The sequence below is a fragment of the Grampus griseus genome (genome assembly GCF_964374135.1).
Source record: "Grampus griseus genome assembly, chromosome: 19".
Classification (NCBI taxonomy): domain Eukaryota; kingdom Metazoa; phylum Chordata; class Mammalia; order Artiodactyla; family Delphinidae; genus Grampus; species Grampus griseus.
Genome location: NC_139013.1, coordinates 3678836 through 3750924, shown reverse-complemented (window position 1 = coordinate 3750924; position 72089 = coordinate 3678836). Strand labels below are relative to the sequence as shown.

At 44.1% G+C, this 72089-nt stretch overlaps 4 protein-coding genes across 4 annotated transcripts in view; 3 read left to right on the top strand and 1 right to left on the bottom strand.

The window, feature by feature from the left end:
* LOC309837000 (leukocyte immunoglobulin-like receptor subfamily A member 6) overlaps window positions 1-487 on the top strand; it is a gene marked incomplete at its 5' end in the record, with an annotated part of 3492 nt that extends 3005 nt beyond the window's left edge. Inside the window, one exon of the mRNA XM_082677263.1 lies at window positions 1-487. This exon is cut by the window's left edge and continues 49 nt beyond it. Coding sequence (XP_082533389.1) covers window positions 1-97 — 97 coding nt within the window. The 3' untranslated portion in view covers window positions 98-487.
* A 14537-nt stretch (window positions 488-15024) lies between these two features.
* On the top strand, window positions 15025-25812 carry LOC309837006 (immunoglobulin alpha Fc receptor-like; the record flags this gene model as incomplete). The annotated part of the gene is made up of 5 exons (XM_082677275.1): window positions 15025-15058; window positions 15658-15693; window positions 19969-20253; window positions 22526-22813; window positions 25505-25812. 5 exons carry the CDS (start codon window positions 15025-15027, stop codon window positions 25732-25734), a joined length of 873 nt encoding a protein of 290 aa, XP_082533401.1. The 3' UTR covers window positions 25735-25812.
* A 6453-nt stretch (window positions 25813-32265) lies between these two features.
* On the top strand, window positions 32266-38306 carry NCR1 (natural cytotoxicity triggering receptor 1; the record flags this gene model as incomplete). Its single annotated transcript, XM_082677274.1, has 7 exons — window positions 32266-32299; window positions 32382-32468; window positions 32594-32878; window positions 35201-35479; window positions 35736-35783; window positions 37268-37315; window positions 37443-38306. 7 exons carry the CDS (start codon window positions 32266-32268, stop codon window positions 37652-37654), a joined length of 993 nt encoding a protein of 330 aa, XP_082533400.1. The 3' UTR covers window positions 37655-38306.
* A 9641-nt stretch (window positions 38307-47947) lies between these two features.
* On the bottom strand, window positions 47948-71396 carry NLRP7 (NLR family pyrin domain containing 7; the record flags this gene model as incomplete). The annotated part of the gene is made up of 8 exons (XM_082676753.1): window positions 47948-47974; window positions 48809-48923; window positions 53076-53243; window positions 54801-54971; window positions 55278-55448; window positions 57640-57810; window positions 68638-68808; window positions 69958-71396. 8 exons carry the CDS (start codon window positions 71394-71396, stop codon window positions 47948-47950), a joined length of 2433 nt encoding a protein of 810 aa, XP_082532879.1.
* Between the last annotated feature and the right edge of the window lie 693 nt (window positions 71397-72089).

The window sequence follows — 72089 nt, the reverse complement described above, 5'->3', positions numbered from 1 at the left end:
GATGGGCATGGCCGGCTCCGTCCTGCTGGGCCTCGGGATTCTGCTCTTTCAGGCTCAACACGGCCACGGAGGAGCCCAAGATGCAGCCAGGAGCTGAACACGAGAGGGGACCGTGCACCGTCCGAGTGGTGGAGCCCTGTCACGACCTTATGTGCCCAGGAGGTTCTGGAAGAGAATCTGCAGCACGTGTTGTGTGAACTGTCTGACCAGGGAGGGAGAGACATGGTGTGGGTGCAGGAGAAGGCCCGGGAGTCCCTGTGGAGGACTGGGCCTCGGATAACCATGGTGCCTTCCCTCCCCACCAGCGATGACTCTCCCTGACTGCCCCGTCCCCTCTCACCCCTGTGACGTGAGGCACATCCCACACGGCAGGTTTGGGTCCTTACCTTTATACATATTCATGTTCTGTTTCACTTATCATGAAACACATGTTGCTTTAGTTTTAATTTCCACATTCGCTAATGTGTGTCATTGACCCTTATTCGTTCATCCCATAACACAGACTCTGTTTTAATAACTGAATAAGTGGGTGAAAACAGTCTCCAGTTTGGAACAGGTAAATCTAAAACTATTCCCTAAAACTTTTCCTGGACCCATCAATCTATTCTCTCCTCATGAGACAACACCTAGTACAGTTTCTCCAGAAACACGAGGTGTTTGAATGAGCACAATGGTGTTTGAAGTGACAGCCAGTGGGTGTGCTGCTAAAATGGCTCTAGAAATGTATCACTTTTTCAAAAGCCCTAACTGTGGCAATCGTCTGTTTCTTTGGTGTAAATACTCTCTTTTGGCCAACTGCACGGTGCCAGTGGGTATGCACTGTATGCAGAGCTGGAATGTTCGAGTATAAACCAGCTGCAGCACACTCACTGATGATCTCAGTGTACACACAGGTCGTCTTCTATTTTAAAATTTAGGGTTTCCCTGGTGGCGCAGTGGTTAAGAATCCGCCTGCCAATGCAGGGGACGCGGGTTTGAGCCCTGGTCCGGGAAGATCCCACGTGCCGCAGAGCAACTATGCCCGTGCGCCAGAACTACTGAGCCTGCGCTCTAGAGCCTGCAAGCCACAACTACTGAGCCCACATGCCACAACTACTGAAGCCCGCGTGCCACGAGCCCGTGCTCCACAACAAGAGAAGCCACCGCAAACAAAGAGTAGCCCCCGCTCGCTGCAACTAGAGAAAGCCCGGGCGCAGCAACAAGGACCCAACACAGCCAAAAACAAATAATTAATGAATTAATTAATTTAAAAAAGAAAGTTTAAAATCTATGGTAATTTCCACCTCAATGTCATGCCACAGTGATAGTGAAAGCATGATGCCAAAATTATATTACATCCACATTAAAGGTAAATAGAAAACAACGGCAATGTTAATTGTGGGAAAAAATAGAGTGCCTAGAATCCCAATATGTAACTGGTGAGAGTTCAAAGTGTTAACAGTCAATGAGGAAAGTAGATAACAATTATCCATTAAAAGGAAGAGACACACGTCTCTAGCCCCTAACTGTGTACCCTAGAGGAAAGTGTGTGCGTATGCATATGATATGTTTGTAACAGAGAAGAACAAACCTGACTCCATATTGGACCTATTCCTTTAGCTCCAACCCTTGTGCTCTGTTGCCTGTGCTCAGTCATGCACCTTTGCAAAAGAACGTTGCCTATAGCTTGAAATATACAGAATAGCCCATTCTCAAGACTCTGACCTTTAAAGGTATAACACTTCATACATACAGAGATAAAAAGTTGCAGAACAGAGAGTAACCTTTTCTTGTTGGAGGTTTAAAGGAACATGATGACCAGAGCTACATGGACAGCTGCAAGAACAAAGGATTCCAGCATCAAAAAGTGTGCAACAACCAGCCACACGTCCTCCGCTGTGTGTGTGTGTGTGTGTGTGTGTGTGTGTGTGTGTGTGAATGCACAGGTGGGTGTTTAATCTGTATTATCTCTGTTCTCCCTGGAATTTTCTTCCCCATGGGGCAAAGGCTACTTTACATTTAATAAACACTGTCTGACCCCCCCCACACACAAAAAAACCCCATCTAACTCGGGTAAGAAGGTTCTTTGGGGCATCAGTCCACCACCTTCTGGGTCTGCTGGCTTTCTGAATAAAGTCACTATTCGTTGCCCCAACATCTCATCTCTCTGTCCCATGGCGAGCAGTATGAGCTTGAACTCAGCACATTCATGAGGATGTTGGCAGAGGTGTCACTCATTTTAGACAAAAACCACAGACATCAATGGCACAATTAATATTTGTGGTTTAAAAGAAGACATACAGATGGCACATGAAAAGATAACCAACACCGCTAACTAGTAGAGAAATGCAAATCAAAACTACCATGAGGTACCACCTCACACCGGTCGGAATGGCCACCATTAAAAAGTCTACAAACAATAGATGCTGAAGAGGGTGTGGAGAAAAGGGGACCCTCCTGCACTGTTGGTGGGAATGCAAATTGGTGCAGCCACTATGGAGAATAGTATGGAGGTTCCTCAAAAACCTAAAAATAAAGTTTCCAGATGATCCAGCAATGCCACGCCTGGGCATATATCCAGACAAGCTGTAATTCGAAAAGATACGTGTACACCTATATTCACAGCATCACTATTTACAATAGTCAAGACATGGAAACAACCTAAACGTCCACTGACAGATGAATGGATAAAGAAGATGTTGTGTGTGTGTGTATACATATATACACACACGCGCACGCGCACACACGCGCACACGCACACACACGCACGCGCACACACACACACACACACACAATGGAATACTACTCAGACATAAAAAAAATGGAAAAGGGTGGGAAAGGGAGGATGGGAGAGAGGGGATATGGGGACGTGTGTATGCATATAGCTGATTCGTTTTGTTGTGCAACAGAAACTAACACAGTAATTAGTGAAGCAATTATATTCCCATAAAGATCTATTTAAAAAATTGAGGGCTTCCCTGGTGGCACAGTGGTTGAGAATCTGCCTGCTAATGCAGGGGACACGGGTTCGAGCCCTGGTCTGGGAGGATCCCATGTGCCGCGGAGCGACTAGGCCCGTGAGCCACAACTACTGAGCCTGCGCGTCTGGAGCCTGTGCTCCGCAACAAGAGAGGCTGTGATAGTGAGAGGTCCGCGCACCACGATGAAGAGTGGCCCCCGCTTGCCACAACTAGAGAAAGCCCTCGCACAGAAACGAAGACCCAACACAGCAAAAATAAATTAATTAATTAATAAACTCCTACCCCCAACATCTTCTTTAAAAAAAAAAATTGAAAGAAAAAAATGAAATAATGCCACTTGCAGCAACGTGGATGGACCTAGAGATGATCATACTAAGTGAAGTAAGACAGAAAGAGAAAGACAAATACCATATGATATCACTTACATGTGCAATCTAAAAAATGACACAAGGGACTTTCCTAGTGGTCCAGTGGCTAAGACTCCATGCACCCAATGCAGGGGTCCCAGGTCTGAACCCTGATCAGGGAACTAGATCCCACATGCTGCAACTAAGAGTTCGCATGCCACAACTAAACATCCTGCATGCCTCAAAAAGGATCCCGCACGCGGCAGTGAAGATCCCATGTGCCACAACTAAGGCCAGGTGCAGCCACATAAATAAATAAATACAACACAAATGAACATATCTATGAAACAGTAACAGACTCACAGACATAGAGAACAGACTTGCGGTTGCCAATGGGGAGGGAGGTATTGGGAGTTTGGGATTAGCAGATACAAACTATTTATATATAAGATGGATAAATGACAAGGTCCTACTGTATAGCACAGGGAACTATATTCAATATCCTGTGATAAACCATAATGGAAAAGAATATATATAGGTATAACTGAATCACTTTGCTGTACAGCAGAAATTGACATACTGTAAAGCAACTATACTTCAATAAATTTTTTTGTTAATTTTTTAAAATTTGTGGTTTATATATATGCAATGGAATATTATAGGGCAGTAAAAATTCACAAACTGAAACTACAGACAGAATAAAGATCCATTTTGAAACCTGGAATTAAATAAATAAAAGAAAATGTTAAGAAGCATGACTGTAATATTACTCCATTACATACATAATGTTCAAGAGGAGACAAGATTTACAACTTAGGGAGGCATAACTCATCTTGACCCTACCATAAAAGAAGGAAACGATTTCCATGTAATTCATTAGGGTGGTAACCTGTATGGTGATGCTGGAAGCTTTAGTTCAAGATGGAAGCCACAGGGTCTTCTGGAAAACGGGTAATTTCTCACTGAATTTCTTTCTTATTGCTTTATAATTAACATACAATATTATACTAGTTTCAGGTGTACAACATAGTGATTTGATATTTTTAAACATTATGAAATGATCACCACAATAAAACCAGTTACAATCTGTCACCACACAAGGTTGTTACAGTATTATTGACTATATTCCTTATGTGTACATTACATCCCCATGACTTATTTCTTCTACAGCTGGAAGTTTGTACCTCTTAATCCCCTTCACGTATTTCATCCTTCCCCCCTCCCACACTCCCCTATGGCAACCACCAGTTTGTTCTCTGTCCCTATGAGTCTGTTTCTGTTTCGTTTTGTTTGTTCTTTCGTGTTGTTTATTTTTGCTTTTGTTGCCCTTGCCTAAGGAGACATATCCAAAAACATACTGCTTTCTTAACGCCTTATAGATTTAAGAACACAGCTTTTTCACCTCCTCGGTTAAGTTTATTCCCAGGTATTTGATTCTTTTTGAAGTAATTCTAAACAGGATTGCTTTCTTGATATTCTTTCTGATAGTTCATTTTTAATGTATAGAAAAGTGGAAGATTTCTGTATATTAATTTGGTATACTTTACTGCAACTTTACTGAATTCATTTATTAGTTTTAATAGGTTTTGGTGGAGTAATTAGAGCTTTCTATGTATAGTATCATGCCATCTGCAAATAGTTACTTCTTCATATTCAGTCTGGATGCGTTTTATTTCTTTTCCTTGACTTATTGCTGTGGCTAGGACTTCTACTACTATGTTGAATAAAAATGGGGAAAGGGAGCATCTTCTCTTGTTCCAGATCTTAGAGGAAATGAATTCAGCTCTTCACCCTTCAGTATAATGTTACACTTTACATCATGATCCAGTGAGATTCATTCCAAGGATGCAAGGATGGTTTAACATCCATAATCCAACCAATGGGATACACCACATTCACAAAATGAAGGACAAAAACTATATGATCATCTCAATAGATGTAGAAAAAAACATTTGACAAGATTCAACACCCATTTATGACAGAAACTCTCACTCAAGTGGGTATAGAAGGAACCTACCGCAACACAATACAGGCCATAATGACAAGCCCACAGGTAACGTCATACTCAATGGTGAAAAACTGAAAGCGAACCCTGTAAAATCAGGAATAAGACAAGGGTGCCCACTCTCACCACTCTTCTTCAACGCAGTATTGGAAGTCCTAGACAAAACAATTAGGCAAGACAATGAAATAAAAGCCATCCAAATTTGACAGAAAGAAGCAAAACTGTCACTATTTCTGGTTGACTTGATTTTGTATGTAGAAAACCCTGCAAACTCCAACAAAAATTATGAACAAATATAGTAAAGTTGCAGGATACAAACTCAATATACAAAAACCTGTTGCACTTTTATTCACTAAAAATGAGCTAGCAGAAAGAGAAATTAAGAAAACAATCTCATTTACCATTGCAATAAAAATAATAAAATACCTAGGAGTCAATTTAACTAAAGAGGTCTCAGAGACCTGTACATTGAAAATTATGAGACACTGTTGAAAGAAACTGAAGACACAAATAAATGGCAAGCTATTCCGTGCTTAGGTGTTGGAGAATATAACACTGTTAAAATGTTCATATGACCTAAAGCAATCTACAGATTCAGTGTAACCCCTGTCAAAATCTGAAGCACGTTTTCCATAGAAATAGGACAGAAAAAAATTCTAAAATTCCCATGGAACCAGAAAAGACCACAAAGAGCTAAAGCAAGCTTAAGAAAAAAGCACAAAGCTGGAGGTATCACACTCCCTGATTTCAAACTATCATCACAAACCATAGAAATCTAAACTGTATCACAGTGGCAGAAAATCAGATACGTAGCTCAAAGAACAGAATTGAGAGCCCAGAAGTAAACTCACACATATATGAGCAATTAATTTACAACAAAGGAGCAAAGAACATACAATAGAGAAGGAATAGTTTCTTCAGTAGATGGTGTTGGGGACTTCCCTGGCGGTCCGGTGGTTAGGACCCCGTGCTTCCAATGCAGGAGGCGCGGGTTCAATCCCTGGTCAGGGAACTAAGATCACACATGCCGCGTGGCACGGCCAAAAAGTAATAAACAAACAAATAAATAAATGGTGTTGGGAAAACTGGACAGCCACACCAAAAATAAAAATAAAAATAGACCACTATCTCATACCACACACAAAAGTCAACTCAAAATCCATTAAAGACTTGAATGTAAGGCTAGAAACTTTAAACTCTTAGAAGAAAACAGAGTACGCTCTTTGACACTGATGTTAACAATATCTTTCTAGATCTGTCTCCTCAGGCAAGGAAATAAAGGCAACAATAAACAAATGGGATTACATCGATCTAAAATCTTTCGCACGGTGAAGGAAACAATCGACAAAATGAAAAGACAACCTATGGAATGGGAAGAGAGAGTTTCCAATCATGTATCTGACAAGGGGTTAATAACAAAAATATATTTAAAAAACTCATACAACTCAACAACAAAAATACAACCAACCTGATTTTAAAATGAGCAGAGGAAGGGAAGAGACAGTGTTTCAAAGAAGACATACAGAAGGCCAACGGGCATGTTGAAAACATGTTCAACATCACTAATTATTAGGGAAATGCAAGTCCAAACCACTATGAGACCTCGGCCCTGGTGGAACGGCTATTATCAAAAAGGCAAGAAATAAAAAGTGTTGGTGAGGACGTGGGGAAAAGTTATTCTTCATATACTGTTGGTGGGAATGTAAACCGGTGCTGCCACTGTGGAAGCCAGTATGGAGGCCCCTTGTAAAATTAAAAATAGAACTACCATATGCTCTAGGTATTCCACTTCTGGGCATTTATCGATGGAATAGAAAAACACTAATTTGAAAAGATATATGCACCCCCGTGTTCATCGCAGCATTATTTATGATAAACAAGACATGGAAACAACCTAAGTGCCCATCAACAGATGAATGGATAAAGAAAATATGATACATCGGGACTCCCCTGGTGGCGCAGTGGTTAAGAATCCACCTGCCAATGTAGGAGACATCGGTCTGAGCCCTGGTCCAGGAAGGTCCCACATGCCGTGGAGCAACTAAGCCCGTGCACCACAACTACTGAGCCTGCGCTCTAGAGCCCACAAGCCACAACTGCTGAAGCCCGTGTGCCACAACTACTGAGCCTGTGCTCTAGAGCCCGGGAGCCACAACTACTGAGCTCGCACGCCCAGAGGCCGTGCTCCGCAACAAAAGAAGCCACTGCAATGAGAAGCCAGCGCACCACAACGAAGAGTAGCCCCCGTTCGCCACAACTAGAGAAAGCCCGTGAGCAGCAACGAAGCCATAAATAAATAAATAAATAAATAAATAAATTTATTATTGCGTTTTCATTTCCTGTAGGTTAAACTGTGATTTTTGTTGTTGAGACCCTTGATGGAACATATTCCAGAGACCCATGGATCCCCTCTTTTCCTTCAACCTACAACCATCCCTCCTTCTCCCCTGTACACTCCTCGGTGCTGGGGAATCTGCTAACTTGCAGAAGAGGATGGTCTATAACAGAAGATGTAGGATGGGATCCATGGGTTTGTACAGGATCCAGAGAGTCAGTGTACGCCTGGGGCTGTATGTGGGATGTTTTTTTGACTTATTGGGGAAGACAGGCTGAGCAACCTCGGGTACACCACTACCTTTTTCTGGCTTTGGTGTCCCTGTCAAAGATGTGGGGATCTGGAAGAATACCCCCAAAAGCCTTGACTCTCTTCCATTTGCAGATGCTGCCACTGTGGACCCAGAGCCCATGGAAGACCGACCGATGAAGGGCGAGGTGAATCCTCCCAGCCCCAACCCTCACCATAACTTGAGCCCTTCCACATATCCAGTGCTCCTGCCTTCAGATATCATGTCTCAGTACATCATTCTTACCCTTCTCCCCTCAGGACCCTACAGCAGAAGACACACAGGATGTGATACATGCCCACATGAACCGCTGCACCCTCTCAGAGACAATATTCACTTCCATTCCCCTGAGCCCTACGTCCTCCTCTGAGTCCAGTATCTACATGGGACTCGATGTAAACCAAGACCATGCTGAGACCTGACCTGGCCCAGGCTCTGAGCACACAGAGTGTTACAAAGCAAGGACCTGGACCTCTTCTTAAAGGGGCTCCTCCATGGACACTCTTCCTTCTCCTCAAACCCAGGCCCCCAGCTCTGAGGCTCACAGTGGAGTCTCAAGACATGTAGGATGGTCTTCAAAATCCCACAACCCCTTAGTCATCTCCCAGCTGTTCTATTCTAACTATCCAGCCATTTCCGGATATTTTATTGCACTCACCCGCACATACTGGATAGCAAATCACTATCATCCTTTTTCTGAAATTCCACTGAAGCAAATCTAGAAAGTCTGCCAGTTGATACTTCAAACTATTCAGTTAAAACGACGACAGCAACAACAACTATCCTGTAAAATTTTACAAAGATGAAGTATAAAATGAACTTAGTTACAAAACAGAAACAGACTCACAGAATTAGAGAACAAACTTATGGCTACCAGGGGGGCAGCGTGGGGGGAGGGATAGATTGGGAGTTTGGGATTGACATGTACACACTGCTATATTTAAAATAAAATGCCTCAGAACCTTTTTTTTTTTTTTAAGATTCCATACGTATGTGTGAGCATACAGGGGCAGGACAGGAATAAAGATGCAGACCTAGAGAATGGACTTGACACAGGAAAGGGGAAGGGGAAGCTGGGATGAAGTGAGAGAGTGGCACGGACATATACACACTACCAAACATAAGGTAGATAGCTAGTGGGAAGCAGCTGCATAGCACAGGGAGATCAGCTCGGTGCTTTGTGACCACCTAGAGGGGTGGGATACGGAGGGTGGGAGGGAGACGCAAGAGGGAGGGGATATGGGAACATATGTATATGTATAGCTGATTCACTTTGTTATACAGCAGAAACTAACACACCACTGTAAAGCAATTATACTCCAATAAAGATGTTTAAATAAATAAATAAAATGCCTTTGCATGAAAAAATAAAAGCAATGCAAGTAGGTGAAAAAAAAAAAGATGAAGTATATCCTGTTTGAGGTATCCAGTATGGTGGCCACTAGCCGTACAAGGGTACTTAAATGAAAATTAGATGAAATTAAATAAATTTTAAAATTCAGTTCCTCGGCTACACTAGCCAAAATTCAAGTGCTCAGAAACCGCACATATCTGCTCACTGCCACACGGAACACAGCAAATACGTGACACTTTCATCGTGGCAGAACACAACAGCTGTTCTAGATTGATGACGCCAATGTGAAGACAGAATCCATATTCTTACAGAGCTCAGTCTGATGGAAGAGACCCACAGGTAGGGATGATACTTAACATAATATTACGAGATGACCATACCTAGTGGAATGTAAGTGACAAGGAGAATCTCTTCCTGGAAGGACTTATCACCTCTTAACTCCGTGAAAATTTCTGCCGGATATATTTTCACCCAGACTCTAAGAATATCACCTCGTGCTTACACGGGTTTTTTTAGCACCCATCGTTTTCTGGAAAGAAACCACACATCTATTCTTAGTACACAATACACTCAGGAAGGTGGCTTTTGCGGAACTCTCCAATCTTACCCTTAATTTTTTATTTTCTAATTTAATCAGTGTCTTCACAAAGAGCCCACAAACTACTACATACAATAAACTAAATGGAGTTAATCTTTAAAAAATTGTGGATCAGCTATGTGGTACACCTGAAATGTATATAATATTGTCAATCAACTATACCTCAATTTTTAAAAGAGAACAAAATCCTGCCGTTAGAGAACATGGATGGACCTGCAGGGTATTATGTTTAGTGAAGAAAGTCAGACAGAAAAAGAGAAATACTATATGTTTTCACTTATGTGTGGAATCTAAAAATCAAAACGAACGAACAAATATAACAAAACAGAATCAGACTCACAGATACAGAGAACAAACTAGTGGTTGCCTGAGGGAAGAAGAGGGGTGGCGGGGAGCAAAATAGGTGAAAGGGATTAAGAAATACCAATGACCAGTTATAAAATAAGTAAGTCACAGGGATATAACGTACAGCACAGGGAATATGGTCAATACTTGATAATACTTTGTTATGGTGTGTAATCTATAAAAATATCGAATCACTGTGTAATACACCTGTAACTAATATAATATTGTAAGTCAACCATACGTCAACTTTTAAAAATTGTTAGGTGTCCAAGGAACTTGGAAATACACACATACAGGGAAAAGATGATACAGTATAAGGAAATCCATAAATTAAAAAAAATCATAAAATTGGCATTTTCAATAAAAAAAATTTACTATCATAAAGATGGTTGAGCATTCAAGATAAAATATAATGTTTGGGAATTTTCTTAAACGTAGGAAAGAAGAAATAAGAAATTCTATGAAAATCATATCCAATATGAAAAAAGAAAATAATTCAATGTACCAAGGTAATAGCAGATTAGATATTGAAGAATAAATTTCTGGTAAACTTAACAATGTCGCCATAGGTGGGTTGAGTCAGAGATTACGTTTCAAGCCCGGCCATTGTTAAATGATCTGAAGAGACAGCTCTAGTCCGAAAATCTTCCAGGAAGCCCAATTCCTCCCTCAGCTGGGCCCCCCACACTGACTTTTTTAAGGTAAGAAGAGCCCGTGTGAGTCACCTGTCCGTCCCGTGGTCAACTTGTACACGACATTAGTTGGGCCGCCACCATAACATCCTGTGTGCTTTTCAGGTTTGCTGGGTCACCGCCTTCTGTTCAGCAGAAGCAGTACTGTGCTGCCCACCATCGCCAGCCTGGCGTGTCTTGGTGGGTCCTGGAAGGGAAGGCAGGCAGGGAACTCTCTGGTGGACACACTGGGCTGGAACACTGAGTCCTCCACAGCAGAGAGCCCTGCTTCCATGGGGGCCAGGTAGACCTTGACAGCTGAGTTCATCTTCAGCTGAGCACAGTCCTAGCCAACGAGGCTCCCAGGCCAGGTGGAAGCAGGAGTGGGGGGCCAGGTCTTACAGGAGATGGACTGTCCATCGTAAGTCTTTCTTTCCAGGGTTCTTCTTGAGCCAGAGGATCTGGGCACAAGGGGGTGAGTCTTTTCCCCAAACCTTGGGTTGCCATCCACCTCAAGTAAGACCTTCCTGTAATAGGAGGGGATACAGCACAGAAGGTAGGGTGACGGGTTGACGGTGGGACGTCGTAACAATATGAGGGTGAGGCTCTTGGGAAGTAGAAAGTGGCGGCCCAGGAAAGTCTAGCCCTCAATTCTGGTCCAGAAACCCTTCCTAGACACTCTTCTTCCCTCTGCTGAGCCAGGCTCTAGGGCACCAATAGAAGACTGTGATGCTCAGACCTGGCGTGTCTGGGAGGAATCGGTGTCATCTCTAGAGTGAGGGAAGGAAGCAGTGCCAGGAGCAACAGCCCCTCAGAGGACAAGGCAATAACTCAAGTCCTCCAGCAGTTCCATGAGAGCAGGCACTGCAGGTACTACTGCTGCTGTCCTGCTTCCAGAAGAGGGGGAGAACCGTATACCGCGCCCCTGAGACTCCAGGAGGTTGTGTTGTAGGCTCCCCCGCGTCACGTGTTTCTCGTGTGAGCTGACATCATTTCACTCAACGCAGGTTACTCTTCTATTCATTGTCTACACTGTCTTGTCTTATGCAACTAATTTTACATTATCAACATCTAGTAAGAGTCCGCGAGTCGGCACTTGCTCAAAGTTCTCAGCAGATGTTTTTCTTGTCGGAGATGCCATGTCTCTGTGGCGTAGGAATCTCCATGGGGCATGGGTTCCCCTGGTTTGGAAAGGAGCCTTAGAGACGTGGGAAGGAGGAGGAACCTCTGAGCACAGAGAGGGGAAGGGGCTCCCCATTTTCCTCCCTAAGCTGTTCCTCCTTCTCCCCCAGGTGGTCAGGACAAGCCCTCCCTGTCAGCCTGGCCAAACCCTGTGGTTCCTCAAGGACAGCATGTAACTCTTCAGTAGACTCCCATCTCGGCTTTGACAGGTTCAGCCTGTACAAGGATGATGGAGCCCACGTCCCTGGGCTCCCAGGCATAACATTTCAGAACAGCTTCCTCATGGGCCCTGTGACCTCAGCACACGCAGGGACCGACAGATGTCACGGTGATTGCAGTCACTTCCCCTCTGTGTGGTCAGCACCCAGTGAGCCCCTGGAGATCGTGGTCACAGGTCAGAGAGCTCTTGTCCAGAATGGCTACCCGTTGAGCCAATCTTCCTAATCCCAAAGTTTCCTGGTGGAAGTGTCAGTCAGGGTCCAGTCAGAAAAACAGGAAGCACTCCAAGTATTTTAGATAAAAGAGTATTTAATGCAGGAACTTGGGTACTAGAGTGGGCAGAATAACTGTACCCCATGATGCCCACATCCTAATACTCCAACTCTATGAATGTGTTATGTTACATTCCAAGGGAGACGAAACTGGATAGGGAACTAATGTTGGTAAGCAGTTGACCTTGAGATGGGGAGACTATCCTGGGTTATCCAGGTGGGCTCAGTGTCATCACAAGCGTCCATATGAGGGAAAGAAGGAGGCAGGAGCGTGAGCATCAGAGCAACAGCGCATAAGAAAGCCGCCACCCACCAGCGCTGGCTTCGAAGATAGAGGACAGTGTCATGAAACCAGGAATTCCAGCTGCCTCTCCAAGCTGGAAAAGGCACGGGAACTGATTCTCCCCTAGAGCTCCAGAAGGGAACACAGCCCTGCTGACACCTCGATCTTAACCCAGTGAAACCTGTGTCAGACTTCTGACTCCAAAACTACAAAATCATAGATTTGTGTTCTTTTCAGCCACCACGTTTGTGGCAATTTCCTACAGCAGCAATAGGGAACCAATACAGGTATCCAGGTGACGGATAAGTTAGGAAACCAAACAGGGGAAGTGAGGCTACCCAGCAATAGGTAAGAGCAGGATGCTGGTGCCACCACTAGGCTGGAGTGACATAAGGAGGGGGCAGTGTTCATAGTGCCGGTCTCAGGGGTGCCCCACGGAAGCAGGGACCATGGAGAAGGCACGGACATGGCAGGAGATGAGCCCCTGCCCTGCCCCCCATCCACAGGCACAGGCTGGAGGGACACTGAGAGGTGCTGTAGTCCCTGCCTTACTGCTTAATTTTTACCTCCTACCAGGGGTTCTGATGTGTCAAAAAGAACATGAACCTGGAGGCTTCCCTGGTGGTGCAGTGGTTAGGAATCCGCCTGCCAATGCAGGGGACACGGGTTCGAGCCCTAGTCCAGGAAGATCCCACATGCCACGGAGCACTACGCCCGTGAGCCACAACTACGGAAGCCGTGCACCTAGAGCCCGTGCTCGGCAACAAGAGAAGCCACTGCACTAAGAAGCCCGCGCACCGCAATGAAGAGTAGTCCCCGCTCGCCGCAACTGGAGAAAGCCTGTGCGCAGCAACAGAGACCCAATACAGCCAAAAATCAATAAATAAAATAAATAAATTTATTTAAAAAAAGATAAATAGGGCTCCCCTGGTGGCGCAGTGGTTGAAAGTCTGCCTGCCGATGCAGGGGACACGGGTTCGTGCCCCGGTCCGGGAAGATCCCACATGCCGCAGAGCGGCTGGGCCCGTGAGCCATGGCTGCTGAGCCTGCGCGTCTGGAGCCTGTGCTCCGCAACGGGAGAGGCCACAGCAGTGAGAGGCCCGCGTACCACAAAAAAAAAAAAGATAATTTCTAAGGCTCCAATGTATAGCATGGTGAGTATAATTAACGATACTGTATTCTATACTTAAAAGTTGCTGAGAGAGTAGATCTAACCACATACACAAAAAAAGAAATGGCAATTATGTGAGGTGGTAGAGGCGTTAGCTAATGCCACAATGGACCTCGTTTTGCAGCACCGAAGTGTATCAAATCAACATATTGTGCACCTAAACTTACACAATGTTATGTCAATTATATCTCCATAAAGTTGAAAAAAAGAGTGACGCCTTGCAATGAAAATGAGACAGCCAGTAGGAAGTTGATGTGAAATATCTGACTTCTCATACTTGAAGAACTAGTAAGAGCCAGGTATCTGTGACCAAATTTATCTGTCTGTCCATCTGTCTATCTACCTACCTACCTACTTATCTACCTACCTATCTAATTTATATTCTCTATCAATCCATCATCTATCTACAGATTACAGGTTTAAATATAGATACAGATATAGGAAGTTCTTTCTTTAGAGATGGTGAATACCTCCTGAAAAAAAATTCCTCTGCATGCTGGCATTGAGATAATCCAAAGCATAAGAGTACACTGCCTGCCTGATTGAGCCCAAACTTGGTCCATGAATTCCGGGGAGGACATGTGCATCCGTAAGAGCCAAGGCCACTTGGCTTTTGACTGACGGGTCAATGGAGAAATACCTCTGTCTGTATGGTACCCATCTAATATCCTGTCCCAAGCTCTTCCATTTAGATGTGGGATGTCGTCCAAAGAAGGATTTGAGCCCCATTAGACACTGGTTAAGGAAAACACTCACTTCTCATCTGAAACATAAACAGGGAGATTGATCTCCTCTCAGACTCCACCCAAGAGCTCCCCAGAATGAAGTTCTTTGGAAAGGAACCATTCCTGTGGAGTAATAGGTGTAGAAATTCTCTGATGAGGAACTCTGCTGTCATATTTCCTGTGGATCTTACTGTCTCATGAGAACCTGTCATCTGCTGATGTGCACCAACAAGTGGCTAACGGGGCTGAGGCTGGCTGTGTCGGAACCATGACCCCCAGAGACACCACCCTCTTCTGCCTCGGTGAGTCCTCAAATGCAAGTGGGTTAGAGGGAAAGATGGGGGGATCCCCAAATAGTCAAGGTCTCTCTCAACATGAGAACTCAGTGATTTTAGGAACTGCAGAGAAGATTCTTAACTCCTTAGTGGAGAGAGACGGTCTTTGCCCAGGTATCTGTAACTGCATCTGCCCAAGTCCCAACTCCATGCTAGCCTGTAAGGCTCCATGATCAAGTGGTCAAGTTGACCTTGTGGGGTTCATTCAACCCATGCCATGCTGTCTGGAGACCCATGATGGTTCCAGAGTTCCTACAGATGAGAGCCTCAGGGCTGGAATCTGGAAGATAAAACTAAAAGATGTCTTGTTTACTATGTTTGCTGTAGAAGAAAGAAAGGTCACCTGTGGGACTTCCCTGGCAGTCCAGTGGTTAAGAATCCACGCTTCCACTGCAGGGGGTGTGGGTTCGATCCCTGGTCAGGGAAATGAGATCCCACATGCCCTGTGGTGTGGCCAAAAAATAAAATCATTTAAAAAAATGACACCTGTATGTCATTATGTTGGGTGATTTATAATAAAGACTGGAAATGTGCAGATTGAGTTTTCATGAATGTCTCTCTTCCAGTGCTCTGTCTTGGCCAGAAGATTCAGGCGCAGGATGGTAAGTGTTCCCCTAAGTCTCCTCCAGTCGCCCTCTATCCTCATGGCAGCTCCAGGATAGAAGAGCAGGAGACATGGTCCAAAGCCCAGATGAATTCCAATTTTATTCTTTGTTCTAGCTGTCTCTGCTGTGCTCCCCTTGCGTAACTTCCACCTCACTTTGGTCTCTTGGGATCCCTCAAACGCATTGTGCTCAGACCTGGATTTAGCCTTTGCCTCTGTTAAGCTGACTGTCCCTCAGAGGTGTGCATCTTACTGAATGTTCGCGACTGCAGGGATGAGAAAGTCGGGAACCATCTTCCGTTGTCCAACAGCCTCCCTACATCAAATGTACCTGCTTTCACAACCTAACTCTCCCCACTGCTATCCACTTTGCTTCATTTAAAAGGACACTGCCTTAGAGAGCTTTGCGCAAGTACCTTCAACTCTCAGAACCAATTTCTTTATCTATAAAAGAGAAATAAAAATAATAATGGAATCTATTGGATCATTGTGAGGCTTAATCGAGATAAACCATGTAAATAAAGTAAGTTACGTATTTGGTAAGTGTGTTACCTGTGATGATGAGGATGAAGGTGATCATGGGGGATAAAAAAGGTATTTGGACTCTATATGAAGGCCCAAGTCTCCACTTTCTTTGATTCATTACTTTTTTTTTTTTTTTTTGGCTGCGCTGGGTCTTCGTTGCTGTGCGCAGGCTTTCTCTAGTTGTGGTGAGCGGGGGCTACTCTTCATCGCGGTGTGAGGGCTTCTCATTGCCGTGGCTTCTCTCGTTGTGCAGCACAGGCTCTAGGCGCCTGGGCTTCAGTAGTTGTGGTACGTGAGCTCAGTAGTTGTGGCTCACGAGCTCTAGAGCACAGGCTCAGTAGTTGTGGCGCACGGGCTTAGTTGCTCCGCGGCATGTGGGATCTTCCCTGACCAGGGCTCAAACCCATGTCCCCTGCATTGGCAGGCGGACTCTTAACCACTGAGCCACCAGGGAAGTCCTGATTCATTACTTTTTTTTTTTTTTTTTTTTTTTGCCGTACACAGGCCTCTCACTGTCGTGGCCTCTCCCGTTGCGGAGCACAGGCTCCGGACACGCAGGCCCAGCGGCCATGGCTCACGGGCCCAGCCGCTCCATAGCATGTGGGATCTTCCCGGACCGGGGCACGAACCCGTGTCCCCCGCATTGGCAGGCGGATCCCCAACCACTGCGCCACCAGGGAAGCCCCTGATTCATTACTTTTTAATGCTAATTAATGATACAACATAAGGTTTTCTGAGAAGACGTGCTTACTTTATTTACTCTCCTATCTTCCACAATGAGTAAGCCAAGTTCTATCTACAATGGATGCTTAAATTATAAATAGAAATGTGACTTTGGGCTAAAAAATAAAATAAAAAATAAAGGGACACTGCCTTAGTCGCACCCTCCTGTAGAACCTGCATGTTCTTCTGTAGTGCAGTACTGAATTGCTACTGTATGTTCTGTCACCCCAACTACCTTCGTCCTCCTAAGGGTGAAACCGCTTGTCCATCCATGGCTCCTTTCTTCCAGTTCCTTCTAAAGACTGTAGCCTGGATTATTTGTGTCTTTAAAATACGAATATATTTACCTCCCTCTTAAAGGTCCTCAGTAGTCAATCTTCAGATAAACCTACCCACTTCCCCAGGTCTCTCAAGCTCTGCCCACCTGGCTGGTGACTACCCGTCCAGCTCACCTTCCACTCTCCCTCTGACTCTCTCTGCTTTTCACCCGTGCTGACCTTAATTTAGCTTCTCCTTCACTCCTTGCACCTTATTAACTCGGGGATGTCCTCCGTTGTCCTTCTATCTAACTGCAAGGCTCCAAATGTTCCTATCCACGTTGCCTAGGCAATTTTTTTTTTAAGGCCGCACTGGGTCTTAGTTGCAGCATTCTGACTTCTTAGTTGTGGCATGTGGGCTTCTTAGTTGCAGCATGCGTACAGGATCTAGTTCCCCGACCAGGGATCGAACCTGGGCCCCCTACATTGGGAGCGTGGAGTCTTACCTACTGCGCCACCAGGGAAGTCCCTGCCTAGGCAGTTCTTACGCATCCTCACATAGCAGCTGAACACTCGAGTGTGTTATCAGATCTCCAAGGTCTACACCTTCAGAACTGCTGACCACACGTCATGACCTACAGTTGCATCCTTGTGTATTTTTTAAATTAATATCTGACTTTTTTCTATATCATCATTCTTACAGGTAGGGGTCTGTTTAGGTCAGCATTTCTCAACCTCGGTACTATTGACATTTGAGACTGGATAATCCTTTGTTTTAGGGGCAGTCCTGTGAAGTATAGGATATTAAGCAGCATCTCGTCCTCTACCCGCTACATGCCAATAGTATCTTCCACCACAACTGTGACAGCCAAAGATGTCTCCAGATATTGACAGACTGTCCCCTGGCAGGGACAACTGTCTGTCTCCTGTTGAGCGCCACTGGTTTAAGCCATGATAGTAGATAAACAATGTGCTGAGTTAATGGAGGCATCTCTCTGTGTATCTCGGAATAACAAATACATGGGAGGTACTGGTGAGTGAACGATACTGAACATAAGGAAGTCCTGCAGGGTTCGTCTTGCTTCACAACAATCCTGCTGAGGACGGCAACCTCCCTTGTTTCCCCCTTCACAGAGCTGCAGTTGAGCACATCACTATCAGGTCTAAAATAGACGATACACCTTGACAAAGGGAACCAGCAGATTCTGAGTATCCCTCCCCCTGTTTGCTAGGTTCTGTATAGGGGTTAAAGCCAAGGACAGAAGTCTTCAACATGCAAAATCACTCGCTTAACGCCACTCCGTGTGAATGCACTGGTGCCAAGAAGCTAACCCGCACCTTCGGGTACCCCAAAACATTTCCAAATCCCGTTCCATCCTAAATCGCACTCCCGGAGCGGGAGGTTCCAAGTCCCAGCCTTTCCGCCCTCTCTCACAGAACTAATCATCATATCCGTCAGACACTTGTTGGCTGTCCCCCACATTGCATTCTCTAACTGCTGCAGGAGAAACAGCTCTCCCCCACCTGCAGAGGAGCTGGAGGGAGAGAGTCCTAGTGTGCAGACCAGGCTGCACCACTCTTCAGTTTGTGGCCTTGAGCAATGGGCACGGTTTCCCCAAGCTTCAGCACCCTTACGTTAGAGTGAAGAGCAGAACTGCATTCTCGTAAGGATCACCATGGCAACAAAACACCAAACAAACTGCCGGCCAGACCAGCGGTTGCTAGGGGCTGCAGAGAGGGTAGGATTAACGTGGATGGGGTCTCCTCTGCGGGGCGATGAAAATGGAAGCAGACGGAGGTGATGACTGCCCGACACTGAATGTACTGAATGCCACCGAATGGCACACGTTAAAAATGCTTAACTTTACGTTATGTAAATTTCACCTGAACAAAAAATACATATAACAAGGAAGGAATTCAGTTCCTCAAAAAATCCTTCAGTTCTCAAAAGCTAAATGTCCAATCCAGCAATTCCACTTGCATATATATAACAAAAGAAATTGAAAGCAGGGATTCTAACAAGATAGGTATACACCCACGTTCATAGCAACATTATTCACAATAGCCCGAAGGCGGAAACAACCCAAATAGCCATTGACATGAATGTATAAGTAAAACGTGGTCTATACAAACAGTGGAATATTATTCAGCCATAAAAAGGAAAGATATGCTGACATGGGCTACCACATGGATGGGTCCTGATGACATCACACGAAGTCAAATATGCCAGACACGGAAAGACAAATATTGTGTTATTCCACTGACGCAAGGTACGCAGGATAGGGAAATTCATAGAGACAGAAAGTCAGTTAGAAGTGACCAGGGCCTAAGGAAAGAGAGAGTGGAGAGTTACTGCTTAATGGTTACAGGGTTTTTGTTTGAAATCATGAAAACGTCCTGAAAATAGATGGTCGTGATGTTGCACAATATGGTGAGTGTAATTAACGCCACTGAGCTGTGCACTTAACATTGGTTTACTGCTGCTTCCCACTAGCTAGCTATTTTACATTGGGTAGTGTGTGTCGATGCTACTCTCACTTCGCCCCAGCTTCCCCCTCCCTTGCCAAAAAAATGGTTTAAATAGTAAATTTTGTGTTTATGTAACACATTTTATTTCACCACAATTAGAAAATACTAAAAACAAGTATTTTAAAGGCAGGAAATATAAGTCCATCACACCTTAATTTATTTGTTCCCCCCATAGTGAAAGAAAGAAGTATGGTTTCTCCATGGCAGGGCACCTGAGTCTGGGCTCTATTTTCTTCTAGGGAATCTTCCCATTCCTACCATATCTGCCACGCCCGGTTCTGTGATTCCCTGGAATGAGTCTGTGAAGATCCTGTGTGGGGGAACTCCTGAGTCTTTCCTGTACCAACTGGAGATCCTGGGAAACTCCACATACAAAGTGGTGGAGAAGAAATGGGGATTTCAGAAGACAGCTGAGTTTGTCATTAAACGCATGGATACTAATACTGCAGGACGTTATCAGTGCCGATACAGAAAACAGTACAGCTCGTCAGTGCACAGTGAAGCCCTGGAGCTGGTAGTGACAGGTGAGGCCTGTCTCTGACCCTCAGCTCTTTTTCCTTGCTTATCTTTTCAGGGATGCTATTTTTAGAACAGTTTCAGATTTCCAGGGAAACGGAGGAGATACAACAGAGAGTTCCCACACACCCAGCACCCAGGTGCGCACATGTTCCTTTACTATGATACACCCCTTACCATTAATGAACCAATATTGATACATTATAATGAGCCGACGTTCATTGAGACTTCCTTCGTGGTTACCCGACATCCTTCATCTCTTCTGGGATCCCATCCCACACTGCATTTAGGCGTCGTGTCTCTTTAGTTCCCCCTTGGCTGTGGAAGTTGCTCAGACTTTCCTTGTCTTTGACGACGTCGACAGTTTTGAGGGGTGCTGCTCTGGTGTTTTGCAGGACGCCCCACTATTGGAAGTTGTCTAATGTTTTACTCATGATAAGACAGGGGCTATGGATCACGGTGAAGACGACCACCAAGGCCCAGTGCCTTTTTTTTTTTTTTTTTTTCGCTACGCGGGCCTCTCACTGCTGTGGCCTCTCCCGTTGCGGAGCACAGGCTCCGGACGCGCAGGCTCAGCGGCCACGGCTCACGGGCCCAGCCGCTCCGCGGCATGTGGGATCTTCCCGGACCGGGGCACGAACCCGCGCCCCCTGCATCGGCAGGCGGACTCTCAACCGCTGCGCCACCAGGGAAGCCCCAGCGCCATTTTTAATATCATAGAAGGGTACGTACTATACCAATGAATACGGCTGTTGACGCTGAGCTCGCATACCCGGCTGAGACGGTGTTTGCCAGGTTTTTCCACTGTAACATGTCTCTTCCTCCCACCCTCCCTTTCCATGTGGAAGGAAATCACTATATGCAGCTCATACCTAAGGAGTGAGGAGTTATGCTCCTGCGGTATGCGTCCAGCCCTCAGTTTGAAGCCCTGTCCTCAGGGTGGCCTAACCCCGTGTTTCTAGAAGGTGGCACCCTGAGTTTCCAGGTTCTTCCACCTTTTCTTCTTATACAAAGAATAAAAAGAATATCCTTCAGCCCCTGCCATAACTCCTCAGACTCTCTGGATACCATTCCCTCTCTTCCCCAACATATGGCTTGTGATACTGTGACTTATACTAAGAAACATACATTTGGTCTTCATCCTCGTTCCCGGCACAGAGCTCCCCAAACCCTTGGGATTCCCTAAGCGATGAGCAATAACGGTGTCTTCATTTTCATAGGAAATCCCTGTCAACCACACCTGAGTTTATGTTAATGAGGTGACTTTTGGAAAGCACCTAAGGATGGGGGCTGGTTGCCAGGGGTCATGGGACAGTTGGAACTTTCAGCCCCACCTCACCTGACCTCCAGAGAGGGCAGAGAGGCTGGAGGTCGAATCAATGGCCAAAGACTTAAAGAGTCTTGCCCACGTAACGAAGCCCTATGCACCTCTTCCATCTGGCTGTTCCTGATACATGCTTTCATAATAAACCAGAAATCCAGTAAGTAAACTGGTTTCCTGAGTTCTGTAAGCCACCCTAGCAAATAAATTGAACCCAAGAACTGGGTCCTGGGAACTTCTGATTTATAGCCATTGAGTCAGAAGCACAGGTGACAACCTAGACTTTTGATTGGCGTCTGAAGTGGGGGCGGTCTTGTAGGACTGAGCTCTTAACCTGGAGCCCTAAACCTGGGGGATCTGACGTTATTGCCAGGGAGACAGTGTCAGAATTGAGTTGACTTGGGCTTCCCTGGTGGCGCAGTGGTTGAGAGTCCGCCTGCCGATGCAGGGGACGCGGGTTCGTGCCCCGGTCCGGGAAGATGCCGCGGAGCGGCTGGTCCCGTGAGCCATGGCCGCTGAGCCTGCGCGTCCGGAGCCTGTGCTCCGCAACGGGAGAGGCCACGACAGTGAGAGGTCCGCGTACCGCAAAAAATAAATAAATAAAGAATTGAGTTGACTTGTGAGATGCCCAGCTGGGGTCTCATAATTGCTCGGCGGTGTGGGGAGAAACTCACACGCTGCAATTGGGAACAGAATCACGTGGCAGTTCTGGCTTTAGAGACTAGATCGCTGTTTCTCGAAGCTGGCATCTCATCTGCTTGCTTGATCAGCTCTATCTACAGTAACTGGGGACAGAGTATAGATCCTGTAGTAGTGAGATGGGATGTTACCGCCTCCCATTCCATTGCAGCAGGAAATGTCAGCTTCTTCGCTTCTCTTAGCATGGATCCAACATGAGTGGCGGGGATCCAGGGGGATGACACAAAATCTTGCTAACAGCTCACTCTCTGCTCCTTTAGGCTTGTATGACAAACCCTCCCTCTCCACTAATGGGTGCCTTGTGGTGATGCCAGGGGAGAGTGTTTCCCTCCGGTGCAGTTCAGCACGCATCTCATTCGATAGATTTTCACTGAGCAAGGAGAGAAGGGCCGTTCTGTCACAGCACCAAAACGGGGGACGCTGGGGTGACTTCATTCTGGGTCCTGTGAACCTCAGCTTCTCAGGGATCTACACATGCTACAGTTGGTACAGTGGCAGCCCTTATGTATGGTCAGCCCCCAGTGATGCCCTGCAGCTTGTGGTCACAGGTAAGTGCACCCCCGCCCACACGTGTGTCCTCTTCCTCAGGGCTCTGGCTGACTGTTCAGGGCCTTGGCATCAGGCAGGAATACAAAGAGATGCACTAAGAAAGAACAGTGGGGCAGGAGAGAGTCACTACTCAGAGGACCACGAAGAGAGAAGAAGCACTTCTCTATCCATTCTTCTGCTGAGGGCCATTGAGGCTGCTTCCATGTCGTGGCTATTGTGAAAGCACTGCAATGAACTCTGGGGCGCATGTATCCTTTCGGACCGTGTCTTTCTCCAGATATATGTCCAGGAGTGGGACTGAAGGATCATACGGTAGCTGTAGTTTCAGTTTTTTAAGGAACCTCCATACTGTTCTCCACAGTGGCTGTACCAATATACATTCCCACCAACAGTGTAGGAGGGTTCCCTTCTCTCCACACCCTCTCCAGCAGAAGATGTGGTATATATATACAATGCAATATTACTCAGCCATAAAAAGGAATGAAATAATGCTATCTGCAGCAACATGGATGGACCTAGAGATTGTCATAATGAGTGAAGTAAGTCAGACAGAGAAAGATAAATATCGTGTGATATCGCTTATATGCGGAATCATTTCTTTAAAAAAATTGACACAAATGAACTTATTTACGAAACAGAAACAGACTGACAGACTTAGAGAACGAACTTATGGTTACCAGGGGGAAGTGGGGGGATAGTTAGGGAGTTTGGGATTGACAGGTACACACTGCTATATTTAAAATGAATAACCAACAAGGCCCTACTGTACAGCACAGAGAACTCTGCTCAATACTATGTAACAACCTAAGTGGGAAAAGAATTTGAAAAAGAATAGATACATGTATAACTGAAATCACTCTGCTGTACACCTGAAACTATCACAACATTATTAATCGACTGTACTCCAATATAAAATAAATACTTTAAAAAATGAGAGAGAGAGAAGCAGCACTTCTCACCCACACCACATTTGACTTTCACATCCTCTCCTTGAGTTCTCCAGTGTCCTTTGAAAACACGTGGCCTGTTGAGAAAGGAGAGGCCAACGTTTGGAGTCACATTAAGGGGTGTTGTTGAGATAGCAGATGCCAGACACAAGCTTTGACGAATCCACTTCCTTTTTCACACGCTTAGTTGCAGCTGAGAATCCTGAAACTAACCTATAATACTAGAATCCACTCGGAGTGGGTGACTGAGGAAGACTCTAAAAAAACTCTATCGAGGGACTTCCCTGGTGGTCCAGTGGTTAAGACTCGGTGCTTCCACTGCAGAGAGCACAGGTTCCATCCCTAGTCGGGAAACCAGATTCCAGATGCCGTGCTGTGCAGCCAAAAAAAAAAAAAAACCCTCTATCAAGAGCTTCATTTTTGGGAATTCACTAGTGGTCCAATGGTTAAGACTCGGGGCTTTCACTGCCATGGGCCCGGATTCAATCCCTGGCTGGGTAACTAAGATCCTGCAAGCCACGCGGCGTGGTCAAAAAAAAAAAAAAAGTTTCATTTTTATGTTGTTTGCACGCATCACTGCCCAGAGGGAGAAAACAAAGAGTTATAGCAGAGAAAAGCAGCTGCTGACTGCTGAGTGGGAATGACCACACTTGTCTCTCTTATGTACCTTGTCCAGTCATTCTACAAGCTCAGCAAATATGATAGTCATGGCACTGTAAGATCATACAGACAGAATGGTCTTTTCAATGAATGTTGCAGGGACAATTGGGCAATAGTGGAAGAGGGGTGAATTTATTAGCCTTTTCCTTTAGAGTAGATAATCAATGAATCTTGTTTTAGAAATCACCTCCTATCCAACGTCAAGGTGGTATTAATCTTCTCAAACTTGAAACATTTTGCACTTTGCAATTAGGAACTCCAAATCCACTTGGAACTGATTTCTGTATTTTAACAGGAGAGAGTTACTAGGATTTCTCAGCATTGTAATTTCACACTATTTTATTACATCCTTGAGAGGAATAGAGGCCCATGAAGTCCATAAAACAAATGGAGAAATCTTTTTAAAGGTTCAGTGAACAGAAATGTCTGGTGAAAGGTCACACAATAGTGGAGATAAATTTTCCCTAAGTTTTTGCGTTCTGTTTTTTTGTTTTGTTTTGTTTTTGTTTTTCGTGTTTTGTTTCTTCGGTGGCATGGCATGCGGGATCCTGGTTCCCTGAGCAGGGATTGAACCCGTGTCCCCTACAGTGGAAGCACAGAATCTTACCTCCTGGATGGCCAGGGGAGTCCCAAAATTTTCTCTAAGCTTATCTGAAATGTTTCTCCTACTTGCTTCCCAGATACCAGCCATCCTGTACCCTTTGTCATGTATGAGAAAGGAACACACATTGTTATGTGGGGTGAAGATGACGTAGAGGAGAGACTTTCAGACTCTGGATCCATGAAGATGTTGCAGGGACATGATTAGACAGTCACTGACACTGCCACGTGAGGAGGGAATGAAAAGCAAACACAACATGCTCATACCCACCTCCTCCCCGTTTTACAAGACTCCCCGGGGAACCACACCCTTGGACCTACGTTTAATGTGAAGTAGGGTGCTCATGAATGCATGCACGTGTGGAGGAGGGGGTCCCAGTGAAACCACAAATAGGGAAATGAGCTCCCCTTCCAGGGCTCTTGGGATGGGATGGAATGAAACATGACCAGTGATCATTCATCTCTTCTAAATTACGTCTCTAGATACCACGAACCAAGATTACACGACGGAGAACTTGATTCGAATGGGCATGGCAGGGCTGTCCCTGGTGGTTCTCTTGGTCATTCTGGCTGAAAATTGGCTTGGCCATCAGGTTCCACACAAGGAAGACCAGCAAGAACTGCCTGAACTGAGCTGCAGTAGACAGAAAACTCAGACAGAATGGACCTTCGGACTAACTCCAAAGGGTCACCAGGTAGACACCAGGCACTGAACACAACAGCCAGCACTTGTGGAGTCCTGGAAAGCTACGTGGAGAACACAAGGGAGAACGCAGTACTAACAAGCTTGGATCCCTTTGCAAACCAATCAAATGGTATTTTCTTATATGAATCTGATATATTTGCAGCCCACCCTGCTAGACTTTGGTGATAAAATTCTCAGTACAGGGCCTTCCCTGGTGGTGTAGTGGATAAGACTCCACGCTCCCAATGCAGGGGGCCCGGGTTCAATCCCTGGTCAGGGAACTAGATATACCACATGCATCCCGCAACTAAGAGTTTGCGTGCCACAACTAAGGAGCCCGCCTGCCGCAACTAAGGACCCCACGTGGTGCAACTAAGGAGAGCCCGCCTGCCGCAACTAAGGACCCCACGTGGTGCAACTAAGGAGCCAGCAAGCTGCAAATAAGGAGCGCATTTGCCGCAACTAAGACCCAGTGCAACCAAATAAATAAATAAATATTTTTTAAAAATATCAATATAATCTTTGCTTAACTCTTCCTGTGATAAAAAAAATAATGCAAAGCATTCTCAATTCTCCTTGCTGACTGTTTTTCACCCCTCCTCCACACAAGTTCTGGCTCATACATTCATTTTGTCTTGAACTTATCAGCAAAACCAAATACCATTACATCCTCCTGATAGAAGACCTTAACACCTAGAATTCCATTAATTACAAAGGCTAATAATTAATTATGAATACTGTCCACTCAACGTACCATATATTCCACGCCATAACTGTGCTTCTAGCTTTCCCTACAGTAACATTTGTGTGCTAACACATGCTTTTCCGACTCTTAAGAAGACTCTCCTGTTCTTATGAAACTAACCCACTTCAAAATGTCTCATGCCTCCAACGCAAAGTAAACAGACTTGTGAAAGCAGCCGAACAAGCATCTCCTTTGGATCATCTCAGTACTTCAAGCTACTCAGTCTATCGATTCATCTTTTTGTAGTATGCATCATGACGTCTGAAGTCATGAAGTACTGGATCTATTTATTGAGATCATGAATAAATAAGTTAGTGACTGAGCCAGATAAACAAGGAAATGTTAGTGGCTGAGCCGAATAAACAACACGGAAGTGCCACAGTTGCAGAGGAGGACTAATGAGAGTCTTTATATCACATCCAAACCGACCAGAGAAATGCAAGGCAGTTTGTTTCCAAGAGAGGGAAAAGATTAGCTTCACATACGTGGTTTTGTCTATGGTAGGGCCTCGTTTGGAAAAGGGGTTCCGAGAATAAAAGGGCCCTGCACTCCTAGGAAAATGATTGATCTTTCTGTAGCCGCGATGACAAGCGGCCAACAGAATGGGTTTATAACCCATCGTCAATGACCACTCACGTTGGCCATTGAACCAATCAGACAGCTCCCTGCTTCTAAATGTCAGCCAATCAGAAACAGGTTCACTCCAGTAACCACACCGGTGAGAGACAGCCAATCCAAATAGACTCCGTCGAACAAACATGCTTTTACGGATAATGTTCAAACCAGAAGAGCCCCTGAAAATCCACATTTCCCAAAAACCCCGTATAGGATCAGCAGTAGGCTCTGCTCAGAGACACTGTGTCTGGCCAGCATAACTCTCCCTCACTACAGTAATAACAAATTCGGCTTTGCCTTCTTATTTCAGACATTGAGTAGCGAGTGCGTTAGCCTTCGGCAGTTTATGTATTAGACTGATTTAAGTTAAGGTCTTTGCTTAAGGGCAAGGTGTATGGCGGCTTATAATCCATGACTTTAAGGTTTTTTTAAAAAATTTTTATTGGAGTATAGTTGCTTTACAATGTTGTGCTAGTTTCTGCTGTACAGCAAAGGGAATCAGTTATACATATACATATATCCACTCTTTTTTAGATTATTTTCCGTATACATGACTTTCAGTTCTATGTTAGGCATTATGCTGGTCGTTTCATTTATATGAGCATACTGTAACGCCGTGAATTTTAATTTAATCAATTTTAATTCAATCAATCATGTGACAGTCATGTCACACGAGCAAACAGAGGCTCAGGAATGGTATGATTTGGATAAGGATATGAAGATGTGGACACAGAGTTTCGGTCTGGGAAGATGAAAAATTCTAGAGATGGATGGTGGTGACGATTACATGATGATGTACATGTCCTAGTTGCCACTGAACTGTACACCTAAAAATGGTAAAGGCGGGCTTCCCTGGTGGCGCAGTGGTTGAGAGTCTGCCTGCCGATGCAGGGGACACGGGTTCGTGCCCCGGTCCGAGAAGATCCCACATGCCGCAGAGCGGCTGGGCCCGTGAGCCATGACCGCTGAGCCTGCGCGTCCGGAGCCTGTGCTCTGCAACGGGAGAGGCCACAACAGTGAGAGGCCCGCGTACCGCAAAACAAAAAAAATGGTAAAGGTGATAAATTTCATGTATGTGGAGCTTTTTACCATAATAAAAAAAACTTTTAAAAATGGTTAAAATGGTAAATTTTGTGTTATGTATGTTCTGCCACAATTTTTAAAAAGTTCTTTGTGGTCTATAGAAACTGAAAGTAGATTAGTGGTTGCCCAAAGCTGGGAGAGTGAGGGGGTATTGGACAGTGAGCGCTAGTGGGTATTGGAGGGGGTTTTTTTTGGGGGGGGTGATTAAAAAGTTCTGAAATTAGATTATGGTGATGGTTGAGCAACTCTCAATATAATAAAAACCACTGAATTCTACACTTTAAATGGTAAATTGTATAGTATGTAAATTATATCTCAATTAAGTTGAGTTTCTTCAACTATCAAAAATGATTAAATTATTAGTAACACCCTCAGTGGTTGAGTCATGACTTGAAATCCATCATCTCCAACAGGGCTTACAGTGTGCATACGGGGATAGTCCTAGGAGCACAGGTGTGAGCGTAAGGTGAAAACTGGGGCTGGACTAAACAGATACAGAGAAGTACCTGAGAAACCAGAGGCAAACTAAGGGAGAATGGATGGCATGACTGCCCTTAGTATGTGGTGTCCAGGGAAGACACTCCAGGTTCAGAGCATATTCCCCTAAGATGATCACCCAACCCCTCTAATGAGCTGGATAAAACATGGCATTTATTTCACTTATTTGTGCTTCAGTTCCTTATCTGGAAATGGTGGAGTAAATGCTGTCAACTTCAACGGGTTATCATGAGAATTCAATGAATGAATGATGCCAGCCACTCAGAACAGTGCCTACACATAGAAAATGTTTTTCAAGTCTGGTTACCAGAAACCTTGCCTCTCAAGATGATTTTATCTTCAGATCTTTGCACACTGCTGGAATAAACTGTTCCACTCTGAGTTGGTGAGCTCCATAGCAGAAAATAGAGGAGGAAAGTATCATTACTATTATGTGACGCGGGGGTAGCACTCGCCCCCATTTCCATACCAACTTCAAGAATTACTATAAATAACCAAGAGAGTGTGTTATTGACCAAAAAATAGACAAATAGATCAATAGAATGGAATAGATAGCTCAGAAACAGACCCATATAAATATAGTCAACTGATTTTTCACAAAGGAACAAGAGCAATACAGTGGAGCAAAGAGACTCTCTTCAACAAACGGGGCTGGAACACCCGGACATCCACACGCAAAAACATGAATCTAGACAGACCTTACATCCTTCACAAAAGCGAACTCAAAATGGATCACAGACCTAAATGTAAAACGAAAACTACAAAACTCTTAGAAAACAACATAGACGATCTTGGGTTTTGTGATGCCTTTTTAGATACAACACCAAAGACATGATCCATGAGAGGAAAAATCGATAAGCTGGGATTGATTAAAATTTAAAAATGCTACTCTGTGATAGACAGTATCAAGAGAAATGAAAAGCCACGGCCTGGAAGAAAACATCTGTGAAAGAATGAAATTCGACGCTTTTTTACACCACACATAAAAGTTAACTTAAAATGGATTAAAGACTTAAACATAGGGACTTCCCTGGTGGCGCAGTGGTTAAGAATCCGCCTGCCAATGCAGGGTACACAGCTCCAAGCCCTGGTCGGGGAAGATCCCACATGCCGTGGAGCAACTAAGCACGTGGGCCACAACTACTGAGCCTGCGTGCCACAACTACTGAAGCCCGTGTGTCTAGAGCCCGTGCTCCTCAACAAGAGAAGCCACTGCAATGAGAAGCCTGCGCACCACAATGAAGAGCAGCCCCCGCTCGCCACAACTAGAGAAAGCCCGCATGCAGTAATGAAGACCCAACGCAGCCAAAAAATATATATATAAATAAATTTACTTTTTTAAAAAAAGACTTAAACATAAAACCCCAAACACTAACACTCCCAGTAGAAAACATAAGAAAAAATGTACCGTAACATTGATCTTGTCAATAATTTTTTTGGATATGACACCAAAAGCATAGGCAACAAAAGCAAAAATACACAAGGGGGACTACATAAAACTAAAAAGATTCTGCACAGCAAAGGAAACCATCCACAGTGGGACACCACCAGCCCCAGGATCCCTGGGGTCCCACAAGAAGCTACCCTGGAACCTGGGCCTGCCCACCAGTGGATAAGCAGCCACCATGCGAGGCAGGGCCTGACAGTCAGACAGGCGAGGGTCCACACCACCTACCAGTGCACCACAGATACAGGGAAGATGACACACAGATGGCCAATAGGCACGTGAAAAGATGCTCAACATCTCTAATTATCAGAGAGGTGCAAATCAAAACAACACTGAGATATCCCCTCACACCTGTCAGAATGGCCACCATCAAAAAGTCTACAAATAATAAATGCTGGAGAGGGTGGGGAGAAAAGGGAACCCTCCTACACTGTTGGTGGGAATGTAAATTGGTGTAGGCACTATGGAGAACAGTACGGAGGATCCTCAAAAAATTAAAAATAGAACTACCATATGATCCAGCAATTCCGCACCTGGGTATACATCCAGAACAAATGAAAGCACTGATTCAAAAACATACATGCATCCTAATGTCCATAGCAACACTGTTTACAATAGTCAGGACACAGAAGCAACCCCAGTGTCCATCAACAGACGACTGGATTAAGAAGATGTGATATATGTGATAGATACACACGCGCACACGCACACACACACACAGTGGAATATTACTCAGCCATAAAATAGAATGAAATTCTACCATTGGCAGCAACATAGATGAACCTAGAGAACATTATGCTTAGTGAAATAAGTCAGACAGAGAAAGACAAATACTATATGCTATCACTTATATGTAGACTCTAAAAAATAATACAAATGAATGTATATGCAAAACAGAAACAGACTCACAGACACAGAAAACAAACTAGTGGTTACCAAACGGAAGAGGGAAGGGGGTCCGGAAAAATATAGGGTATGGGATTAAGAGATACAAACTAATATGTATAAAATAGATAAGCAACAAGAATACACTATATAGCACAGGGAATTATAGCCATTATCTTGTAATAATTTATGATGGAGGATAATCTGCAAAAATAGTGAATCACTGTGCTGTCCACCTGGAACAAATCCAATACTGTTGATCAACTATACTTCAATTAAGTAATTAATTAATTTAAAATTATTTAGACCCTTAAAAAAAGAACAGAGGACACATTTTGCATTTAAAATATATTAAGTACTTAATATATTAATATTATACTACTTAATATTAATACTTAATATCTTAATATTTAAGTACTTAATATTTTAAAGTACCTAATATTTTAATATTTAATTTCTGCTTTATAACAGACAATATTTTAATATTAAGTACTTAATAGTTTAAAATTTAATTTCTGCTTTATAAAAGACTAAAGGAATGTCATTATGTAACAAATAAAATATATTTTTGCTTAAAAATATTATTTATTGAAACATTATAACAAATCTTTGAAGAAGGTAGTATTATCATTCTATTCTGATGAAACCAGTTAACATCCAAGCACATGAATGTACCCAGGGGAGCCAAAGTGAAAAACACCTTTTTTTTTTTTTTTTTTTTTGCGGTGCGCAGGCCTCTCACTGCTGTGGCCTCTCCCGTTGCGGAGCACAGGCTCCAGACGCGCAGGCTCAGTGGCCATGGCTCACGGGCCCAGCCGCTCCACGGCATGTGGGATCTTTCCGGACCGGGGCACGAACCCGTGTCCCCTACATCGGCAGGCGGACTCTCAACCACCGCGCCACCAAGGGAGCCCAAACACCTATTTTTTTTAATGACTCTAAGGCTTTTGCTCTGCACACTACCCTATGCCTTCCCTGGGCATAATGTCCATATTTCAAAATTTAGAAGTTGACCCCGAAATGAGTTTCAGTTCGGGCAGACAACTATCAGAGGTTCTGGTTAGAAACCACATATATGATCAGATGTGTCATAGGGACCATTTCCTCTCCTTATACCCGATGGCCAGAGGTGGGGGGAGATCTTTGAATCTTCTCATAAAAAAGTCAGTGTGAAAGTCCCGTGGTGATTGGCGCTGGGCTTCACTCACCACATCCTGTGCCTCTCCCTGGCCTGCTGGACTCAGTCTCCCCCCAGCTCTCCACATTAGCCAGGCACAATCTGAGCTATGCCTTCTGCACTTGCTGCCCTTCTCTTTCTTGGTGAGTTCTTGCATGGAAGAGAGATGGAATTCAGGGGTCTCGTGTGGATGGGGCGATATATCTCATGATTCCTGTTTTCCAGGGCTGTCTCTGAGCCAGGGGACCAGCACCCAGAAGCGTGAGTCCTTCCTTCAAAGCCCCAGCGTCTGGTTTGAGACTAAGTACCCACGTGAGAACAACTGGAAGAGAGGGCAGGGGCTCTGGCTTGCTAGGAGGGCTTGAGACCAGCAGCTGGGTGGAAAGTAGGGTGAGCAGGGCCTTTATCTGGAACTCCAGCCTCTGATTCCTTTCCAGAGACTCTCTCCAAACCTGTCATCTGGGTCAAACCCAGTTTCATGATTCCAGAAGGAAAACTGGCCATCATCTGGTGTCAAGGAACTCACGAGGCCGCTGAGTACCAACTGCACTTTGAGGGAGGCCTTTCTGCCTTCAAGAGACCGAAGTCACCTGGAATGTCGAACAGAGTCAAGTTCCCCATCCCGTCCATGACCTCACAGACTGCAGGGCAGTACAGGTGCTTCTATCGAAGTGGGGAGCTCTGGTCAGAGCCCAGTGACCCTCTGGATCTGGTGGTAACAGGTAACTGTCCCACTGCATAGCTGTAGAGTCAACGCCTCAGCCTGACTCCTGGGCAGGGTCATCCCTTGTTCATCTCCTTTGCTCTCTTCCAAGCCTCACTCAGATACTAGTATTTGTCTCGAGGGTAATGTTGAGGGTTGATTATTTCCTATAGGGATTATCTTTAGAGAATTGTCTCTATGTCCCAGAAGCAGATCTGTCTTAGGTTCTTCAGAAAAGAGGCTCTGAGATGGATATTCGTGCACAGAGGGGATTACTGTGGAGTGTCCTCAAACGTCACACCTGTGATGAGTGAGGGGGACAGGCTGGGCCGAAGGGGAGGTTGGACTGTGATGCAGCTTCCCCTGAGACCTCGGCCGAGCAGATGTGGGACTCTGGACCTGGGTGGCCTTTCAGAATAGTATTGAAATGAGGCTGGAAGCTCTGTACCCCCCACTGCATCAAACAGTGATTGGCTGGGAACCACTCTTAGGGAGATTGCAGACAAATACCCTTGCTTTTGTGGTTCTTGTATTCTAGCAGAAGACAGACCATGAGTCAAAGTCAGGAAATTCAAATCAATTATATAGCATGTGAGGGCGAAACGGTGGTATGGAAAAAAGACAAAGTAAATGGGGTTAAGGTGACTGGCTGGCCAGGTAAGCTTGGGTCAGATAGTTCCCTTCAGTTGAGGGATATGGTTCTCAAACTTTAGTAGATATCAGAATCACCTGTAGGGCTTGCAGACGCACAGATGACTTCAGTGAGACCATGTTCATGGAAGCATTATTCATAATAGCCAGAAGGTGGAAACATCCTTTGCCTATCAGTGAATGAATGGATGGAGAAAATGTGGTCCATCCATACAACTGAGTATCATTCAGCCTTAAAAAGGAAGGAAATTCTAACACATGATACAACATGGATGAACTTGAGGGCGTTATATTGAGTGAAATAAGCCAGTCCTCAAAGGATCAATAAGTGTACATTTCCATTTACATGGGGTACTTAAAATACTCAAATTCAGAGGCAGAAATGAGAATGGTGGTTAGCAGGGGCTGGGGGAAGGGGGAGTGAAGAGTTAGTGTTTAACGGGTACAGACTTTCAGTTATGCAAGATGAAAAGCGTTCCGGAGACTAATGGTGATAATGGTTGTACAACGATGTTGATGTACTTAATACCACAGAACTGTACAATTAAAAATACAAAAAAAAAATTAAAAATAAGATGGGGCTTCCCTGGTGGCGCAGTGGTTGAGGGTCCGCCTGCCGATGCAGGGGACAAGGGTTCGTACCCCGGTCCGGGAAGATCCCACATGCCGGGGAGCGGCTGGGCCCGTGAGCCATGGCCGCTGAGCCTGCGCGTCCGGAGCCTGTGCTCCGCAACGGGAGAGGCCACAGCAGGGAGAGGCCCACATACCTCACACACACACAAAAAAAAATACTTAAGATGGTAGATTTATGTATATTTTACTACGACTAAAAGTGATAATGATGTTTTAAAACACAGATGGCTGCTCTCCTAAGTTTCTGAGGCAGTAGGTCTGGGGTAGAGCTTGGCAATTTGCATTTCTAACAAGGTTCCTGACGACGCGGAGGTTGCTGGTCCCAAGGACCAAACACTGAGGACCGATGACGTAGGGCGATTCCCAGAGCGTCATCTTTTTTAAATTAATTTTTATTGAGGTAGAGTTGCTTTACAATGTTGTGTTAGTTTCTGCTGTACAGCAAAGTGAATCAGCTATACGTATACATATGTCCCCTCTTTTTTGGATTTCCTCCCCATTTAGGCCACCACAGAGCATCGAGTAGAGTTCCGTGCTCTACAGTGTAGGTTCTCATTAGTTATCTATTTTATACGTAGTATCAATAGTGTATATATGTCGATCCCAATCTCCCAATTCATCCCAGCCACCCTTGGTATCCATACATTTGTTCTCTACAGCTGTGCCTCTATTTCTGCTTTGCAAATAAGTTCATCTGTATCATTAGAAAGAGATTCATCTTAACACTCCTGGAAGCTAGGGGAGCAACTGTCTCAGTCGTGAAGGGAGAGATCAGGGAGGGTATGTCCATGACCGAGACAAACCCAGGACACAGAAGAAGAGACCAAGATTCTGGGGAGCGATATCCCGGTCCTAAGGAGAAGAGGGATGGGGGATATAGGAGGCAGGATAAAGATGCTCTTTACCGGGACTTCCCTGGTGGTCCAGTGGTTAAGACTCCGCCACTTCCAATGAAGTGGGCGTGGGTTCAACCCCTGGTCGGGGAACTAAGATCCCACATGTCGCCTGGTCAAAAAAAAAGTTACGTTCTTTACCTACCAGCCACCTTCTCTCGCAGGACTGTATGACACACCCACCCTCTCAGTTCAACCCAGACCCGAGGTGATCTCAGGAGAGGAAGTGACCTTCCGTTGCCGCCTAGAAACAGCAACAAGCACCTTCTTTCTGCTCAAGGAAGGAAGATCCAGCCGCCCACAGCGCAGATACGGGAACATCCAGGCGGAGTTCCCCATGGGCCCTGTGAGCACAGCTCACAGAGGCACGTACAGATGTTTTGGCTCCTACAACACACATGCATGGTCTTTCCCCAGTGAGCCTGTGAAGCTCCTGGTCAAAGGTGAGGACGCCCCCCAGTTTTACCCCGTGTCCTTTCTGGATCCCTAACTGACCCTCCAAATAATGATGAGAGAGGCAGCAAAGAGGCAGGTGGGAAGACGCACAGGGGGTACTTTTCACCAATGCCCTCATCCACGTTGATCTCCCAGAGGCCCATTTGATAGCTCATGAGGAATATCACCAGAGGGGGGGGCGGAGTGTAGAGAATAAGTGGAAAGACCAGATCCCTTGATTTTTCTCCTTGTCTCCATTGCCAGGAGATGCCGGGGACACCACCTTTGCGCCCACAGAGCACACCTCTTCTGGTGAGTAACACGGACTTCTAAACTTGGGGACGGACTCAAAGCCTCCCAGTGACGCTAAAACCCTGGCATTCGTTCACGATATCCCTTGAGTGTATAGCGTATGCCATGAACTACAGTTCTATCGGTCAACCAGAGATCCTTGCTTGTGTGGCACTCGTACTCTAGCGGGAGAAGGCAGACCATGAATCTAAGTCAGGATACATCAATCGATGACACAGCACACAAGGAGGAAATGACGATGTGGAAAAGGACAATGTAGAACGAATGGCATTACGGTGATGGGGAGGAGGGCAGGTGGCAGCACTGAACAGAGTTGTCCACACTGGCCTCACAGAGAAGGAGGCTTCAAGCAAAGAGCTGAGGGACTTCCCTGGCGGTCCAGTGGTTAAGACTTCGCCTTCCAATGCAGGGATGCGGGTTCGATCCCTGGCCGGGGAGCTAAGATCCCACCTGCCTCGAGGCCAAAAAACCAAAACATAAAACAGAAGCAATACTGTAACAAATTCAATAAAGACAAAGGAAGGAAGGAAGGGAGGGAGGGAGGGAGGGAGGAGAAAGAAAGAAAGAAAGGGAAGGAAGGAAGGAAGAAAGAAAGAAAAGAGCCGAAAGAGTTGAGGGCATGAGTCCTTAGGCCTATGCGCTAAGGCAGAAAGATGGGCAGGGTGATAAAAGAACAGCCAGGAGCCCAGTGGACTGGAAATGATGTCAGAGGGGGGATGGCAGGGGTGTGGTGGGCTGAGGCAGCTCACTGAGGACCTTGAAGAAGTTTGGTTAAGACTGAATGACGTACAGTGGAGGATTCCTGGACTGAATGTCAATATTATGACATAGTGTGAGTGTTTCGTGTTTGGTAATTGCAATCATTGTTGCTTTTGTGGTGGTCATCCATTTCCAATGCCTGGTGTCAGTTTATTTATCTCTTGTAAAAATAAAATACAGTGTGTGTGTGTGAAAAAAAAAAGAATGCCGTATATATAGAATCATAAAAAAAAAAAACAAAAAAAGACTGAATGACGTGACCAGTGGGACAAAGAAGAAAGGATGGCGGTTGACTTAATGAGGAAACGGAGGCTCACACAGAAGATACGCCTGGAGACACACGCTTATGAGTCCTAGAGCTGAATTCTTCCTCTGGTCTGTCTGTCTTTTGTTTTGTTTTTAATTAATTTTTGTCGGACCATAGTTGCCTTGCAATGTTGCGTTAGCGTCTACTGCACAGCAAAATGAATCAGCCATACATACACATATATCCCCTCCACTGAGGACACGGCAGTGCGTTAAGTAGAGCTCCCTGTGCTATACAGTAGGTCTTTGCCCTCTTCCACTCCACCTGCCAGATGAAGCCACTGGGACCTGGAGTGCGAGGAGTGGACCTAGAGAAGCTATAGAACGTCACGGAGTATAACCAAGGGTAGGAGAGCCTGGGATGGAAGAGGCCACATCATCTCTTTTCCTCACGTCTCCTCTTTCCTTATCCTCTGCAGACCACTGGGACTCCTACATGTTAACCACAGAGACCCAATTCCAGGAAGGTAAGCCAGCAGCGGGGGCTGGAGGCGCTAAAGGACATAAGATCGGGAAAGGAAAGAGGAAGAGAGATGGGGTGAAGGGGTCTTGGTAGGTTCCTGTGAGCCATCACTCTCGTTCTTCTGACCCCAGATCCTGTCCTCTGGGGTCACAATGCCCAGAACCTCCTTCGGATTGGCCTAGTTTTCCTGGTCCTGGTGGCCCTCGTGTGGCTCCCGGTTGAAGACTGGCTTCACAGGAAGAAGCTTCAGGAGAGAGCCAGCAGGGCTTCAAGGCAGGAATGCAGAAGGTTCAGAGCACAAAGCCCTGGAGAAATGACCGAGAGATGCAGTGGCCACAGGTAAAGCTGCAAGCTGACCCTGCCCTTGGGCTGTGGGAGCTCCGAGTTGAGCCCATGGAGGAGAGAGTCATCGCAGAAAACGAAGGCAGAACTGCACGGAGTTTGGCAGAGGGTTAGGGATGAAAGCGCTACATTTCTTCTGTAGGCAAAACCCATTGTCTCTTCTAGGTTCTAAGTACTGTTGCACTTGCTTCCTGCGAACCAAACTTTTAACCACTCTGGTCTTTCCTGAAAACATCTTTAACGGCATGGCCGTGGGAGTATCTCCTCCCTACTTTTGTCTTTATCCCTATTTCTTCTTTGCTGTCTCTTGCACATGTCATTCAAAATATTTAACCACCAGTACAGAATAGGTGCACTTATCAGACAGAACCAGAGCCGGAGAGGCAACAACCAGTCAATGGAGATGCAGGCGTATAAACAAACAGCACATCTATACCAAGGTGTCCTGGCTGGATGGCAGCCATGCCCCAGTTCCCTCTATCCTACGCCCTTGCAGGATTTCTTCTTCTCCACTTCTTTATCCACACCTTGCCTTGTTCTTTGGGTCTCCTAGTAGGTATCATCTCCTCCAAGATGATTTCCCAAATCCTCCAGCTTGACTTAAGATACTACTTTCATAGTCCCAAAGCACCTGTAATTCTCTACAACAGCATTTGAACCCTAATACTGCCTACGTATCCATTTTCCTGTATCGACTGCGAACTCATGTGAATTAAATTTATGTCAGGTGTAATGGCTGTGTTCGTAGTTCCCACTACTCAGAGAGTTCTCAGGAAATGTATGTTGAACAAATGGATCTATAAATGGGGTCAGAGTGCCACTTGAACTTGAGACTCCCATGCGTGGTCCTTGAAATGTTGTCTGGGCATCACAAACGCTCTCCTTTTTGAGAGTTTCGACTTGGTCAACCCACTAATATACCCATTATGTGGGTCCCCGCCTCCTCTCAATATTGTGACACCTTACACAGGTCAAATTCGTTCTTAAATCTGCATTTTCTGTTAACTATCAGCGAATATTCATTCCAACCTCAAAGGGATAACATGAAGATCTGGAGATCAAGAATATCCAGAAACCAGCATAAGCTCTGACATGTGTACGTTACTCAATGCACGATGACCATTATTATTCCTGATACTAAGGGCAATTAAAACTCATACCAAGTATTACCTCATTACTAGTGGCCCCAATACTGAATGTTCTCCTTTCTGGTCTTCACCTACCAGGTGTTCTAAGGTCCAAGACTTTCTAGCTAATCCCCATTTATAGTCTTCATCTCAAGATGAGATGGACCTGTTTGGGGTGGGTTCAGGACATTCCAACCTTTCCATATCCTAGTTTATGGCAAGAAACCTAGAGTCTCAAGGAAAAAATGGGTCAGGTAGAAATATGTTAGGGGTCAAGATATAAAGGCAGGGCTTGACCTGGGCACAGGAGGCTCCTCAAGGGGACGGAGGGGTCTTTACCACCATGGCCCTATGCTGTCCTTGGCAGTCCAGGTTAAAATCTTCCAAAACTGGTCAACGGGTCAATGCCAGAGGGTCAAGTATTGCAACGCTCTTTCTGAAATACTGAACATGGCTTGTATTTCAGACCGCAAAATGAAGCATGGGGAGAAAGGAAGGAAGGAGAGAGGAAGGGAGGGGAGGAGGGTGGGGGTAAAGTACTGGCCAACTGTTTGTGAGGGTGATTTACTGGAAACACTCCAAAAACACTTTCATTTATTTCCCCACGGTCAGAACTTAACAGCTTTCCACACCTAGATGCAAGGGAGGTGGACGACGTAGCCTTTTTTCCAAATAGCTCTGTGGCAAGCTGAATATTGGTACTTCCGTTACCAATGAAGTGAAAGGTAACAGAGTTGTAATAAGCAATTCCAGTCCTTGTCATAAGAGCCTACTGTGTGTCAGGCACTGGTGAGAGTGCAACACACCAAGGCAAACATTATCCCCACCATGACAGGATTTATCGTCCAGGAGTAGAGATCTTCAAGAAGTGAGAAAATCAATGTCTCGTGAGAGAGGAACTAGAGGATGCCCTTGGAGCCCCTTCCTGTGAAAGATTCCATTATATAGAGACATTGAGGGAGATGCAGGGGTGAAGAAAGGGGAAGACGGCAGTTGTCTGTATCAATGTATCCAAAGGCTCAGATGTAAGACTGAGGGTGAAAACGTTCAGTATAACTAGAGCTCTGATTGTGACAGAAAAGAGTAGCTGTGGACGATGCTGGCCATGGCCATGGAAGCCACATAAATAAATGCACATTTTATCCTTAAGGCAAAGGGAGCTCACCAAGCATTTTGATCATGGATGTAATATGATGATTTCTACACTGTGTGAAGATCCTTCTGGTTGCAGTGAGAGGAAGGACATATGCAAAGAAAACAAAAGCATGGTAGGTGGGGGGAGACAGAAGAGTTGAGAATGGCTCACCTAGTTCTAGTGCTGACAACCAGAACGATATAGGTTCCATAACTAATACTGGTAAGCCAGATGGAGGTCCAGCTGTGAGTGACAGGTACACATAGGTCTTGAGACCTGGTAACATATTCTCTAGCTCTGTCCTTATTTTTCAAGATTGCCTTGATTATTCTGCGTGTTTTGGATTTCAATACTAACTTTAGGGTATCAGTGTTCACAAAACACCCACCTGGATTTCACATGAGATTGTATCCAAGCTACGGATCAATTTACAGAGAATCATCACCTCTTCAATCTTTCCATCCTTGGAAGTTTCAAACCTTAAATGTGGTATATTTCACCATTTAACTTCATGTTCAGTAACTTCTCTAAATAATATCTTACAGTATTCCACGTAGAGAATGTGCATATCTTTTGTTAGATACCCACCAGAAATATCCACTAGTTACATCTCCTCCAGAGAGATCCCTACTTACATGACTTTTATTTTGTAAGTAGTATCATTCTTTAAATAATTTTATTGCTTCTGTTGGTTGCTGGTAGTATAAAAATAAAATTGATTTTTTATATGGAATGTGTCTTGCAAAGCTCACTTCTTAATCTTAACCGTTTTAGACTATTTAAGATTATTTTTAGGTTCAAACATTTTTAGGATTTTTTTTCCAAAATTAATTTCTTTTTTTTTTTTTACTGTCTTATTACCTGGCTAGAACCTCCAGTACATTAATCAATAGAAGTGGTGATAGCAGGTGCCCTTTTCTTAGTACCAATATTATGGGGAATATTTTTAATATCTTACCATTGAGTAAGCTAACTGCTATAATTTTTTGTAGATACTCATTGTCCCAGTTAGAAAATTCCTTTGTATTCTTCTTTTGCTAAGTTTGTTTCCATTCAAAAATAAGAAGGAACATATCCAGTGAAATCAGTTAGGAGGCTGCTACATTATTCCAGGTGAACGTCGATAACCACTCTGAGAAAGTAGACACCTTTGACATATTCCAGGCACAGAAGCCATACTTCATTTTATTGTTTAGAAATGATGGGTGGGCAGGTGGCAGGGTCAACAAGAAGTCTGAGTTTTTTGTGGTTACCAGAAGGTAAGGGGGAGAGGGATGAATTGGGAGACTGGGATTGACACACACACACTACTGTACATAAAATAGATAACTAATAAGGACCTACTGTAGAGCACAGGGAACTCTACTCAATACTCTGTAATGACCTATACGGGAAAAGAATCTAAAAAGACTGGATAAATGTATAACAGATTCACTTTGCTGTACACCTGAAACTGACACAACACTGTAAATCAACTGTACTCCAATTTAAAAAAAAAACTCTGAAGTTTGTAAATTGGGCACCTGGGTGGACAAAGGGGACCTTTTTTGCCCTCATGCCCACCCACTGGCGTTGATACTGTAAATGAACCATGACAGGTGTGATAGGAAAAGGATACATTTGGGGCAACATCAAGAGACATCAGAGAGCCTCTGTTGTCCCAAACTGAAAAGTGTTTTCCTTTTCATTGAAATATAATCGACATAGAACATTGTGTAGGTTTAAGGTATCAATGTGTTGCTTTGATACATTTACCTATTGTGAAAGGATTGCCGTTGTAGCATTAGCCAACACCTCCATCACATCACATAGCTGCCACTTCCTTTTTGTGGCTGGAATAATTAAGACCTGCTCTCTTACCAAGTCTGATGATGATCATACGATACTGTTGTCTGTCATCACTATACCGGGCACTAGGTCTCCAGGACTTATTTGTCTACTAGTTGCAAGTCTGTACCCTTAAACATCAGCTCCCCATTTCCTCCACCCCCCAGCCTTTACGCACCACCATTCTGCTGTTTCTACAAGTATGGATTTTTAGGGTCCACATTTAAGTGATATCATACAGTATTTGTCTTTCTCTGACTTATTCCACTTAGCATAATGCCCTCAAGGTCCATCCTTTTTGTCATAAATGGCAAAATTTCCTTCCTTCTTTCTCATGGCTGAAATATATATATATATATAATTTTTTTTTTTAAGCAGGCACACTCATCACTCCATCACAGCACTGATCTAACCTATCTCTCCTTCTCAAGGTGCCCTCACATTTGGTGATCTGTTTCTGCGGGTTGATGCTACCGTTGCCTGGTCTCATGGGTATTAGGAAAGGTGAGGTTTGAAGGCTGAGATGGCATCTCCTTTCCCTACCCCAGCCCTGCCTCTCTTCCTTCTGTGTTTACCCCCAAGTTCTTTCATCTTCCCCATTACAACACCAAGACTGGATCTCCAGTCTGCCTTCCCTACCTGCTTCCATCATTCCGTTTCATACAACAGGTGCACGGAAGAATCAGGAGGTGGGGGAAAGGACCAAATTCGACCTCCATTAACACCTGTGTTCCTGAGGCAAGATACGTCCTTTCTATTTTCACCTTACATTTGCCGAAAGGAGGGAACAATAACTCCTTCTTAGTAATACATGAGTTCATGACGTCATGCTACGGGTTTATTTTTTTAAGATTTTTTTTGATGTGGACCCTTTTTAAAGTGTTTATTGAATTTGTTACACTATTGCTTCTGTTTTATGGTTTGGTTTTTCGGCTATGAGGCATGTGGGATCTTAGCTCCCAGACCAGGGATCGAACCCGCACCCCCTGCATTGGAAGGTGAAGTCTTAACCTCTGGACCGTCAGGGAAGTCCCCCGTCCTAGGGACTTCTCAGTGCTCCACAGTTGTTACACCATCACCACTGGCACCAAAGTTTCCTAACTCTGAGTTAGGAAAAGGAACTAAAGCTTCAGAACATGGATACGATTACTCGGAGAATGTCCATCCCCTTCTACTATTCCTGGTCCATGGACGGGGCGACCAGTTGCCCTGAGATATTCCCCACATGGGCGGTCTTTGCTTTGCCTCTTCACACTTGTTCCTCAACCACTAGAAACTGGTTTCTCACCCCACACTTCCTCAGAAGCTGCTTTTGTCACAAACACTAATGTGTTTCCTGGAACTCTCAGTGGACACTCCTCAACCCTTATTTTGTTCTTCTGGTACTTGTGTACGACCACTTCCTCCTTGAAATAGTCACTTCGATGGCTTTTTCTGACACCTGTCCCTACTCACTTCTGACAGTCCCTCCACCACCGAGTTTTCGGGCTCTCCAACGCCAGAGCTTTAAGGTTCTATGGTGGACCCACGTTTCTCTGAACGCAAGCCTGGTTGACTTCATTTAATGCCATGGTTTCAATTTCTCTATGATAGATGCCCAAATCTGTTTCTTTTTTTTAATATTTTTAAAAATTTTATTTATTTTATTTGTCTTTGGCTGCGTTGGGTCTTCGTTGCTCCACGCGGGCTTTCTCTAGTTGCAGTGAGCGGGGGCTACTCTTTGTTGCGATGCACAGGCTACTCATCGTGGTGGCTTCTCGTTGCAGAGCACGGGCTCTAGGCGCCCAGGCTTCAAGAGCTGTGGCTCGTGGGCTCTAGAGCGCAGGCTTAGTAGTTGTGGCGCACAGGCTTAGTTGCTCCACGGCATGTGGGATCTTCCCAGACCAGGGCTTGAACCCGTGTCCCCTGCATTGGCTGGCGGGATCTTAACCACTGTGCCACCAGGGAAGCCCTGTTTCTCTTCTAAATAGAGTCACATTGGTGGGTTAGGGCTTCAATATGTGCATTTGGACACAATCCAGTGCATAGCAGGGACTGTCCTAAGCATTGCTTGGTGTCAGTAGCATTCCTGGCCTCTGCCCACTAGACGCCAGGACCACCCACCCACCCAATGTGTGACAACCAAGTCTCTCTGGACAGTGCCAAATGTCTCCTTGAGGACAACATTAAGAGCCACCCAGATAAGAACCCCTGGCTTGTAAGGACATAAATAGGGTGATGGAAAAAGGTGGGTGTGATGGGGGACGGACACCCATGAGATCTGGTGGTCAGCTGGGTGAGGACGTGTTGACTGTGCTGAGAAGGGCGGTCACATCAAATACTGAAATGCTACAAAAACGCTCACCCAGCAGACAGAAAGAACAGCAGGTGGAGAGCCCAAGGCAGGGAAGGAGCAAGACACTCACCAGCACGACTGCAACAGAGCAAGGGGAAACCCGGCTGAAAGGGGAGCAAAGAGGTCAGCAGGGCCAAATAAAGGACTTTTTGGTTCATCTTTTTCTTTGTAAAATATCTCGGTCTATTTATCCTCTCCAGCTTTGCTTCCTCTCTTCTCCTTGACGTGTCCTCTTTGCCAGTCCTCTAAAAAGAGGGGTGTCTTACCCTAAGTGGAGTTTGCAGAATTGCCCCAGACTTGGAACCCTGCCTTTTCCCCCAGATTGAGTGGTCAAAGATGGTGGTTATTTTGGGGGCAAGAAGCCTGTAAACCAGGGCTTCTCAACCTTGGCACTGTTGACTTTCGGGGCTAGATAATTCTTCGCTGTACGGAGTGGGGGAGGGTGCCGTAGTGTGCACTGCACAACGTTTAGCAGCATCTCTGGACTCTACCCACCAGTAGCACCACCTCCCCGAGTTGTAACAGCCCCAAATGTCTCTTGACGTGGGGGCGAGGAGAGAGAAGAATCACCCCATTTGAGAACTACTGGGCTGGAGAGAGATCCCGGAATCTAGCCTGGGTCCCGGAATAGGAGCTGGGCATGCTCTGAGTGAAGAGTCAACGCGACCCAAATGGATTGAGATTTAGGATGGGATGTCAGGCAGTGGATCTGCTGGAGACAACAGATCCCAGCCCAGCCCTGACCTAAATGTCCGTGTGAGTTTCGCTCACCCGTCATCGACTGTTCCATTGGGTCACTGAGCTCTGATCAGGGTCCTCTGCCTCCATAGAAAGAATGGTATCTCCCCGCTCTAACTGGATCCATCTCTTAGATGTGCGTTGGGTCTGTGCTCTGGACACTGGAGGTTTCCCTCTACCTTAAGTGCGAAGGTTTCCCCACCCCTCACCCCGGGACCGTGATGGAATGTTCCACTTCTGGAGGACCTAGACACTTGGTGATCACAGACCTCTTGTTCGGAATCCAGGAATCCGAACTGCTGAAAGAGAAGGTCTGGCAAGTAATCCTGGAAAGAAGTATCAAGCCCTGAGTCTCCCTGGATTCAGCTCTCCGTGCCATCCTTCTTACTGAGCCTCTTACAGAAGTGACTTTATAACCCCAACTCTGTCTTTCACAAGCGCCTTGTGCAAAACAAGAGCGTTACTTGCTTAGTGTTTAGCATCACCTAAACTCCAGAAGAAGCTGAGGTTCCCATCAGCCACTCTCAGGCAGCTGTGACGGCCTCTGGTTTACTGGTTTCTGACTTAACCTTGGTTGCCTCTCCCTTAACACTGATGCTGCAGCCCCTGGAAAGCTAGTCAACTCTCCCAGCGAGGTGTAACATGGCGGTTCTGACCTCTGCTTTAGCAGCTAATCCCGAGTGGACCTTGCATACCTCCCCGGTGCCTCAGGACACAGTTCTAAATCAACAGGTCATGGGAACGGCCCAAAGTCCATCAGCAGGAGAATGAGTTTTGCTTGTCTCTACAGCATAATGTGAAAGAATAAACAGACAGAGTGTGGGACGTCTCTGGCGGTCCAGTGGTTAAGACTTCGTCTTCCATTGCGGGGGGTGTGGGTTCGATCCCTGGTAGGGGAGCTAAGATCCCACACGCCTTGCAGCCAAAAAACCAAAACATAAACAAAAGCAATATTATACCAAATTCAATAAAGACTTCAAAAATGGCCCACACCAAAAAAAAAAAAATCTTTAAAAAAACAAAGAGTAAACAGAGTGAACTCAGCAGTAAAAAAGAATGAACTACTGAAATACAGGCATACCTTGTTTGATTATGCTTTGCAGGTTTTGTTTTTTTGTTTGTTTGTTTGTTTTTTAAACAAATTAAAGGTTTGCGGCAACTCTGTCGAGCAGGTCTACCAGTGCCATTTTTACAACAGTGTTTGCTCACTTTCTCTCTGTCACATTTTGGTCATATTTGCCTTATTTCAAACTTTTTTAATATTATTATGCTTTATTCTTATTATTATCCGTGATCAGTGATCCTTGATGTTACCATTGTAACGATTTTGGGGTACCAAAAACTACACCTACGTAAGAGAGAAAATGATAAATGTTGTGTGTGTTCTGACTGCTAAAAAAACCCACAAGAGGTTAGATAAGTATCCCCTTGGGGGAAGGACTCGCCTTCCCACGCCTTGGTCTCCTGGTTCATACGCATGGCCTGGAAGAGAGCCCTGGTGAGACCAACCCCAAAGCCAAGAGTTCGCCTCCACTTCTAGTAATAGGCGTCCCCCACCTTCTCTCTGGGACTCACCAAGGCTGAGCAGAATGGTGAGAGGATGAGCCATGATTCTGCAACCATTCAAGCCCTCTGGCCCCAGCAGAGCTGAGCCATGAAGGGACTGAGGCTGGGATGCTGAGGGAGGCCCTCCTGACACCACAAGGCTGAGGTTTTTAACACCTGCTCTCTCGAAGGAAGAGACACTACCCCTCCTAGGTCTTGTCTTTACCCAGCTGGGGACCCATGGGAGGGTGTAATATCCTGAAGACATCACATGCTGTCCATCTGCAGTGGGGTTTTCAACCTCAGGGTGTTTAGCAGCACCCTTGGCCTCTGCCCACTAGAAGCCAGCAGCACAGCCGGTTGTGTGACCCAGAAAAATCCAGAGTCGTCAAATCCATAGAGACAAAGTAGATTAACGGGTACAGGGGTTCCTTTGGGTGACGAAAAAGTCCTGGAACTGGATGGTGGTGCTGGTGGCGCAATGCTGTGAATACACTGAATGCTGCTGAGTTGTATACCTGAAGACGATGAAAATGCTAACATTGATGTGATGTGTATCATGCCATGATTTTTTAAAAGTCTCCAGATATTGTCAGATTGGGGGCAAAATCATGCTCAGTGGCGGGGAGTCCTCTCCCTGTTTCCTTCTTTATAAATAGATAAAATAACATGGTCTTTGGGGGGCAGGGGGGAATGAACTGCTGCAGAGTGTCAATCAGAATGTATTTAAAATTCTGGGAGGGTCTGGCCCAGACACTGTCAACCACAACCTCTCTCGACTATATTTGTAACTTTTAAAAAATATTTATTTATTTATTTATTTTAGTTGTGCTGGGTCTTCGTTGCAGCAGGCGGGCTCCTTAGTTGCGGCTCACCCGTTCCTTAGTTGTAGCATGCGGACTTCTTAGTTGCAGGATCTAGTTCCCTGACCAGGGATCGAACCCGGACCCCCTGCATTGGGAGCGCAGAGTCTTAACCACTGCGCCACCAGGGAAGTGCCAAGAATAAAGTTTTAAGAATACATTTCATCTCACCTAAAAATGTGAGATTTGGGGTTTTTACAGTTATCAGGTGAAAAGTGTCAGGGAGAAAAGTTCACTGAAAACGTTATCCTAAATCCAAAACAAATTGTGTCGTTTAAGCTTTCAACCTGAATCACTAACTATAGGCCACTGTTTCTGTAACTGGGACTTTATGATAACGTTCCCTATCGATAAAGACTCCTGTATCAGTATAAGACTACTTAAGGTAGTCTTATCACCTACCTCTTAAGTTTGGTGGAAATATTAAGGAAGGAGCGATTACTCACTTTTGTCAGTGCCTAGAAATTAGCACCAAATGGTGACTTTATTTTTTAAAGTTCTGAACTGGCTTTCCAGCCTTTTCTACGAGTTACCAGCAACAGGTATGAATTACGTACATACAGAATCACTGAACATTTAAAGAGAAGAGTGATGTGGTCAGATGTATGCTTCTCAATAACAGGACAGTTCAGCACAGGAACTGGCAAACCATAACACATGGGCCAAATCTGGCCTGTTGCCTGTTTCTGTAAAGTTTCATTGGAATGCAGCCCCGTCCACTCCCTTATGTGTTGTCTTTGGCTGTTTCACACTATAATGGCAGAGATGCATAGTTATGACAGACCATAGAGCCTGCAAAACCCAAAATATTGGGTTAGCCCAAAAAGTTCGTTTGGGTTTTTCCATAACATCTTATGGAAAGACCCACATGAACTTTTTGGTCAACCCAGTATCAGCTAGCTGGCCCTTTACAGAGAAAGCTTACCAACTCCTGGATTAGAATAGCATAAAACTGATTAAGAAAACCACAAGCCACACTATCATGTAGGCTCACTGGCCAACTATTATATTAGGCCAAGAAACACCTGCACGAGGGCAGAAAAGTAGAAGAAACCCACGTAATCATCTAGGAACGTTGTAACACTTGTTCCTAGACTAAGTAAGCCAAGTTCACCCTAAGTGAGCTGCTGGGCATATTAATAAGTACAGCATCAAACAAAGTGCTTTGCTTTTTATTATCCTTGTGAGAGAAAACATTTTAACATCAAGTGGGTGCGTGACTTGTGCAGAATTTGCCAGAAACCGGAGGGTGAAAAACCAGTGCTCAATTCTACATTTTGATCTACATTTTGATTTGAACGTCAAGTGTAATTAACGTTTGACGTCCTTCATTAATGAGATGTCTTAGAGATATCAGACGGCCCCCTTTGGGGACACGCGAGAGAGTTATCTTCCTTCAGGAAAGGAAGTGACAACATAAGGACCTGGCTGTTCTGGCATTATTGCATTCAATCGTCAACTGTGGACTGCTTTCTTTCACATCCTTCAACAGCTTCTGGATTTCCACGGTAGGTTTGTCTATCTTCAACCTGAGTGTCCTTAGGGGGCCATTCTTCTGTTTTAAAGCCTCCAGGAGCACCATTACTCCACTCTGCCCCAAGATGTTCTGGCCCAGGTCCAGAGTTTCTAGGCTCTGGTTGCTAGTAAGAGCAGAGGCGAGATCCTGGCAACTGAAAGGGGTGATGGAGCAGCCCCACAGCCTGTTGGGAAAGTACAGAAACCCACTCATTTAAGCGAGCTCTTATGGACAATCTACCGTGTTGCCAGGCGTACTCTTACTTGCTGAGGACCTAGCAGCAAAGAAATGAAAATTATTTTCTTCACGGAGCTTATTTTAGTGACATCAGGACACGTTGTATTGAAGACGGGATATGACAGTGTCAGAACAAAATAAACAGGATTAGGATTAATAGGACAGAGAAGGATTAAGTAGATTTGCGATGGTCAGTGAATGCCACATTGCAAGGATGATAGGAGGGGGAAAACGTGAACCATTTTGAGTGAATGGTTTTGAGTGAACCATTATGATATTCGGGGGAAGGAAGCCAGTGTAGCTGAAATGCCAAGCTAGCAGGAAAGTAGAAAGAGTGGCTCATAACTATTTATAGGATCCCGGAGAATCTTGTAGGCTATTATAAAACTTCAGATTTTATCCACAGTGATAAGAAGAGCTTTTGAGTCTTTTGAAAGACAAGTGCTATGGCCTGGCTTGCAAGTTGAAAGACACCTCGGGGGTGATGGGTTGAGAACCAACGCTGGGAAATCAAGAACTGAAACGTGCAGACTACATTCAGAGATAATGCAATAAATCCAGATGACATACTGAGTGAAGTCAGTCAGACAGACAGAGACAGATATCTTTATATGATATCGCTTACATGTGGACTCTAAAGAAATGGTACAAATGAACCTATTTACAAAACAGAAATGGAGTCACAGATGTAGAAAATAAACTTGTGGTTACCAGAGGGGAAAGGTGTCGGGGAGGGATAAATTGGGAGATTGGGACTGACACATACACCCCACTATATATAAAACAGATAATTAATAAGAAACTACTGAATAGCACAGGGAACTCTATTCAATACTCTGTAATGGGGGCTTCCCTGGTGGCGCAGTGGTTGAGAATCTGCCTGCTAATGCAGGGGACACGGGTTCGAGCCCTGGTCTGGGAAGATCCCACATGCCACGGAGCAACTAGGCCCGTGAGCCACAACTACTGAGCCTGCGCGTCTGGAGCCTGTGCTCCGCAACAAGAGGGGCCGCAATAGCGAGAGGCCCGCGCACCGCGATGAAGAGTGGCCCCCGCTTGCCACAACTAGAGAAAGCCCTCGCACAGAAATGAAGACCCAACACAGCAAAAATAAATAAATAAACTCCTACCCCCAACATCATCTTTAAAAAAAAAAAAAAACTCTGTAATGACCTATATGGGAAGAGAATATAAAAACGAGTGGGTATATGTATATGTGTAACTGACTCACTTTGCTGTACACCTGAAACTAACACAACATTGTAAATCAACTCTAGTCCAATAAAAAATTTAAAAATCCCTACGACAGCTGGTAACCCAGATGAGGCATTAGTGGTACAGGTGGTGGGGTGGTAGACGGTCATCTCGTAGGTATCTGGAAAGAGGCACCTCAGGAGAGTCTGAATGTGAGGTGTGAAATGATGAAAGGCACAAAAGAGCAGGAGCCTGAGAGTCGGGGAACAGAATAGGATTGTATTCTCTTAGACGCTACAGCTAGTTGAGTTATTTAAGCTAGTGATGCATTATGTTACCATGGCCTCCATTCCTTATCTCCTTTTCCCAGAGCTCCTTCTAGACTAAAAGATGTCTTCACCGGTGGAGGACAGAGGGAGACACTCTTTGGGGTAGATACAGCTCATGCCAGCTTATATATACCCTCGTTAGCCAACTCAAGCCAGAAGGACCCCTCAGCCACATGCCCTTGACCGCTGCACCACCTGCACATCTAACTATATGCAGAGTCTCCAACCATCCTTGTGCTGCCCCAGGCACTATGGTAGCCACTGGAGATACAGAAAATAGATTCAATTTCTCTCTAAATAAAATTAACAAGTAAACGGATGAAAAAACATGGTATATCCATACAATGGGATATTACGTAGCCATAGAAGGAATGACATGCTTACACCTGCTACAATGTGGATAAAACCTTGAAAATATTACGCTCGCTGAAAGAAGCCCGACACAAAAAGCCACATATGAAATATACAGAATACGTTAATCTTTGGAACAGAAAACACCTTTGTGGTTGCCAGGAGTGGAAGGGAATGGAGAGTGACTGCTTCGTGGGAACAGAGTTCGCCACTGGGGATGATGAGAAAGTTCTAGAACTGGACAGTGGCAGTGGTTACACAAGTACAGTCAGCGCCACTGAGCTGTTTACTGAGTGTACAGTGGTTCATTTACGCCGTGTGGATTTCCCCCTCCATAAAAATAAGTGTTTAAAAATGTATAGTTCTGGTGACTGGGCAGGACAATACTAGAGTCAATTTATTATTTGTTATAGAGAACAGATCAGGCTGCAATAGGACAGTCAGAAGACCTCTGAACTATCAAAACTAGTTTGTGCTCCCCCAAAATAACTAAGGTGAGGAGTATTGGCAGACAGCCCTGCAAACTCCAGGGTCTGTATGCTCTAGTCAAAAAAAAAAAAGAAAAAGAAAAACCCACGAAATACAAATGAACTTATTTACAAAACAGAAATAAACTCAGACATAGAAAACAAATTTATGGTCACCAAAGGGGAAAGGTGGGGGGAGGGATAAATTACGAGTTGGGGATTAAAATATACATGGTACTATATATAATATAGATAACACACAAGGATCTACTGTATAGCACAGGGAAGTATACTCAGCATCTTATAAAAACCTACAATGGAAAAGAATCCAAAAAAGAATATATATATAAAACTGAATCACTTTGCTGTACACCCGAAACACAAGATTGTAAATCAACTATATTCAATAAAAAATTTTTTAAAACACTAAGGACAAAGACCTTGCAGTGAGAGAAAGAACTGGGTGGGTTCTGGGAACTGAGGGGCTAGTTGAGTGATGTACACACCAAGGTGGGGAGAAAAGCACGAGATGAAGTTCGACAGACAGTAAGGGGGTCCCTCATAGACAATGGTCTGAGACTTGGTAGCAAATGGATTCACATGCTTGTTATATAAAAACGTGTACAATGAGGGCTTCCCTGGTGGCGCAGTGGTTGAGAGTCCGCAGGGGACGCGGGTTCGTGCCCCGGTCCGGGAAGATCCCACATGCCACGGAGCGGCTGGGCCCGTGAGCCATGGCCGCTGAGCCTGCGCGTCTGGAGCCTGTGCTCCGCAACGGGCAAGGCCACAACCGTGAGAGGCCCGCGCACCGCAAAAAAAAAAAAAAAAAAAAAAAATGTGTACAATGAGGCTGATGCGTTTACAAAGTAATTCACCCAATGCATTAATTGTGCTGTTATCAGGATGGGTCATAGAGAAGACTTGCCCATTCTGTAAGGGAAGAGTTAAATGTCCTAAGTCACAGCTAATTAATATCAGATGGGATCTGAACCAGCTTCTGATGTCAAAGCCCCTGTTCAATGCCTTCGCTATGGTGCTGGGCTCGTGTTCACTGATCCAGAGAGATGAGTTCCCATCTGTGGATACCTTGGATTTTCCTCTCCAACTTCTACTTCAGAGGAGCTCAGACTTGACTGAGTATTAGAACCAACCAGAATATCCTTAAAAATTCTGCTACCTGGGCTCCACTTCCTCCAAGATTGAGTTCATCTGGGGGAAGCATGACCATCAAGAATTTTAAGTTCCCCAGGTACAGCCAAGACGCCAGGATAGTAAACAAAACCACCATATATCCTAGCGGGCTCTCTGCTCAAGGCTCAGGAAGTCTTTACATTTATATAACCCAGATTCTCTTCCCAGTAGGCTTCTGGTTGCAAAGCAGGTTGCGTCAATGAGATACGTTTGACAGACTTGGAAGAGAGAAGTGATTCAAAGCTCGCCATCCTGTTGGGGCCATTGCCTATCCTGAGGGTGGTATCCATCTACGGTTCCCCGGGTATTGAACTGGGGTAGGCCCACTGTGTCCTGATCACTGGACCCCACCAGATGCAGTGTGATCCTGAGGTCTACTTCACTGGAGGCTCTTCCCGCTTAAAACCACTCCCTCTGGCCCTCTGATCAACTTTGTAAACACCCAGTTACCTGTATTCAATTTCTCTCCTAAAACTGGACAAAGTGAGACTATCGCAGTTTGTATTCCAAAATCTCCGAAAGATTAAATATTTCCAAAACATCTTTAAAATGAAGAAAGCAACTTACCCTAGACATTTCAGGTTACAGTTTGGTTTCTTCAAAGCTTCACAGAGAAAGCACAATCCAGTGGCTATGGGGTTGAAACCCAGGTCCAAGTCTGTTAGGCTGGAGTCTCCTTGGAGAAGCTTTGAGATGTATTTGCAGCCATGTCTGTTTATGTTGCAATGACACAACCTACAATTACAGTCATATGAAGAGAAGTCTATTATCCCTCTGTGACACACATCCTGTGAAATGGCTGTTACTTCCAGCATCACTTATATGCTACCTTGAGCCATATGCTTTCAGGTAGGCTACATAAAAACATAAAACACATGGAATGATGATTACATTATGTCTACCCTGCCTAGATGGTAGAGTGTTAAACTGGCCTCTGTCTGCCACCTTTTATTACGGGGAAACAGACACGCATCTCCTAAGATACAGGTTTTCCTAGCATGATAGCATATCACATAGGTGAAGGGCTCTGGATTCAGACAGACCTGAGACTGGATCTGAGGCCTCACTTATTTTCTGCACGGTTAGGTCATTGGGATTCCATTCTCCCTGTCTTATGTTTTATTTCAAGTCCTGTATTTAATTGTCCCAGCATAACTGTGGTACATCAAATGCACGACATTCATGATACGAGTGGCTATGTCTCTAATTTAAATACCGCAGACTCCTCCAAGCTTAGACTCCTACAACGCCTCCTGACCATAGAGAAGGGATGTTCCCATGGTACAGTTAGGCAGGTGGACCTGCAATCATCCCTAAAAAGCCTTGTGCCCCACGTACGGCATAACAGCGACAGAGGCTGTAGAGCCTGAAGTGACATGACAAACAGCAGGTGGATGATAACTGGACCAAAAGATGCCATGCTTTGTATGATGTGACACCTGAAAACCATACTTGAATCTAGGGCGCTTGGGGAGAGAAGTTAAAACAAAATCTAAAATTAAGTTTTGACAGCCTACAAACTGGAGGTTTGGTCAAACATTGCCTTTATGTACTTAAGGTAATGATCATTGATACCTCAGTTTATAGAGGGGGCTTCATACCCACTACACAGATGTGACCATAGGCAAACTAAGTGGCTAAACTTTGGTTTTCTAATTAGCTAATTGGCAAAATTGAAACAAAGGTAACTATTGCTTGTGGTTGTAAGGACTAAAAGGTCTCAAAATTTAGTAGAGTACCTGATACACAATAAGTGCTTATAAGCATCAGATGTTTGTTGTTGTTGAGATGCCTAAATCAACTCTGTAAAACAGAGCAGTCTATGTAGTGACATCATATGGAAAATTTTATATTCTTCTAATGAATACTGTCGAAGCAGAAATATGACCTTCTCCTTTTCTCTCTCTGCCACTATAAATTGAATACCTGGCTTCCTCTCCGGTCTTGAACCCTACTATATAACTCAATCCACTCCCATCTGCTGGAAGATGTCATGTGAATTTTCAGAATATACACAGAACATCGGACCTGAGAACCAGCTGCTTATCTCAAATTCTCAGAATAGGAAGAGGCTGGAAGGTCAACCTTACTCTTAAAAGACATGCAAACATTAACATCTGTTTCTAACTGTTCTTTCCCTAATTTCCACCAGAATCTTGCTGGTTTCATTCAAGTGGAATTATTAAGTACTCTTGTTTCTGTCCTACTTGAATCCAGGTGTGTGAATGTACATACAATATACACACATGCACACACACATACACACACACACACAAGCCAGCCGGGACTTACACCAAGGTCTGTAGTTGACATTCAGGGTAACTCAAGCCCTCACACAGAATTTTCACCCCGCCAACGCCAAGGTTGTTTTTGGCCAAGCACAGGTGGGTCAGCCTCTGGTTGACAATCAAAGCAGAAGACAGCTCCTCGCAACAGGCTTCTGTAAGGTGACAGTTTTCCAACCTGCAAAAGCACCACGTAAGTGGTAAGACATTTCCAAAGTCCAAACTTCCCAGCTGACAGCCCTTAATGCAAGTCCCCACCCTCTCTATCCTGTGCTAGTGATCAAAGCCTGAAGGACCAGAAATGAGACAAGGACAAGCAAAAATGCATGCCTCATCTACCTGGGACCAAAATGGGCACCAGGGGTCTCCATCTGTAAGAGGTCCCATAGGGTTTGCCCTGTAAGTCTGGTCTTCCCACTGCTCTTCTCTGTGTGGCCCCAGACCTAAAATGAAGATGTTTCATGGGAAGAGAGGAGAGACTTACGACAATTTCTGCAGGAAACACATTGGGTGTCTCAGAGTCGAACACAGCAACTTGACACCCTCATCCGGAAACTCACTGGCTGTGAGATCCAGGCATTTCAGGGACTGGTTGATTTTGAGGGCCGAGGAGAAATCAGCCCACCGCTGAGGGGTGTCAGAACAAGAACCCAACCTGCGGGATAAATGGGGGAAAGTCATTCTTCTGGGAGGACAAAGAGACCCTGTCAGCTAATTATGCTTGGAGACTGTATCCTTGATTCTCGTGTCATTCTACTCCAACATGCGTCAAACCCTGGCCTGAACTATTAGAGAACTGATCTCCTTTGCTTCTTCAAGTATCTCTGTGGCCATTTGATCATCATCCAGCCTCATCTCTAAGAGGAAAATAAAAATCAGTAAAACAATTCTGTGTGAAGTTTCACCAACATGGCCTATTTCTCAAACCCCACTTTTTATATCACTTTCCCTGACCTGAGCCTATCCCAATCCCACTTAAATTTAAATGTGATTCTATTGAAAAAAAAATTTGATGCCTGGGGACTTCCCTGATGGTCCACTGGTTAAGACTTTGCCTTCCAATGCAGATGGTGCGGGTTCGATCCCTGGTCGGGGAGCTAAGATCCCACATGCCTCGGGGCCAAAAAACCAAAACATAAAACAGAAGCAATATTGTAACAAATTCAATAAAGACTTTTAAAATGGTCCACATCAAAAAAAAATCTTTTTTAAAAAAATTGATGCCTGAAACTCAAAAAGTTCCATTTCATAAGTTATTAGGGAATATGTTAATTAAAACAAGGAGATACAATTTGACACTTAGGCAGCCATGTCCCAAGTTTGAGTTTGGGTTGCAAGAACAAGAATAACTGCAAACTCCTTCTGTTGACGGAAATACGAATGTGGTACAGCTATTTTAGAGAACGTTGAGGCAATCCATTATACTGGGTTGGAAACTCAGCTGCTCTTGTAGACACAAATCAGAGTACAGGACTCCAGGACAAGCTTGTTTGAATAATGGCTCTGCCCCTAATGTTCAAAATATTCACCAGTTAAACTTTTTAATATTCTTTTTTCCCTCCATCTGTTCTTTGGGGAGAGAGGATACTGTGCGCCATGCAAATAAAGGATATAATCAATCCATATACTCTACCTATTAGAATGTACGTCATAAGCAAAACTGGAGTTCTTAAGATCAGTACCTTTCTTCCCTCAAAGCTTAACCCGTAACAAGGACACTATAAGTTTACGTAATTTCAATACAAGGTAGAATGTAAAGTGCCTCAAATCAATGAGCAAAAACCAGGAGATTCTGCACCACCATTTGTCACTCTGGAGCTTCGGTATATCCACTGAGAAACGTCATTTATCACAGCTTCAGAGTAAACATCTACTTTTATACTATGTCAACTAGTAAACATCTTTGCCACGAATTATGAAGTATAATTTCCTCAAGAATTTCAAAACGCATGTTTTCTATAAATTTGAGATTTTATAAAACACACCAACACTAAATTTAAGTCTGTAATCTGATTTTTTTATATCATGCTTCAAACGTGTACTTTCAATTGTTATTTCACTACCCACATTTCTCAAGACTCCTTTGCGTCAACTCTAATTGTTTGAATAAAAATCTAAAGAAACAAACAAACAAAAACACACTTCAGAGTAACAGATGCTTTTTCTAATTTAATGAAAGACAGCACCATCAGGAATCATCCGTAATGGTAAGAGCTGACAGTTGTGCCTGGTGCCTATGCAAAGCAGTCCACATCCCATGTTTCATTCAATCCTCAAAACCCCATATCATGGATGAGGGGACAGCTCAACATCATACAGGTCATAAAGGTCAAAGCAAGGTTCCCAAATCCAAAAACCTGTGTCACTAGCCAGTACCTCACGTTGCTACTCAACTAAGTAGAGGGGGGTGCAATGGTACCCTCACGATGGGTGATGATAATCAGAGCACTCGTTACGAGATCTCATTGAGGAGAAGGGAATCTGTCAAACCAGTGAGCTACCAGGAACCAGAACACTCGATGTTTCTACAGCATCACTGAGTGACCAATTAAGGCTGACGGCTACTCGGAATCACAACAGGTAGGTAACATGCAACCTGAGATGCCATGTCCCTAAGCTAGAAGATGACACAAAATTCTGAGTGTTTCCTTGCATTCAGGACTCATTATTCAATGCAGAAGGCTAGCTGGCTGGGGAAAGACTACAGGCTGACATGCCATCCATATTCTATGTGAGAATATGTTCCCCTGTTTAACGTGGTACCCAATCAGAGTGGCCACCCTCTCTTGTTTACAGAGCTCACAGCATCCTTTCCATGCTGAGAACAGCAATGACAGGAGACCTACTTCAGATACTGCAGGTTACATCTTGGATGTTTCAGGATCTCACACAACAGCAGCAACAGCATCTCATCACCGTGGACACTGCCTTCCAGAACCAGATGTGTCAGAGTCTTCTTCCCAATGAAAGCCAGACAGAAGTCCCGATAAGCGTCGGGAGGGGAGACGTTCTTAATCCTAGGGAAAATAAAAAGAAGGGATTCAGTCCATCCTGAGTGCTGTAGATGGTTGGTGCCGAGAACACACAGTGGGATGAGAAGTCACAAGTCAAGACAGGGGTGGCGAGCTGGTCTGGTAAGCTGAACCGAAGGACGAGTCAACCGAGCGATAGCTGGATAGAGGAGGACAGACTACCAACAGATGTAGTATATGGTGATGGGAAGGAAGATGGAATTGGATGGCAAAGGGCTTGATACACCCTTGTCTTTGCTCACGCCGATCTTCAGAGAAAATATCCCCATCCTTATTTTTTGTATTGGGGTGACACATTTTGCTCCCCTACAAAATGTCTCTTTGACGTGAATATTATTTCACGGTGAAAACAATCAAGGCTGAAAATGCTCAGGAAGAGACTTTGACCTTTCCCCTAACTTCCTGAATAATTTAGATAGAGGGACTGTTACAGGAATAGAGCTATCACCAGAGATCTCTGCAAAGAATATGGGCTAGGTGTGGTAGGGTGAACTCTTAGAGATCAGAGCGCACCCTGTGTCCCATTGTCTCTGCAAGTCCCATCAAACATTTGTTTAGCAAACATTTGCTTTTCCATCCCCATGTGAATTGCCTTCCTCTCCTCTGAAGTCTCAAACAACTACCCCCAACATCCTCTATCATCTTTAGCTGAAGGTAGTATTTAATGTGAAGATTTCAGCCATTGGGGTAGTTACTCAATTTTTCTGGGTCTCTCCCATGTACACATGCTATTAAATGTTTGATTTTCTCCTGTTAATCTGTCTCATGTCAAATTCACTTTTACACCAGCCAGAACCTAGAAGTATAGAGAAAATTTTCTTCCTCTCAGACAACATTTTATCCTTTATTTCTTTCAACATTCAGTTCACATACAACTTTCCCTCCTCCTCAATGCCTGACTTTTTCCAGTAAGAATAAATCACTTCCTACTTTATCCCCATGTAGTCATTTGCATTTCCACAAAGCAGTTTTCATTTAGGCTACAGTAAGTTGTGGTTTATAAGTCAGCAAATAAATTACAGACTCCTTAAAAGTAAGCACCATTAAGAGCTGTTGGGCTTCCCTGGTAGTGCAGTGGTTGAGAGTCCGCCTGCCAATGCAGGGGACACGGGCTCGTGCCGCGGTCTGGGAAGATCCCACATGCCGCGGAGCCGCTGGGCCCATGAGCCACGGCCGCCGAGCCTGCGCGTCTGGAGTCTGTGCTCCGCAACGGGAGAGGCCACAACAGTGAGAGGCCCGCGTACCGCAAAAAAAAAAAAAAAAAAAAAAAAAAAGAGTTGTTTGGTGTTCACTTCAGTAGTACCTATACTAAAATTGGAATGATACAGAGAAGATTAGCATAACCCCAGTGCAAGGATGACAAGCAAATTTGTGAAGCATTCCATATTTTTCATAAAAACCAAACAGAGAACACAAGTATAATACAAAAGAAAATCAAACCACAAAAGGAAAGACAAAAAGAAAAAGGAAGGGACAAAGAAGAAATACAAAATCAATGGGAAAACAAGGTTTAAAATGGCAATAAATACAAATCTATTAATAATTACCTTAAGTGTCAAGGGACTAAATGTTCCGATCAAAAACAGAGAGTGGGGGCTTCCCTGATGGCTCAGTGGTTAAGAATTCGCCTGCCAATACAGGGGACACGGGTTCAAGCCCTGGTCTGGGAGCATCCCACATGCCGTGGAGCAACTAAGCTCATGCGCCACAACTACTAAGCCTGTGCTCTAGAGCCCGTGAGCCACAACTACTGAGCCCACATGCCACAATTACTGAAGCCCACACTCTGCAACAAGAGAAACCACCGCAATGAGAAGCCCGCACGCAGCAACAAAGACCCAGCGCAGCCAAAAATAAATTAATTTTTTTAAAAAAGATAATTATCCTTTAAAAAAAAAAACACAGAGTGGCAGATTGGATGAAAACAAGAGCCTACAATACACTGCCTATGAGGGACCCACTTAAGGGCAAAGGACATACATAGATTCAAAGTGAGGGGATGGAAAAAGATATTTCATGCAAACAGAAATGACAAGAAAGCAAGGGTAGCAGTACTCAGACAAAACAGACTTTAAAACAAAGGCTATAAAGAAAGATAAAGGACACTATATAATGATAATAGGATCATTGCAAGAAAAAGCTATTATACTCATCAACATATATGTACCCAATATAGGAGTGCCCAAATACATACAACGAACAGTAACAGACATAAAGGGAGAAATTGACGGGAATACAGTAACAGTAGGAGACTTTAACACCACAGTGACATCAATGGACAGATTTTCTAGACAGAGAATCAATATAGCAACAGAGATCCTAAATGATACAACAGAAGAGTTAGACTTAATTGATATTTTCAGGACATTACATCCCCCTCCCCCAAAAAACAGAATACACATTCTTTTCAAGTACACATGGAACAGTCTCTAGGATTGACCACATACTAGGGCACAAAAGAAACCAACACATTAAAGAGTATAGAAATTATTTCAAGCATCTTTTCTGACCACAAAGGCATGAAAGTAGAAATCAACAACAGAAAAAGAAACAAGAAAAAACAATTACATGGAGAATAAACAAGTTGCTACTAAAAAAACCAATTGGTCAATGATGAAATCAAAGAAGAAATTTTAAAATACCTGAGAAAAATGACAATGAAAACAACCCTGCAAGGGCTTCCCTGGTGGCGCAGTGGTTGAGAGTCTGCCTGCTGGTGCAGGGGACACGGGTTCGTGCCCCAGTCCAGGAAGATCCCACATGCCGCGGAGCGGCTGGGCCCGTGAGCCATGGCCGCTGCGCCTGCGCGTCCGGAGCCTGTGCTCCGCAACGGGAGAGGCCACAACAGTGAGAGGCCCGCGTACCGCAAAAAAAAAAAAAAAAACCTGCAAAATCTATGGCACGCAGCAAAAGCAGTTCTTAGAGGGAAGTTCATAGTGATACAGGCCTTCAAGAAACAAGCTAAATCTAAAATAAACAACCTAACCCACCACCTAAAAGAATTAGAAAAAAAGAACAAAACCTAACCTAAAATCAGCAGAAGGAAGGAAATAAAGATCAGAGAGGAAATAAATAAAATAGAGATTAAAAAATAGAAAAAAATCAATAAAACCAAGAGTTGGTTCTCTGAAGGAGTAAACAACATTGACAAACCTCTGGCCAGGCTTACCAAGAAGAAAAGAGAAGACCCAAATAAACAAAAGAAATGAAAGATGAGAAATCACAACTGATACTGCAGAAATACAAAAAAAGTAAGAGAATGCTAGGAACAATTATATGCCAACAAATTTGATAACCTAGAAGAAACAGACAAGTTTCTAGAAACATACAGCCCACCAAAACTGAATCAAAAAGAAATAGATAATTTGAACAAACTGATCACTAGAAGTGAAATAGAATCCGTAATTTTTAAAACTCCCTACAAACACAAGTCCATGACCAGATGGCTCCACAGGTGAATTCTACCGAACAAACGAAGAACTTACACCGATCCTTCTCAAACTCTTCCAAAAGAATGAAGAGGAAGGAACACTCCCAAAGACATTCTATGAAGCCACAATCACCCTGATACCAAAACCAGACACAGACACCACCAAAAAAAAAGAAAATTACACGCCAATATCTTTGATGAATATGGATGCAAACATTCTCAAAATATTAGCAAACCAAATCCAACAACACATAAAAAAGGTCATACACCACAACCAAGTTAAATTCATCCCAGGGTCACAAGGATCATTCAACATATGCAAAATCAATGTGATACACCACATCAACAAAAGAAAAGACAAAACACACATAATCGTCTCAATAGATGCAGAAAAAGCATTTGATAGAATTCAACACCCATTCATGATAAAAACTTACAAAAGTGGGTATAGAGGGAACATCTCAACATAATAAAAGCTATTTATAACAAACCCACAGTCAATATAATACTCAATGGTGAAAAGCTGAAACCCTTTCCACTAAAATCTGAAACAAGAATAGGATGCCCACTCTCACTTCTATTCAACACAGTATTGGGAGTCCTAGCCACAGAAATCAGACAAGAAAAAGAAATAAAAGTAATCCAAATTGGAAGGGAAGAGGTAAAATTGTCACTACATGAGGATGACATACTATATATAAAAAAAACCCTAAAGACTCCACACAAAAACTACTAGAACTGATCAACAAATTCAGCAAGGTAGCATGATACAAGATTAACATACAGAAATCGGTTGCATTTTTTTACACTAACAATGAAATGTAAACAAATGTAAACAAACAATTCCTTTTTAAATCACATTTAAAAAGTAAAATACTTAGAAATAAACCTCACCAAGGAGGTGAAAGACATATATGCTAAGATCTACAAAACATTAATAAAGGAAACTGAAGACGATTCAAAGAAATGGAAAGATACCCCATGCTCTTGGATTTGAAGAATTAATATAGCTAAATTGGCCATACTACCCAAAGCAATCTACAGATTCAATGCGATCACTATCAAATTATCCATGACACTTTTCACAGAATTAGAACAAATAATCCTAAAATTTATGCAGAACCACAAAAGACCCAGAATTTCCAGAGCAATCCTGAGGAAAAAGAAAAATCAGGAGGCATAACCATCCCAGACTTCAGACAATACTACAAAGCTACAGTAATCAAAATAGCATGGTATGGGCACAAAAAAACAGACATATACACAAAGAAAGAAAACTACAGGCCAATATCACTGATGAACATAGACGCAAAAATCCTCAACAAAATACTAGCAAACAGAATCCAACAGCACATTAAAAGGATCATACACCATGATCAAGTGGGGTTTATTCCAGGAATGCAAGGATTCTTCAATATACGCAAATCAATCAACATGATACACCATATTAACAAATTGAAGGAGAAAAACCATATGATCACTCAATAGATGCAGAGAAAGCTTTCAACAAAATTCAACACCCATTTATGATCAAAACCCTGCAGAAAGTAGGCATAGAGGGAACTTTCCTCAACATAATAAAGGCCATGTATGACAAACCCACAACCAACATCGTCCTCAATGGTGAAAAACTGAAACCATTTCCACTAAGATCAGGAACAACACAAGGTTGCCCACTCTCACCACTCTTATTCAACATAGTTTTGGAAGTTCTAGCCACAGCAATCAGAGAAGAAAAAGAAATAAAAGGAATCCAAATCGGAAAAGAAGAAGTAAAGCTGTCACTGTTTGCAGATGACATGATACTATACATAGAGAATCCTAAAGATGCTACCAGAAAACTACTAGAGCCAATCAGTGAATTTGGTAAAGCAGCAGGATACAAAATTAATGCACAGAAATCTCTGGCATTCTTACACACTAATGATGAAAAATGTGAAAGTGAAATTAAGGAAACACTCCCATTTACCACTGCAACAAAAAGAATAAAATATCTAGGAATAAACCTACCTAAGGAGACAAAAGACCTGCATGCAGAAAATTATAAGACACTGATGAAAGAAATTAAAGATGATACAAATAGATGGAGAGATATACCATGTTCTTGGATTGGAAGAATCAACATTGTGAAAATGGCTCTACTACCCAAAGCAATCTACAGATTCAATGCAATCCCTATCAAACTGCCACTGGCATTTTTTACAGAACTAGAACAAAATATTTCACAATTTGTATGGAAACGCAAAAGACCCCGAATAGCCAAAGCAATCTTGAGAACGAAAAATGGAGCTGGAGAATCAGGCTCCCTGACTTCAGACTACACTACAAAGCTACAGTAATCAAGACAGTATGGTACCGGCACAAAAACAGAAATATAGATCAATGGAACAGGACAGAAAGCCCAGAGATAAACCCATGCACATATGGTCACCTTATCTTTGATAAAGGAGGCAAGAATATACAGTGGAGAAAAGACATCCTCTTCAGTAAGTTGTGCTGGGAAAACTGGATAGGTACATGTAAAAATATGAAATTAGAACACTCCCTAACACCATACACAAAAATAAAATCAAAATGGATTTTTAAAAAAATGGATTAAAGTCCTAAATGTAAGGCCAGACACTATAAAACTCTTAGAGGAAAACACAGACAGAACACTCTGTGACATAAATCACAGCAAGATCCTTTTTGACCCACCACCTAGAGAAATGGAAATAAAAGCAAAAATAAACAAATGGGACCTAATGAAACTTAAAAGCTTTTGCACAGCAAAGAAAACCATAAACAAGACCAAGACAACCCTCAGAATGGGAGAAAATATTTGCAAATAAAGCAACTGACAAAGGATTAATCTCAAAAATTTACAAGCAGCTCATGCAGCTCAATAACAAAAGAACAAACAACCCAATCCAAAAATGGGCAGAAGACCTAAATAGATAGGAACAAACAGACATAAAGGATAGATAGGGAGGGAGGGAGATGCAAGAGGGAAGAGATATGGGAACATATGTATATGTATAACTGATTCACTTTGTTGTAAAGCAGAAACTAACACACCATTGTAAAGCGGTTATACTCCAATAAAGATGTTAAAAAAAAACCCAGACATATAGATCATTGGAACAGAACAGAAAGCCCAGAAATAAACCCATATAACTACAGTCAATCTTCAACAAAGGAGGCAAGAATATACAATGGGAAAAAGTCTCTTCAGCAAATGGTGTTGGAAAAATTCGACAGCTGCATGCAAACCAATGAAGTTAGAACACACCCACACACCATACACAAAAAAACTCAAAATGGTTTAAAGACATGAACATAAGACATGACACCATAAAACTCCTAGAAGAGAACACAGGCAAAACATACTGACATAAATCATACCAACATTTTCTTTGGTCAGTCTCCCAAGGCAATAAAAATAAAAGCAAAAATAAGCAAATGAGACCTAATCAAACTTACAAGCTTTTGCACAGCAAAGGAAACTGTAAACAAAATGAAAAGACAACCTACAGAATGGGAGAAAATACTTGCAAACAATGCGACCAACAAGGGCTTAATTTCCAAAGTACACAACTCATACAACTCAATAAACAACAACAACAAAAACAACCCAATTGAAAAATGGACAGAAAACCTAAATAGACATTTGTGCAAAGAAGACATACAGGGCTTCCCTGGTGGCCCAGTGGTTGAGAGTCCGCCTGCCAATGCAGGGGACACGGGTTCATGCCCTGGCCCGGGAAGATCTCACATGCTGCGGAGCGGCTGGGCCCGTGAGCCATGGCCGCTGAGCCTGCGTGTCCGGAGCCTGTGCTCCACAACGGGAGAGGCCACAACAATAAGAGGCCCACGTACCGCAAAAAAAAAAAAAAGACATACAGATGGCCAATACGCACATGAAAAGATGCTCATCATCGCTAATTATTAGAGAAATGCAAATCAAAGCTATAATGAGGTACCACTTCACACCGGTCAGAAGGGCCTTCATTAAAAAGTCTACAAATAACAAATGCTGGAGGAGGTGTGGAGAAAAGGGAACCCTCCTACACTGTTGGTGGGAATGTAAATTGGTGCAGTCACTATGGAAAACAGTATGGAAGGTCCTTAAAAAACTAAAAATAGAGTTACCACAGGATGCAGCAATCCCATTCCGGGGCATACATCCAGACAAAACTATAGTTCAAAAAGATACATGCGCCCCTATGTTCATAACAGCACTATTTACAATAGCAAAGACAGGGAAACAACCTAAATGTCCATCGACAGATGAATGGGTAAAGAACTTGCGGTATATATACAATGGAAAACTACTCAGCCATAAAAAAGAATGAAATAATGCCATTTGCAGCCACATAGATGGACCTAGAGATTATTACGCTAAGTGAAGTAAGCCAAGCAGAGAAAGACCAATACCGTATGATGCTACTTATATGTGCAATCTAAAATATGACACAGACGAACATATTTACGAAACAGAAACAGACTTAGAGACATAGAGAACAGACTGGTGGCTGCCAAAGAGGAGGGGTGGTGGGAGAGGGAAGAACTGGGAGTTTGGGATTAGCAGATGCAAACTATTTATATATAGGATAAACAACAAGGTCCTACTGTATAGCAGAGGAAACCATATTCAATATCCTGTAATAAACCATAATGGAAAAGAATATGAAAAAGAATATATATGTACAACTGAATCACTTTGTTGGACACAAGAAATTAACACAATGTTGTAAATCAACTGTACAATAAAATTTTTTTTAAAAAGCGTTGTTTGTTTTTTATTTTCCTGTCATCTAGCGTGACTGTAGGATTTTAACTGGGATTTGAATAAATCTTAAGTGGAACATAATTTTCTCTAATCAAACTCTGGGCTTCAAAGAAACATTTCAGTGTCTAAAAAAGATTTTCCCAGCACCTAACTGTGCCACCTTCTTGAGAATAAGACTCTGTCAACCTCATGTTATACAATAATGAAGCTAGCTCATAAGTTTTCCTGTGTAGACAGTAGGAAATAACTGGGGAAAGGACTTTTGTCAGGGCCTCTTTTTAAAGCATGCTTAATCCACCCTAATTTGGGGGGGGGGAAATCAACATCTGGATTACTGCCTCTTCCTCTACAATCTCACTTCAGATCTTCGTTTTTGTTTTTAGAGCTTCTTAACCTGTTTTTTTAATATAAATTTATTTATTTATTATTTATTTATTTATGGCTGTGTTGGGTCTTCATTGCTGCGCACAGGCTCTCTCTAGTTGCGGCGAGCGGGGCTACTCTTCATTGAGGTGTGCGGGCTTCTCACTGCGGTGGCTTCTCTTGCTGCAGAGCGTGGGCTCTAGGCCCGCGGGCTCAGTAGTTGTGGCGCACGGGCTTAGTTGCTCTGTGGCATGTGGGATCTTCCTGGACCAGGGATCGAACCCATGTTGCCTGCGTTGGCAGGAAGATTCTTAACCACTGTGGCACCAGGAAAGTCCTCTTAATCTGTTTTTATCTAGTACCTCCAAACCTGGCAATTCACCCACACACACACACTATGAAATACTTTTCTCCATAAACAAGCATTTGGTCTTATAACCCTCAACGCTTCACTTTTAGATAATGAACATTCCCTGTGGCTCATTCAGAAGAAGTTCAAAATTAAATTTCAGCACAGAGAGAGCCAGAATAAGGGAGATGCTACTGTTCAAAGCTCCTGCCTAAAGGGTCCTAAACTCTTAGTGGAAAAAATTAAATGTACCTCCTAGTTTTTACCCTCTCATGCACACCTTATAAAACCAGAACAATGTAAACTTTTCAAAGTCATACAGAAGAAATTGCCACCTTTGCTGCCACCAACCTGTGTTAGATGTTTGTGGCCTTGTACACACAAGTACTATGGCATTCTGAGATGAACCAGATACACGTCACCTGACATCAGCAGGTACAGTCAGCTGACGTTCGGCATAGCAATTTGTCCAAGGAAATAACACAACCTTTCCAGTGGCTTAATTAAGCCTTCTAAGGTATGTTGGTTTGGGGGAAGTTTCAATGTATCTGTGTAATTTTAAACATAACTTACAAAGTTTATCCCCTGAATATGTGCTGTGTTTTCCTTTTTTTTTTTTTTCCTTTGGGGACTGGGGGACTAGACAGCTACATGTAAAAGAATGAAACCAGACCATTTCCTCACACCATATACAAAAATAAACTCAAAATGGATTAAAGATTTAAACTTAAGATCTGAAACCATAAAACTCCAAGAAGAAAACACGCAGTACTCTTTGACGTTGCTCTTAGAAATATTTTTTTGCATCTGTATATTCAGACAAGGAAACCAAAACAGAAAACAAATGGAACTACAAACTGAAAAGCTTTTGCAAAGTGAAGGAAACCAACAAAACAAAAAGGCAATCTACTGAATAGGAGAAGATATATGCAAAACAATATATCCAGTAAGGGGTTAATATCCCAAATAGAACTCATACAGATTAATAACAAAAAATAAACAATCCAATTAAAAATGGGTGGAGGAGGCTTCCCTGGTGGCGCAGTGGTTGAGAGTCCGCCTGCCGATGCAGGGCACGTGGGTTCGTGCCCCGGTCTGGGAAGATCCCACATGCCGCGGAGCGGCTGGGCCCGTGAGCCATGGCCGCTGAGCCTGCGCGTCAGGCTCCGCAACCGGAGAGGCCACAACAGTGAGAGGCCTGCGTACCGCAAAAAAAAATATAAAAATAAAAATAAATTAAAAATAAAAATGGGTGGAGGATCTAAACAGGCATTGTTCGGAAGGAAACATACAGATAGCCAACAGAAAATCACATAAAAATAATGCTCAGCGTCACTAACTGGGGAAATGCCCATCAAAACCACAATGAGATATCACTTCACCTGACAGAATGGCTATCATCAAAAAGAACATGTGTTGGTTTAAAAGGATGTGCTAATAATCACCTGCCCAGGTGACCCACGTCTTAAGTTGCTTCTGCCACAACCTACTCGACTCAGACTAATTTCTCGATCCCATCCCACACATTAGTCATAAGTGCACCATTGCTTCATCAACACATTCTCACTCACATATTTGAAACTTTCCTCTCTGGAATATTTCCCCAATTCCCACCCAGTTCTCCTAACATGCATGTGGCTATATTTTCTATAGGCTGAGTTTTGAATACGCCCCACAGCAGATGTATGATAGAGGGTTAGTATCCAAATTCCCGGCCAAATTTCATAAAAATGACTCCACATAATATGATTCTCCAACTAGACACATTTACGGATAGCAACCATTTCATTTCTTTGCACTCTGAGCACCTGGCTGGTCAGAGCCTGGCTGGGCATTCCAATACTGCTCCCACATTTAAAACACCTGGGGATCACCACTGCAAGATCAGCTGCTACTTACACGACTTTCTGGAGATGACAGGTGACATGGGTTATCTGCTCACAAAGAATCCTCACTGAGGACTGACTCAGAAAGCTTTCCCTCACATCCAGGAAGTTCAGGTTCTTGTTTGAACTGAACACAGAGCAGAGATCTGCCCAGAGGTGAAGAGAATGATGGTCGTGCTGTGACCTAGGAGAAAGGCATCGACAAGACCACCTATGAAAAGCACGTACAGGAAAAGCAACAAGAACGGGTAGGCTGCACAGCCAAGAAAAGCATCGGCAAAATAAACACGAACCTACTAAATGGGAGAAAATGTCTGCATACTGTATGTCTGATAGGGGTTAGTAGCTCAAATATATAAAGAATTCATACAACTCAACTCAACAGAAAAGAAAAACGATTGTAACACGTGGGCCGAGGATCTGAATAGACATTTGTCCAAAGATGACATACGAATGGACAACAGGGACATGAAAAATATTCAACATCACTAATCACCACGGAAACAGAAATCAAAACCACAGTGAGATACCACCTCACACCTGTAAGAATGACTATCATCGGAAAGACAAGGAATGGACTTCCCTGGTGGCGCAGTGGTTAAGAATCCGCCTGCCAGTGCAAGGGACACGGGTTCAAGCCCTGGTCCGGGAAGATCCCACGTGCCAGGGAGAAACTAAGCCCGTACGCCACAACAAGAGAAGCCACCGCAATGAGAAGCCCGCGCACTGCGACGGAGAGTAGCCCCCACTCGCCACAACTAGAGAAAGCCCGTGCGCAGCAACAAAGACCCAACACAGCCAAAAAATAAATAAGTAAATTTATTTTTTAAAAAAGTGGTGAGCTGATCAAAAGGTACAAACACCCAGTTATAAGATAACTAAATCCTGGGATGTAACGTACAGCATGGTGGCTGTGTATTAAAACAAATGTTTTGAAAGAATTGGCAGGGAGGGAAGTTATATGAAATGTCTAGAGTGTCCTGAGCCCATTTGCCACACGGAAACTATAATACTACAGTATTGTACTCCAGTATTATAGTATACCACGCTATAGTATTATAGTATGTATAATATATAGTAGGATACTATAAAACTATAATACTAAAACAAAGGAAGGTTCCAAAGCTCCCATTCCTAATCTGAACGTCATGTTTCCCAACTTTAATGGTGAGTTGGCAGAAAGAAATTTCAGCCAGGCATCCCAGAGGATTCTGACCCTAAGCCATAGGGAGTAGTAGGGACTCTGTCCTCTTCCTAAAAGAGTGTGGGCTGAGGCTGAAGATGGGAGAACCAGTAACATTAAAAAATATATGTATTTTTAATGGGTTCTTACCTCTCAACCTGAGCATCTGATTTCAACGTGGTATCATTCTCCAGGAATATCCTCTTTCCTACCTGCAGTGAAATTTTCTGCAAGTTTTGACAATGTTTAAGGCAGAAAGAAGACTGCATCATTTCCGATGTACTTGTCAAGTGGATAGAGATCTCCGTGACGGCGGCCACTGCATCCTCCACCAGCTCCTCCTCCTGAGATTCATAAAGACAATACAAAACCTCCTTCGCGTCCATGGTTGAGAAGGGTTTCTTCCCCTGGGGCATTGATCTGCATTTCAGTAACTGCTGCTTGACCTCCACGGATACCAGACAGCCAAAAGTCGTCTCCAGCTCCATGGCCCTTTCTTTGTTGGAGAGGCCAAACACGAAGTAGCCCACCTGGGTCAGGCTGGGGTTCTTCAGTCTTCCTTCCTTGGACAGCAGCTTCTGCACATCCCCAATGTGGCACCTGTGGCCACCCACGTCCTCCTTCTCCGTCTCCAAGACATAGAACATGGCGGCCAGGAACTGCTGGACGCTGAGGTGGATGAAAGAGTAGCAGGCCTCACAGTCTTTGCTCTTCCGGAGAATATTCTTGTCCAGGAAAGGACGGAGGGCAGACTCCTTCACCCCAAGTCTCCTGAGGTCTTCTCCATCAAACACAGATGTCTGTGTCCATACGCCCTCAGCGGCCAAGAGGCACACAGACTTCAACGGAGCTTGGAGACAGTCCCTGGGGCAGCTGCCGCGAGCTGCTGTGAACTGGCTGCAGAGAAAACGCAGGAACAGGGACGTGGTGGTCCGGCAGGTCGAGGCAGGGTCCTCCCCCATCTCCATCTGCCGTTTCAGACACGTGCAGACAATCCAGCACACAGCAGGCGCGGAGCCCATGTGGAACAGAGCTGCGTTCTCCTTCATCAACTCGAACGCTCGCAGGGCTTGCGTCTCCTCTTCAAAGTGTTTCAGGAAATACGCCTTCCTGTCCAGCTCCAAGAACCCCTCGATTTCTATGAAGAGTGGCTGTTCAACCAAGAGCCGGAGCCCCCTCAGGGCCCCCGGTCGAGTGGTGATCACTAAAGTGGACCTGGGTAACATCTTTCTCTTCAGCAAACTCCCCAGGAGGACGGGCACTGGCTTCTGCTTCTTCCAGTCGCCGCATATGTCATGGATGAGCGCCCCCGAGGGGACTCTCAGCTCATCAAAGCCATCAACGACGAACAGGATTTTCCGTGCTTGGGTGAGGATCCCTGGAATGGCATCCTGCAAATCCGGCCCGTTCACAGATATCAGCTCTGCAAAAGTGCACGCCCCCTTGTGGTTGAGGTCCTTGCAGCTGAGATAGAAGGCGGAATTGGATGTCTCTGCCTGGTCGTCCTGTGTCCAGTCCAGCATGAGCTGTTTGGCCACTGTGGTTTTCCCGACACCGGCAGGACCATGCAGCACCACTGTAAGTGGCATCGACTGTATGGACGTCTGGGGCTTCAAGTATGATATCAACTTTGGGCTTCTCTGGGTAATGTTGTGGAAACCACCATCATCTCCTGGCCAACGTGTATTCTTCCAGACAGAAAATTTCTCCATCGTGTTTCTCTCTCTCCTCTTCACCTATATTGATCTGTAATGGGAGAGAATTGAGGTACCAGTGATTACACTTAGCTGGAAAATTCATACGGTAAAGGACCAGCGTCAGGGAGGAAGCAATGTTCCTCTACCCTTCTGGGTTCTTCCGGCTGATCTAAGAATTAAATTGACATGAGATGGATTACAAGAGAAAAAAACAAAATTTTAATAATATATACATGACCCAGGAACACTGAATTACTCACCAAAATGGCTGAATCCCTCACCTTAAATACCATCTCGGCTAAACAAAAGAAGGAAGATGTTGACAGTAATGGTTTGGGATTTCAAAGGGGAGGAAGGAAATACACTTGGAAATGGAAAAGCAAATATTCGGTAGACAAAGGTTTGCTGGGCCAGCAGGAACCATGGGACCCAGAGTGCACTCTGGTCTCCAGATCCCGCTGAGTTTCCCCACCACCCTTAGCCCACGTTTTTTGCAGACATCTCTGGTGACAGCTCTGTTCCGGGAACAGGGTCTCTATCTAAAGTCTTAAGGTGGTTAAGAGGAAGTCAAAGTTTCTTCCTGAG